The 61,169-nt window shown below is 38.6% G+C and overlaps 1 protein-coding gene across 1 annotated transcript; it reads left to right on the top strand.

The window, feature by feature from the left end:
• The first annotated feature begins 11,630 nt into the window (after positions 1 to 11,630).
• LOC114657208 (beta-1,3-galactosyltransferase 9) lies at positions 11,631 to 22,937 on the top strand. Its single transcript, XM_051931773.1, has 2 exons — positions 11,631 to 11,864; positions 20,775 to 22,937. Exons 1-2 carry the CDS (start codon positions 11,841 to 11,843, stop codon positions 21,864 to 21,866), a joined length of 1,116 nt encoding a protein of 371 aa, XP_051787733.1. The 5' UTR covers positions 11,631 to 11,840; the 3' UTR covers positions 21,867 to 22,937.
• Positions 22,938 to 61,169: the final 38,232 nt, after the last annotated feature.

The raw sequence follows: 61,169 nt of genomic DNA, 5'->3' as shown, positions 1-61,169 counted from the left end.
CCCTTGCAGACTCCAGTGCTAAACTGTAAAAGTGAAGGACTCTTTCAAGAACCTGCAAGGGCCTATTTTGCTCCACTGAGCTCACATACAGTGATGGGGGATCCTTTAACTTGACACAACTAGCTTGTATTGAGTGCAAAAGTAACACCACAATACTGAACAAGGAAAAACTAAACAGTGTACAGAAAAGCATGGATAAAAAAAGAGATGCTAAGGCCAGCTATGAAAGATGGCACACCAATATTTGGCTTTGTAATATGGGATCAGTAAGGCTGACAGTTTTCCTCATATTTGCAAGTTTTTTAGTAGCTAAAGTAATGTGTGAAAGTTTCCACAATGAACACATGTGCTCTGTAGGCAAGCAGGACAATGGCCATATTGATGTCACAACAGTTTGTCCATTTGGAAATGTCAGAAGACATGGAAAGGCAAAAAAGAAGATGTAGGTATATTGAGCATGAAAGCCCAACCTGAAGGTGATATGGAAAACAGACAAGGAAATGGAATGGAACTAAAGAAACAACCAAAAGAAAAAACAAACTAACAGTAGTAAGTTTAACCCTGAAGCTGTACAATTTAGTCATAAGGTAAAAAAAGTCAAGAGACAAAAGTCTTAGAAATGAAAGCACGGTAAGTGTTCTAGCTACCTAAGGAAGGTACTCTTAATTAGACTGCTAAAAAAAATGTCCATCCATCCATTTTCCAACCCGCTGAATCCGAACACAGGGTCACGGGGGTCTGCTGGAGCCAATCCCAGCCAACACAGGGCACAAGGCAGGAACCAATCCCGGGCAGGGTGCCAACCCACCGCAGGACACACACAAACACACCCACACACCAAGCACACACTAGGGCCAATTTAGAATCGCCAATCCACCTAACCTGCATGTCTTTGGACGGAAACCCACGCAGACACGGGGAGAACATGCAAACTCCACGCAAGGAGGACCTGGGAAGTGAACCCGGGTCCCCAGGTCTCCCAACTGCGAGGCAGCAGCGCTACCCACTGTGCCACCGTGCCACCCATAAAAAAAATGTTTACTTTGAAAATAACTTTTAAATTTGGACATGCACCTCCATCTTAAATACCGATCATATGGAACATAATGCTTTCTGTCATGCAGTAGCATTAGACGGCATTGCTATTCAAAAATTGCACAAATCCACCAAATCCCCAAGTTATTAGTCCTGAGCTGTAAAATACTATGAACACGCCATAAGTCTGTCTGTTAGCATATGGTTAAGTCATTTGGTAAAAGTCATATGTATGTTTATGGTAGATATTTAAAGCGATGGTATCTTCTACCGAGGAAGAAAAAGGCAAACTAAACCAATTGAAATCTGCAAATTTTATGACTGCAAACAATTTTGAACTTCTGCTTTATACTATTTAATGTGTTCTCTTGAAGCTCACTGTTTAACACATGTTTATACCTATTTATTACCTAATGCATTTATCTAGTGCCGCTTACAGCTCACGAGGGTATATTATAGCAGTTGCCATAATTCTATAACATGATCACTGGAAGGTTAAATGACTCCCTCAGGGTCAGACAGGGAATCGTTAGCCTTGTAATGTACAGTCCATTTTCTACCAAACTAGGCTACGCTTCAAGACCAGGCAACAATAAGCCATTTTAATAATAACATAATATTCACTTATTTCTCTGAGAAAAACCAAAGGCAGAAAGTACAAAATCCATCAAGACAGCGACAGGGCATAAGATCTAAACCAGAGTGCTGCAGCATTAACCGCTGTAACGTGATGAAGAAGCCTTTTTTAAATACAAAACTATAATAAAATTCTGTTCATGGGTCAGCTGATCTGCTCAAAGTAAGTAAGAGAAAGACAAGTAAGACAAGAGTAAGATGACCATATATATATATATATATATATATATATATATACTGTATATATACAGTATATATATATATATATATATATATATATATATGCAGTACTGTGCAAAAGTTTTAGGCAGGTGTGAAAAAATGCTGTAAACAAAGAATGCTTTCAGAAATATAAATAATGATTGTTTATTGTTATCAATTTACAAAATGCAGAGTGAGCGAACAAAAGAAAAATCTAAATCAAATCAATATTTGGTCAATATCAGATCCTTTGTAGAAGTAGGTGCCTTTGGCAGTAATTACATCTTCAACTTGGTTAGATTAGATAGATAGATAGATAGATAGATAGATAGATAGATAGATAGATAGATAGATAGATAGATAGATAGATAGATAGATAGATAGATAGATAGATAGATAGATAGAAAGCGTCTGTAAACTGTTATTTTTCAGGTTTCTCCACAGATGTTCTATTGGGTTTAAGTCTGAGCTTTGTCTTGGCCACTCACAGATAGTCAAGAGACTCATCTCAAAGCCTCTCCACTACTGTTTTGGCTGTATGCTTCGGGTCACTGTCATGCTGAAAGATGAACCGTCACCTCAGTCTGTGCACTCCGGAGTAGGTTTTCTTCAAAGAGCTCTCTTGGTGTGGTTTTATTCATTCTTCCAGTAGTCTGACCAGTCTTCCTCTCTCTGTACCCCCATTGCCTGATGCTGCCACCACCATTCTTCACCATACGGATGGTATTAGGCAAGAGATGAGCAGTGCCTGATCCAGAGATAGTGCTTGGAGTTCTGCCCAAAACGTTCAAATTTTGTCTCATCAGATTAGGGAAACTTTTTCCTTATGCTGTCAAAGTCTTTAAAATGCTCTCTGGCAAATTCCAAGTAGGTTGTAATACATAGTACCTTTAACTCCAACCACTGTATCATAAACTCCTGAATGATGAATTGGTGCTGAAATGGTCATCCTTCTGACAGTTTCTCCCATCTCAGAAGGGGACTTTTGAAGTTCTGTTATACTGACCTATGGGTTTTTGCCACCTCCCTGCCCAAGGTACTTCTTGCCTGATTACTCAGTTTGGCCAGATGGCCAACACTAGGAAGAGTTCTGGTGTTTCCAAACTTCTTCCATTTCACACTTATTAAGGCCAATGTGCCCCTGAAGACACTCAAAGCTGCTTACATACTCTTGCCCTGATCTATACACCACAACAATCTGAACACGGAGGTCTACAGAGAGCTCCTTGAACTTCATGGCTTGTTTTTTGTCTTGACATGCAGTGCAAATTGAGGGATCTTATAAACACAAGTGTGTGCCTTTCTAAATGATGTCAGATCAGTTCATTTTGCCACAGGTGGACTCCACTCACGTTCTGAAGACATCTCAAGAAGAATTAAAGCAAACAGGATGCACCTGAGTACCACAGCTAAGGATCTGAATACTTGTATGAATGAGAGATTTCACTATTTGAATTTTAACAGATTTGAAGGCCTGTGTTTTCACTTTGTCATTATGGGTTAATGAGTGTAGATTGTTGAACAAAAATGGCAAATGTAAAATTAAATCTACAACACAGTAAAGTGTGCAGAACATGATGGGGTATGAATACATTCTGATTATACTACATATACTGTATACATTATATCTACATATAGTCAAACACCCACCCAGGTTTAAGGGGCAGGTAAAAATCCAGGGATAATGAGGTGACACTATCTGTAACTACATTTCCTGTTTTGCCTTTAAAATAGACAACAAAACTGCTGTCACTTCTCCCCACAATGCCTAGATGTCCCATCCCTTCCGGTGAAGCCACTATTTAAGAAATCCAGTCACCAGAGCTTCCAAAAACGACAGACCTCCATGATTCTGAAGCCATTTCCAAGCTTAAAGTCCTTAGAACTTTCAATTGTATGTCTTGTGGAAGCTGACCCGGACACAGACAGGTAGACATGTTTAAAGCACCACCACACGTTTATTATACAACTAATATTTACAATAGTGCACACACAACCCCAAAACTCCCCCAAAGCCCAGGCCTTCTTTCCAATGCCTTCCTCTCAGGTCCACCTCCACTCCTCTCCTCCAAGACCTCGTCTTCTCCACTCCCGACTCCAGCCACTGAACGGAGGGAGGCGGCCCCTTTTATAATCATTCGGATGTGCTCCAGGTGCCTCCCGATAATCTTCCGCCGGCACTCCACAGTGTGGTGGAAGTACGGGCTGTGCACCCAGAAGCACTGCAGTTGTCCCTGGTTGTTTTCCCCCCAGCACTTCCGGGTGTTGCAGAAGTGCTCAGGACCAGGGCTTTCCAGGCATTGGGGCGTCCCCTGGCCGGTGATCACTGGCCCCTACAGGGTTGAGCTTCCAAGCTCAGTTCCTGTGGTCCCCAAAGCCACCAGGGCGGTCGCCCCCTTGTGGTCTGGAGGAGGCGTAATCCCTCCTCCGGTCCTTCATGGCAGCTTGCCACAGTTTGTACTTTTTTGTTTCAGACATCTTATATATAAACACCTAAGCGTGGAAGTGTGTGTGTGTGTCTGTCTATCTGGCCTGGAAGTGCGAGGGTACAGCATAAAGCTCAAAGAGCCGGCAAGGCGGCCCCAAGTTAACGAGTCAGAAGAAGAACGAAGTACGAGGGTACAGCATGGAGCTGAAAGAAAGTGACTCTGACGTCAAAGTGAAACTCGCTTAGCCACTGATAGACAAGGTGAGCACGTCGGCAAAACGAAACCGCCAACTCTGCATTTCAATTTTTTTTCTGATGATTTCAATAGTTTCTAGGAGCCCGGGCTTTTTACAGCACAGGCTTACACAGCTAGTTGTTTAATAATGTTTATTTGTCTTCTGCCAAACTGTAGGAATCTCATTGATGTCTAGTGATTCAGTCAAGTGGTCAAATGATGGGAAAGACAAGAGGGTGCAGGACTGTCTCTTCTCTATCAATCCCTGGTCATTCCTTTAAGGCTGGGATGATAATACAGAGCAAAGCTTCTTTGGACATAAATGTAGAAAATGTCCCTCATCTGTAAGAGATACGAGAATCGATTTTTATTAATACATATGATGGTCCCTATTTGATTATACGTTGACTGTATTGAAGGACTTCTGTCCTTGTTTACTGTTAGCTTTTGCCTTTAGAACTCTTAGAAAGCATTTTAATTAAAGCCTGTAGATCTGTGACCCAGTGCCTGCTGCTACTTTAGCACACATAATGATAACAGAACTCGTAAAATTAAGTGTAGCAGAATCCCAACTCCTAGTGTCCTGTTTATCAGTAACTAGTAAGGACATGAAAAATGAAAATAATATGGAATGCTGAACTGCAGCTATCTGACGTCAGTCTGTTTCTCTAAAACTATGTGGGTACTCATCCTGCAGTACACATTCTGCTGTTTATGTGCTAGCCCAAGGCTGCCTAAAGTATATTGGGAACTGCAATTTTTATTTATCTTCTCAGTGTACCAGGATCTAGTCACCACTAAAATCCTTATGGGCCAGATCATCTTGTGCCCCAGCTAAGAATTAGGGTTATGAACTCCTTACGAGAAACTGCACATCTGCTGTAGGACATTCCTCAGATCTCCACAGCCTTATGCCAGGATGCCTCTGACTGTCCAAAATGGCTCTGACTACAGTAATTCAATGTCTGACACAGCATGTAAATCCTGGGCGTCTAATACAGTTGTTAATTGTGTTGCTGTTTCTTGTTTGCCCTCACCTGAGATGCATCCCTTGTCTAAAATCCTCTTTGTGTCCAGCAACCATGTACTGTCTCACAGCCATTTAACCAACGTAAGTGCTGACCCTTTTAAATGGCTCATCAGCTGTGCTAGTTTCTCAGTCTTAGGCCAACTGCAGGCTGAAGTGCATTTCTGAAAACGGTCGAGAAATCGCGCCCACTCCATCTCTCCGGGAAAATAAAGAACCTGCAGGTAGAGAGGCATGTAATAACATTCCTGTCCAATCATCTGAAACAAGTTTTGTTTCTTATGACTTTCTAGTTGTCTCACACAAAAAAAAAAGCCATAGACTCACCCCGGGCTTCTTTGCCTTTTCGATTCCCTGCTGCATCCCAACATGCTGTTTACGACTTCCATTCAAGCCAAGAACAAACCTCAGACTCTTCGCAAGACTGCCTGACTCGTCCATTCACCTGAAGTTTCTCTCTTCCTTTTTATTTCTTGTAATCTCACTTCCTGATGCCACTGTAATGATGTTTGAAAGCAGACACAGTAGACTCTGCTTGGGATAACTAAAAAGCCTCTTTTTTGAGAAAGGCTTAAATGAGCCTATTAATGCCACATTTTTCAGACAATTTCTTAACATGGCAAAACAATCAGTCAGTAAGGTAGTGAAAAAAATATGCCTGTCCATAATACACTCCACCTTTTTATCAGCATTGTCCCCCAAAACGTATTGGAGTGATGGCACTATATAAATACAAAATGGTGTAACTTGTGATTACTAGGAGCTGCTCAGCACAGGAAACCATGATATGCTCTTTAATTTCAGTGTTGCTGCATGAATTCTATTACTATCATCTTGATTTTACTGAACAAAACAAAATATAAGATCTCAACTGGTTTTTTGTTAAAGGACCAGCTTCTCTTTGCCTGGTCACACCACTCCTGTCCCATGATAAAATGAGGTCCCCCCAAGAGTGCTCGTCTTTATATACATTTTGGCAGTGAAAGAACTAAAAGGGGTTGCTGCCCTTGGACTCTCTACTGCAGTTGTCCAGTGAAGCCTGGCCAACAGAAGAATTCAGGTGAGCTGTGTCACACTTAAAAGCTGAGCTTATACTTAGGAGCAGTAAAATGTAATTTTTATTCATAAAGCTAAGCAAACATTACAACTACACAGTGTGGCACAATTATTAGGCAAGTTGTATTTTTGAGGATGAATTTTAATATGGAACATATACAGTTTAGTCAGTCAATCCAAAATGTTAATAAACCTGAAACCTGAATGTTTTACAAAGGAAATGTGAGTGTGAACCTTCTCGGGGGAATACATACAGTATGTGTGCACAGTTATTTGGCAACTATTAGTGTGCAGAATTACTACGTAACTAAAGAAAGGAAAAAATGAAAATGTTCCCATCTCACTTGTTTATTTTCATCTGTTAAAGTGAGAATAATAAACACATTTTCAAATAAACATTTCTGACATTTGAAAAGAAAAATCAGTGACCAATATAGGCGGCCTTCTTTTTAATAACAGTCATAAGCCTTCCATTCATGGAATCTGTCAGTTTCTTGATCTGTTGATGACCAACTTTTTTTGCAGCAGTAACCATAGCCTCCCAGACACTGTTCAGAGAGGTGTACTGTTTTCCTTCCCTGTAAATCTCCCATTTCCCATAGGGTTTAGGTCAGGTGAGGAAGGGGGGCCATGTCATTATTCTTTCATCTTTAAGGCCTTCACTGGCAAGCCACGCAGTGGAGTACTTCGATGCATGCGATGGAGCAGTGTCCTACATAAAAATCATGGTCTTCTTGAAAGATGCAGACTTTTTCTCCTACCACTGCTTGAAAAAAGTGTCTTCTAAAAACTGGCAGTAGGTTTTTGAATTGATTTTGAGTCCATCATCAACCCGAAAAGGTCCAACTAGCTTATCCTTAATAATACCAGCCCATACTAGTACCCCACCTCCACTTTGCTAGTGTCTGAGTCGAAGTGGAGCTATGTGCCTGTTACTGAACCGGCCACGGACCCATCCATACGTCAAGAGTCACTCTCATCTCATCAGTCCCTAAAACCTTTGTAAAATCTGTCTTCAGATAGTTCTTGGCCCAGTCTTGACGTTTCAACTTATGTGTCTTGTTCAGTGGTGGTCGGGTTTCAGCCTTCCTTACCTTGGCCATGTCTCTGAGCACTGAACACCTTATACTTCTGGGCAATCCAGGTAGGTTGCAATTCTGGAATATGACAGCACTAGAGGATAACGGGTTCCTGGTCGCTTCATGTTTGATTCTTCTTTTTTTCTCAACATGTTTCCTGTGACCCTGTTGACTATTTGCTTTGATATTTCTGTGATCACGCTCCAGTATCTCAGCAATTTCAAGAGTGCTGCATCCCTTTTCAGAGCCAATTAAATCTCTTTTGTGTGCCATTTTGCCTGAGGAAAACAAGCTGCCTAATAATTCTGCACACCTTGAAATAGGGTGTTGATCTCCTTAGGCCACATCCTCCCTCATTACACAAATACACATCACTTGGTGTGCTTAAATCCAATAAGCATTCAAGTTTATACTGTACAGCTTAGAGTTTATGCATAAAAATGATGATGTGGTTAAAATACACACTTGCCTAATAACTGTGCACACAGTGTATTTGCAAAGTAAAAAACAGCAATTAGTAAAAGGATAGGGCATTAAGAAACAACTTTCTCCACAAAACAGACAAAAAGAAGAACAGAAAAAATGTTTAAGAACAAAAATGGCTATTCTGGTGAATTTCGCATAAAGACTGATTAAGAGCTTCTAGATGAGAATCCTCTAACTTGTATGTCACTCAGTCATTGTCCAACCCGATATATCCTAATACAGGGTCACGGGGGTCTGCTGGTGCCAATCCCAGCCAACACAGGGCGCAAGGCAGGAACAAACCCAGGGCAGGGTGCCAGCCCACCGCAGGGCATACACACACCAAACACACACTAGGGTCAATTTAGGATCGGCAATGCACCTAACCTGCATGTCTTTGGACTGTGGGAGGAAACCCACGCAGACATGGGGAGAACATGCAAACTCCACGCAGGGAGGACCCGGGAAGTGAACCCAGGTCTCCTAACTGTGAGGCAGCAGCGCTACTACTGTGCCACCGTGCTGCCCCTAACTTGTATGTCACATGACCAATAGATGAAATACTTAAAAATGAAGATTTGTTTTGAATGTTAATTTATTTTTTGCTTTTTTTTAACTGTTTTTTAAAAGGCCCCCTGTGCCTCTTATCAGCTGTAACCAAATGTAACAAAGATGGCCCAGCTTAGCTGCTTGCATGTGCCACTGTATAGATGGTTTCAGGCACTATTAAACACTTTTTAATGTACTATAGAAGCTGGAGCAGCCCTGAAAAAGGAGCCAGTCCATCACAAGGCCTGCTCGGGACCAATTTAGAATCCCTATTAACCTAATACGTGCCTCGGAGAATGTGGGAGAATATACACGGACACCAGGAAACCATGCAGAATCCCCACAGACACCAACCATATATAAGATTTAATCCTGTACACTCGAACTATGAGTTAGAAGAGCCAACCACTGGGCCACTGCAGGACACAACAGCCAAGTTTTTATTTTGATTTTTAGATTTTACTTTATTTTTTTTATTTGAATGGTCAAGTTTCAACCCCTCAAATGGGATTTTCATGGGAGGATGTGCCCATGAGGCTGAGCACTCACTCATCTCATATTTCACACCATAATTTTCATTTAGAAATTGTAAATTACCCGACCATGCCAGAGAATGAGTGTTCACATGAATGTGCATTGTGGTGGACTGGCACTTCATGCAGACCCCTGTGACCCAGAGCTCGATTAAGGAGTTCTGTTTTAGTACAAAATGGCACTGATTTAAAATGACACATACAGTAAAAGCTGTGAAGTTTATTTATTTCCCTAATTGTACTATTTAAGGCCTAACAGTTCAGCACCTTAATTAGGCACAGCTAGCAGTCCAGTGGTGGGACTGAATTATCAACTTGATGCTACACTGTATAAAGATAACAAATATAAATGTTATAAATACAGTAGAGTATTATGGTAGAGTGGCTAGGCAGAGGCCACTTTTGGGTAAAAATGCACTTAAAGGACTCTGAGAACATTAAGAAAATAATTCTCTGGTCAAATAAGACAAAAATTGACCTCTTTGGGTAGAACTACAAGCACTATGTCTGGTGACATAATATCATCCCAGCATGGCAGCAGTATGTACTGGCGGTACTTCTCACTGGCAGGGACAAGGAGACTGGTCAGAACTGGGGGAAGCATGAAAAGGGTCATTGAAGAAAACCTAATCCAGACTGCATGCAACCTCAGGCTGCGGTGGCGGCTCACCTTTCAGCATGACAATGGCTCAAAGCACACAGCCAAGACAATGCTGGAGTGTCCTCAAGTGGGCCAACCAAAGCCCAGACCTAAACCTCACAAAACATCAGTGGAAAGATCTGAAGATTGCAGTTTACAGACAATTCACATCCAGTTTAAGAAAAATGAAAAGGATCTGCCAAGAAGACAGGGGTAAACTTGGTAAATCCAAGGGTGCAAAGCTTGTACAGAGTTATTCAAGAAGATTCAAAACTGTAATTGCTGGCAAAGGGGTACTGAATTAAGGGTCTGAAAACTTACATGAGTGAGAGATTTCAGTTTTTGATTTTTAAAAAATCTGTAAACCTTTCTGCAAACATCTTTTCCCTTTGTTATTATGTGCTATTGAGTTTAGAATCCATCCATCCATCCATTATCTAACCCGCTATATTCTAATTACAGGGTCACGGGGGTCTGCTGGAGCCAATCCCAGGCAATACAGGGTGCAAGGCAGGAACAAACCCCAGGCAGGGCACACACACACACCAAGCACACACCAAGCACACACTAGGGATAATTTAGAATCGCCAATGCACCTAACCTTTATGTCTTTGGACTGTGGGAGGAAACCCACACCGACACGGGGAGAACATGCAAACTCCATGCAGGGAGAACCCGGGAAGCGAACGCAGGTCTCCTAACTACGAGGCAACAACACTACCGCTGTGCCACCGTGCTGCCCTTGAGTTTAGAATGATAGGAAAAAATACATTTAAAATTAAATCTACAACACAATACATTTTTGTACGATGGAAGAAAAGCCATCTATTCACATCTTGTTTAACATTATCTATCATATTGTCATAATTATGTTTAAAGTGATCTTTTTATTTTCTTGCAGTAATGACAATAAAGTAAAGTAAACCTGCCAGACCTGTGCTAATTGTTATATTATTTGCTGTTTTATTCTGCTTGAAGAAACACTTCACAATGTGGCTTTCTTGCCATATAATTCTCTAAATTAAGTGGCGTTTGAGTGTTCTGTTTGATGGATTGTTTTCAGAATATAAAAAATGTACTTCCTTTTTTTAATGGATTGTGTTGTTATTGCATTTGGTTTTTAAATAAAAAATAAACACATTAATAAGTAAATATTAATAATTTAACAATTATTTCATGTATTGATTGATTTCTGGATAGTAGGAGGGCAGTGGAGAAGATCTAAGAGATGGCAGAGGACTAAGACATGTACATTTTTTGACCAGGCATATCCTTCTTCTGAAATGTGTAACTTTGCAGCTCCTCTGAAACGTAACTCTGTAGGATCTTCCGCCAAATGGTTAAATGGGGCAATGCAAGAGGGAACCTTCCCTTTTATTTATTTATTTTTTTAAGCTACTGAGCTCTAGTGCTGGTTCTCAGCAGCACAATGTCTCTCTGTATTTTAAGAGTGCCCTTTGGACATTTTGAGTTCAAGTTTTTTGAAAGTGCACTTTAAGAAAAATACATCAAAAAGGAAACGGGCAAAATAAAAGATTTTTATCTCAAAGCAGAAGGAAAGCAATTTGAAGGCAGCCAAAAAGATCCTTTTAGCTTAATAGATGCTGCCCGGTGAACAGGAGGTCACCGTTATCGAGGGACCTCGTTACCTTCTCAGGTACGTCTAACCTTTTATGTTTTATTTGAAAGAGAACAGTAATTTTGTTTTTTAGATTTCTTAATCAGTAGAATGAAACCAAATTTAACCCTTTGTGCCTTCTGCCATGGCAGAAAGTGAAGCTGAGCTGTCTACCTGTTTTATGAAAGTCATCTGAGCAGGTGGCAAGGTATCTGTTTACAGCAGCCGCATCAGGTGAACAGGAAATTAAAGGCAGCCACACAGGAAACCCGATCCAGGGACTACGCTTGGCTTTTGGGGAGAATTGTATCTGTCACTCGGCTGCAGAAAGGCTTCAGATGTGGGCTCATTTTACCATGCAAGTAAGTATAATGTCCTTAAAATTGAATGAAAATATGTTATTTAGTGGGTGTGAACTTGTGACATCTCAAGAAACGGCACGTCTTACAATCATAATGTCGCTAAAAGTCGTGTAAAAGATTTCAGGTTTAGTATTATTGACAGGGATGCTTCCTTACCTCTTATCTCCTTCAGGAATCATGGTTTGGTGCCTTAATTGAATACTTACTATTAATTGACTACTTCCTTATTTAATTTTCTTCACATTATATTCACATTATATTCAAATGAATTATAGCCCTCATTAATTTGTAATTGATTTCCTTCTTAAGGACAAATGTAAAACATACAAAATATGGCAAAAAGGTACATCACAGCATCAAGACAGCCAATAGATCAAAAATGCCTTGGGAGACTGTGGGATGCCTAATTGCAAGCGACAATTTCATTTACTGTATAGGATACCAGCAGAGACAAATAAAATTGTTGTTTGGTCTGGAAAATTAAATTATTCATACTGCAAGCATTAAAATCACATGCATTTTAAATGCAGAATGCATTTGGCTGTCAAAACAAAATTATTAAGTCAAATTGAACACTTAAACAAAAGAACACTGAATCAAATCGCTTTTAAAACAAATTAATTTTTGACATAATCGGTACAAATGTAATATTATGCTACACATTTGTATAGGGCTTGTGTTTGATAACAAGATATACAAGTCCTATTTACTAGGACAGAAAAGTAACTGAGACGTCTCTCACATCGGTCAGCAAGCTTCACACGGATCACAGGTGGATTAATGGATGGAAAGGCAAGAACAGGCATATTAGTGAGCAGTCACCATGGGTTTACGTGGGAGAGATTGTGTTTCACTAGTATGCTGGAATTCGATGAGAACACATTTGATCAGAGGTGCATACAATATTGTTTATCTGGATTTATAAAATGCTTTTCTTATATCTTACATGAAAGACCAGGGATCAAAATAAAAGAGTAATTAAAAGCCCATTGTTGGTGCGCAGGGTTGATTTCCGAGTGCTGTGTTTTCATATTTCAGACCAGACTGTGTCCTTTTAATTTCAGATCAAGTGTTTTTTAAAAGTTTAAATAAAACACATTTCCTTAGCGTAACTTACACTACTGGGAAGTAGTCACACATTTTAGTTGTTTACTGAAACGGCAACTTCTCTCAGGAGAGAAGTGAAGAAGTCTGTTTTTCATACAATGATTTCTAAATTAAAAAAAATTTATATAATGATTTCCTCAAGACTCTTCTAGGATGATACTGTATGTTAAAATTAAGTAAAGGAATTTTCAAACAGGTACCCAGTAAATTATTTGCTTGTTTTGGAGATTTTAAAGAAATAAAATGAAAACAAAGATCTACATACAGTATTTTGGTCCAGTGTACTACTGTGTCTTTTTTGAATGTTAAAAGATAATTAGGGTGACTACTAAGAAACATTATTCATACACAAGACAGAGTTACAGTTCGCTCCTACAAGTACTAACTAACGGAAGTTACGTTCATATACTGTGCAAAAGGTGGAGTGGTGGCTCTGAGGCTAGAGATCTGCACTGGCAATCGGAAGGCTGCCGGTTCAAATCCCGTAAATGCCAATTGGGACTCTGCTCTGTTGGGCCCTTGAGCAAGGCCCTTAACCTGAAATTGCTGAGCACTTTGAGTAGTGAGAAAAGCGCTATATAAATGCAAAGAATTATTTTTATACAGTAATCCCTCCTCTATCGCGGGGGTTGCGTTCCAGAACCCCCTGCGAAAGGTGAAAATCCGCGAAGTAGAAACCATATGTTTATATGGTTATTTTTATATTGTCATGCTTGGGTCACAGATTTGCACAGAAACACAGGAGGTTGTAGAGAGACAGGAACGTTATTCAAACACTGCAAACAAACATTTGTCTCTTTTTCAAAAGTTTAAACTGTGCTCCATGACAAGACAGAGATGACAGTTCCATTTCACAATTAAAAGAATGCAAACATATCTTCCTCTTCAAAGGAGTGCGCGTCAGGAGCAGAGAATGTCCGAGAGAGAGAGAAAAGCAAACAATCAAAAATCAATAGGGTTGTTTGGCTTTTAAGTATGCGAAGCACCGCCAGACAAAGCAGCTGCAAGGATGTACAATGTAAAGGTAGTCTTTCAGCATTTTTTAGACGAGCGTCCGTATCGTCTAGATGTGCGAATAGCCCCTCTGCTCACACTCCCTCTGTCAGGAGCAGAGAATGTCAGAGAGAGAGAGAGAGAAAAACAAACAATCAAAAATCAAAACGTGCTGTTTGATCTTTTAAGTATGTGAAGCACAGTGCGGGAAGCATATCACTTGACAAAGCAGCCATATGTAAGCCCAGCAAGGAAGAGAGCAATGTAAAGGTAATCTTTCAGCGTTTTTTGAGGAGCGTCCGTATCCTCTAGGGGTGCGAACAGCCCCCGCGCTCACAATATATTTGAGGAGTTTTGTTTAATACGTAATACGCGCTCTGGTTGGGTAGCTTCTCAGCCATCTGCCAATAGCGTCCCTTGTATGAAATCAACTGGGCAAACCAACTGAGGAAGCATGTACCAGAAATTAAAAGACCCATTGTCCGCAGAAATCCACGAACCAGCAAAAAATCCACGATATATATTTAAATATGCTTACATATAAAATCTGCGATAGAGTGAAGCCACGAAAGTTGAAGCGCGATATAGCGAGGGATTACTGTAATCATAAATTGTCCCTCCCATGGTGTGTGTATGTGTGTGTGGGTCTGTGACTGGACCCTGCAATCAGCTGGCACCCTTTCTGGGGTTGTTTCTTGCCTTATGCCTATTGTTGCCAGGACAGAGGACCACTTGTGATAGGTTTGAGACTGTTGTTATGCTCTGCTGTTTCTATACAACAGAGTATTCAATAATCTACACTTTTTTTTGTTCTTTATTTCGCCTTATATAATTTCTTGTATTAGGAATTTGTTAGTTTTTGCATACCCCTTGGGGTCAGAGCGCAGGGTCAGCCATTGTACAGAGCCCCTGGAGCAATTACAGGTTAAGGGCCTTGCTCAGTTTGTCAATTGGCAGTGACGGGGATTCAAACCGGCAAAATTCAGGATACCAGCGCAGATCCTTAGCCTCAGAGCCACCACTCCACACTTTGACATTTTGAAAAAAATGTAACTATTTAAAAAGTGTTAATTTTATACTTTCCAGTGTGGAGTTATATGTTCACTTGACAAGTACGAGATTTTACACGTACCGTGGTAATTGAACGCTAATCAGTGTTTACTGTGAAGGAGCAGTGTTTAGATGGATTCAGACTGGCTTAGGTACAGGAAGTAATGGATTAGTGTGAGTGAACTTTCTCAGAATTACAGTTGCTTTGAAAAGTTTTCAGACTCCTTCACTTTTTACACATTTTGGTGTGTTACAGCATTCATTTTTTCCCCCCATCAAACACCACTCATTACGCTAGGATGACAAGGTGAAAACAGGATTTTAGGAATTTTTACTAATTTATTAAAAATAAAAACCTGAAATATCCCACTGACAAAAGTATTTAGACCTTTTGCTCTATACATATTCATTGAAGCACTTTTGCTAGTGATTACAGCCCAGAGTTTTCTTGGGTTTGATGCAACAAGCTTTGCACACCTTGATTGGGGGATTCTCTGCCATTCATCTGTGCTCTCAGCTTCAGTCAGGCTGGAGAGATGCCATCAGTAGACAGCTATTTTTAGGTCACTCCAGAGATGTTTTGACTGGGTTCAACTTTGGACTTGGGCTGGGTCATTTTGGAATATTCACAGAGTTTTCCCTAAGCCACTCCTGTATTGTCTTTGCTTTGTGCTTGGCTTGGGGGTCATTGTCCTGCTCAAAAGTGAACCTTCACTCCAGACTGAGGTTCAGAGAGCTCAGAAGTACGCATTCATTAAGGACATCTCTGTAATTTGCTCTTTTCAACTTTCCCTCGACCCTGACTAGTTTCCCAGTCCCCAACACCACAGCATAATGCGGCCACCATCATGCTTTACTGTTGGAATGGTATTGCATGGACGATGAGGTTTACCTGATTTCCTCCAGCTGTGATGCTTAGAATTGAAGCCAAACAGTTCAATCTTGGTTTCATCAAACCAGAAAATCTTGTTTTTTATAGTTTGAGTGTCCTTTCGTTATCATTTTGAAAACTCCAAGAAGACATCTAGCCATTCATCATAAAGCCCAGATCAGCGTAGTGATACAGTGGTAGTTGTCCTTCTGGAAATTTCTTTCATCTCCACACATGTTCTCTGGAGCTCAACTAGAGTGACCGTTGGGTTCTTCAACTCCTCTTTTACCATTGCCATTCTTCCATGAGTCAAGGTGGTTTGAAACTTCTTCATTTTAAGAATTATAAAGGCCAATTTGGTCTTGGGAGCCTTCAATAATGCAGAAATGGTTTTGCAGCTTTGCCCAGATCTGTGCTTCCACACAATCCTATCTCTAAGCCCTGAAGGCAATTCCTTCTACCTCATGGCTTGATTTTTGCTTTGATACACATTGTCCGAGGTGGGAGCTTCTATAGACAGCTATGTGCCCTTACTAGCCATGTCTAGTCAAGTGAACTGATCACCAGAGGACTCCTGATAAGGTGTAGAAACATCTCAATGATGAACAATAGAATGGAATGAACCCAAGTCATAGCATAGGATCTGAAAACTTGTGTCAATGTGATATTTCCTGCTTTTGTTTTAATAAATATGTACAAATTCCTAAAATCCTTTTTTCAATGTACTGAGTTTTGCTGGATGAGTGTGATAATGAATGTTAAGAGATTTTAGCACAAGACTGCAATAAAAAAAATGTGAAAAAGTGAAGGTATCTGAATACCTCTGAAGGCACTGTGAGTGACGCTAACAGAGGGATCATTGCTGAGGCTGCTGCCCTTTTTAATATACATAAACAATCTGAACAAGAATATAATCAATAAGCTGGTTAAGTTTGCAAATAATATCAAACTAGCTGAAACAGCAGATATTCTAGAATCAGCCAAATCACTACAGGTGGACCTGGACAGAATTCAGACTTGGATAGATTTTTGACAAAAGAAATTTGATGTAAATAAATATAACGTATTACACAAATGAAGTATATTGTTAGATTTGAATACCCACTGGGAGGTTTGAAATTTTAAAGTGCTTCTCATGTGAAGGACACAGGGTCATGGTGGACTCACAGCTTTCACATTTAGAGAGTGTACAAAACTGATTATGTGGACTAAAAGGTGTGAAAGATGCCCGGACACATATAGACACTGAGACAGCCAGAATTCCAAGAACATACACATTTAATTTCTGCTCCTGCACACAGCACCAAACATTGCACAGATCACCAGTAAAGCTCACAGTTCTTTCTCATCTTCTCTCTCTATTGCCGTCTCTACTCCACTCCTCGCAAGCTTCATCCTCTTCCACCCGACTCTGGCTCCTCGAATGGCGTGAGACGGCCCCTTTTATGTTGCACCCGGATGTGCTCCAGGTGCACTTGGTTCCTCTTCTGGCTGCACTTCCTGGTGTGGCAGAAGTTCTGCCATCCAGGGCTCTGGGATTGTCCAGGTGCCCCCTGGCGGTGGCCATGGACCCAAGAGGGTTGAGCTTCCAAGCTCTCCATCCGTGACCCTGATGTAATCCAGGGGGACTGCCCTCTTGTGCCTAGGGAAAGATATTGCCCCTCTCCCAGGTCTTCCCTTCTCCAGGCATCCCAGTGGGGCAAAATCCCTGGTCGTCTGCCACAAAGGATATTACTTTAGGTAGCACATTCTGTGAGATTGTCATGCTTAAGTTATTGTGGGAAGTACTGTGGCCACCTCTGGTCAACATATTACAAAAAAGATAAGAAAAGCTCAAGAGAATGACCAGAAAGGATGCGACTAGGCTAATTCCAGGACTGCGATGCATGACCTATGAGGAGAGACTGACTGAGCGGAACCTTTTCAGTTTAAGCAAATGGAGATGAAAAGGAGACATGACTGAAGCGTTTAAAATTTTGAAGAGAATTTAACACAGTGGATCCTGGTTTCTATTTTAAAATGAGTTGAAATACTAGAACATAGGAAAGCTATTTAAGGGTAAATTTCACACTACTGCTGCAATGTTTTCTTCACACACAGAACCATATAGGGTATATATATATGTGGTTTATATATAATAAACAACAGAATAGACTGGTAGATAAAAGAACTGTCAGGAGGTTAACAAAATAAACTTAATGATTTTTTGCAAACATTAAGTAAGCTTTCTCAAGCTGAATGATTTGTTTGCCTTGAAAACTCTCCTGATGTTCTCATGTTCTTATAAAAGACTCCAGGGCTCCTCGCTGATCCTTCTTAATCAGCAAGTAGAAATGCTACATCACACATCTCATATGGTGTACTGGATTCTTGCCATATTTCCTCAATGCAAGAAATTTGTGACAGAAAACAAATGAACAAATTAATGAGACGGTGGTTTTATATTAATTTGTGCTCCATCCATTTAAGCTGCATATTCATTTCAGGGTCACACAACTGAGGCCTACCCAACAGGACTGGGCACATGGTAAGAATTAACCCAGGATGGGCAACCAGTCCATCAGAAGATATATTTATGCACACACCAGTACCCATTCATTTTGGAATCAGCCTGACCACCATGTCTTTAGGATGTGGGAGGAAAAATGGAAAAAAATACAGAGTGAACATGAAATCTCCACAAAGACAGTGACCAGCCTGAGATGTGTGAGTTACCATTGGGAACCACTGTGTCACCATGTTGCTTTCAGCTATGCCAGCCCAATGTAACAACAACAACAACAACATTTATTTATATAGCACATTTTCATACAAAAAGTAGCTCAAAGTGCTTTACATAATGAAGAAAAGAAGAATAAAAGACAAATAAGAAATTAAAATAAGACAACATTTGTTAACATAGAAAGGAGTGAGGTCCGATGGCCAGGGTGGACAGAAAAAACAAAAAAAAACTCCAGAAGGCTGGAGAAAAAAATAAAATCTGTAGGGGTTCCAGGCCACGAGACCGCCCAGTCCCCTCTGGGCATTCTACCTAACATAAATGAAATAGTCCTCTTTGTAGTTAGGGTTCTCACGGAGTCACTTGATGCTGATGGTTATACAGACTTCTGGCTTTTAATCCATCCATCATTGTTGGAACATCATGGTGCTTTGGGTAGATGGTGGTGGCACAAGCCACCACCAATAGGACACCGGAAAAGAAAACAGAAGAGAGAGTAGGGGTTAGTACAAATTTTGAATGAATAGTTATTATAATGAATTGGATATACAGAGTGTCAGGATTAAATTACAGTGAAGTTATGAGAAGGCCATGTTAAAGTAATGTGTTTTCAGTAGTTTTTTAAAGTGCTCCACTGTATTAGCCTGGCGAATTCCTACTGGCAGGCTATTCCAGATTTTAGGTGCATAACAGCAGAAGGCCGCCTCACCACTTCTTTTAAGTTTTGCTCTTGGAATTCTAAGGAGACACTCAGTTGAGGATCTGAGGTTGCGATTTGGAATATAAGGTGTCAGACATTCCGATATATAAGACGGGGCGAGATTATTTAAAGCTTTATAAACCATAAGCAGAATTTTAAAGTCAATTCTGAATGACACAGGTAACCAGTGTAGTGACATCAAAACTGGAGAAATGTGTTCGGATTTTCTTTTCCTGGTAAGGATTCTAGCAGCTGCATTCTGCACTAACTGCAAACGATTGATGTCTTTTTTGGGTAGTCCTGAGAGGAGTGCATTACAGTAATCTAGCCGACTGAAAACAAACGCATGAACTAATTTCTCTGCATCTTTCGATGATATAAGAGGTCTAACTTTTGCTATGTTCCTTAGGTGAAAAAATGCTGTCCTAGTGATTTTATTAATATGCGATTTAAAATTCAGATTACAATCAACGGTTACCCCTAAGCTTTTTACCTCCGATTTGACTTTTAATCCTAATGCATCCAGTTTATTTCTAATAGCCTCATTGTATCCATTATTGCCAATCACTAAGATTTCGGTTTTTTCTTTATTTAATTTGAGAAAGTTACTATTCATCCATTCTGAGATACAGGTTAGACATTGTGTTAGCAAATCAAGAGATTTGGGGTCATCAGGTGCTATTGATAAATACAGCTGTGTGTCATCAGCATAGCTGTGGTAGCTCACGTTATGTCCCGAGATAATCTGACCTAATGGAAGCATGTAGATTGAGAAGAGCAGCGGACCCAGGATAGAGCCTTGTGGAACACCATATAGAATATCATGTGTCTTTGAGTTATAATTACCACAACTAACAAAGAATTTTCTCCCTGCCAGGTAGGATTCAAACCAGTTTAAGACACTGCCAGAGAGGCCCACCCATTGACTAAGGCGATTCTTAAGAATATTATGATCAAATGTAAGGTCATAAGATAACACAGAACACATTTGTTTAAGACATATAAGGAAAACGTAGAGACCTAGAGAGAAAATTCCACAGACAATGTGTAGACTCCATACAGGTAATGTCTGTTTAAGGCCAGTTTCCTATAAATCTAACCACTAGAACTGTGATGCCTCAGACTGAAATCATAAATAAACCAAATGGATGATTGTACTTCAGCACTGCTAGCTCACACCTTCACTGTCCTGGGTTTGGATTGGCTCTATTCTCCCACAACCCTAAAATAATTAAGGGGGTTTGATAATGGGTGACAGCTTTTAGGTTACACTGTCTTTGTTCTACATTAGAGACAAAAATGCTCCTTATTTAACTCCAGTGTCATTTCTCTTTCCATTTACAGTGCCAGCCTATACTATGAAACGCTAATGTTGGCAAACTGAAATGCTTTATCAGAAAGAAACTCTGCTTGTCAGTCGCCTAACTTAGCAATATCTTTTCTAACATTTGTTCAAATTTTTGTTCTTAGGTTTCATTTTGCCGACTCCGTACACACCAGTGGTGTTTCCTGCTTTTCAATGCAATACTCTTCCATGCTTTACTTTTCGGGGCAGACTTTGTAGAGGAATACCTTCTGCAGTCCTCACCAGCAACGTACACGGATGCCAAGGTTCTGGAGCTTAGGGAGCGTGCCAGGAAGTTAGACATGGAAACCATGAAAGAGAACATATCAATGCACTATGCCATCAAGTGTCCGGATATATGTGTCACCAGTGATGTATTTCTGCTCTCAATGGTCTTCAGTAATCCAGCCAATGGCACCAGAAGGGCCCAGATTAGACAAACATGGGCCAATCTGACTGATGTCAAGGGACTGTTAGTGCTCACCTTATTTGTTCTTGGAACTAGTGATTCAAATGACATCCAAGCCAACGTGATTGTGGAATCACACCAACATAAGGACATCATTCAAGGCAAATTTAATGACTCTGATGGAAATCTTATTTTAAAGATGAAGCTGATGCTGGAATGGGTAGTCACATTTTGCCCTTTTGCACGTTTTATCATCAAAAGTGATGAGGATATGTTTGTCAACTACAAAAGTTTGGTCGAATATCTGTTGGGTTTGAAGCGGCACCCAGATGACCTCTATATTGGCCGAGTCATCCATCAGGAGATGCCAGACAGGAATGCTCAAAGCAAAGACTTCATACCTCTCAGTCAGTACTCAGAGAAATATTACCCTGACTACTGCTCCGGGGCTGCTTTTGTTATTTCCCAAGATGTTGCTCGAAAAATATTTGTGGCTTTCACTGAGACAAATCTGGCTGTACCATATGCTATGTTTATTGGCATCTGTGCCAAGAAAGCAGGTGTGGTTCCGACTCACAGCTCCAGATTTTCTGGAGAGAAGCACATCCGATATAATAGATGCTGCTACAGCTTCATGTTCACCTCTGCTCAAATGCAGCTTGAGGAACTGCCCACAATCTGGAATGAAGCCAGGGAGGGCAAAGCATGCAGCTTATTGGAAACATACTCTGGGCTGGTGTCCTGCAAGGCCTTGACCTACTTAGACCGCTTTTCCTTCTTCAGCACAGGGAAAATAAATGAGAAATAGACATGAAGCGAAGATAACGAGCCATTAGAGAAATATATTTTTGAGTCGTTGAATCCTTGAATTAGCACAGCAGAAAGGCTAAATACATTAAGTAATGAAGCACATGAACTGAGCCTGATAACTGTGGAGAAGGAGGAAGAGGGTGAAGGAATGAATGAATGAATGAATGAATGAAGCTTGCTATATTGCCGATTTCATTTGTATCTATAATTATATGACTAGTTTGTTGGTGTGTTAGCCCAACATGGTAGAAATTAAACAAATAGCTTTCTATGGAACATTTTAAAAATAGGTAAAACAGTCTTGCTACTTTTGGAAATAATTGGTTTTCTGTTGAAATGAATACAAGAAGCACAAGATGTTCTCCCTATGTGTCTTCCTCTGCTATTCAGGTGTGCTTCTCTTTACATTTTGCATTTCATTCCTCTATGATGAACTGGCATGCCACCCAGTACTGAGACCTGCTTTGTGTCCAATAGGCTTTTAAAATGAACAGATAAATGGATTTTATTCCTCCCCCCGAGTTAAGATAATAAGTCAAGTTGCCCAACTCTGGAGAAATCCTATATTCACTTTACCCATCAGAGTTTTAAGGAGTTAAAGGGAGCTGTCATTGATAGAAATATAAGTGTAAACTGCAACAACATACACTGTCCACTTGTAGATGACTCTATACATTTTTTTTCTTCATATTCTGGGGTTTTGAAATGTAAGGAATCAATTTCTGCCATTTTTTCACATTACTTTGAAATGTAAAAGTTGATTTTCATTGATGTTTTAGTTACTCATGCAATGCTGTTTTGAAGGTTGACATAAAGAACGGTACTGTATAAATTTGATGGCAATCTCATTACACACTATGTATAAAACAATGTCAAGAAATCTTTAGTGTTAGTTTATTTTTCAACTAGGTCCTTGTGGTAGGACTTTCTTTTTGGTTTTCAACTTCATTTTTGCATTTGACCATCATCAACTGTCCTCTTGTTCTATGTAGCCCCAGTTTCTTTTAATCTCACAGTTCTGACCCTTGCTTTGCCTGACCATAAATAGACTAACTTACTTTTTGACTTCTTTATACAGTGGTACCTCTGGTCACAACCGTAATTCGTTCCAAAACTCTGGACGCGACCCGTTTTGGTTGCGACCTGAACGTAATTTCCCCATAAGATTGTATGTAAATACAATTAATCCGTTCCAGACTGTACGAACTGTATGTAAATGTATTTTTTAAGCACAAAAATATAGTTAATTATACCATAGAATGCACAGTGTAATAGTAAACTAAATGTAAAAACATTGAATAAAACTGAGAAAACCTGGAACAACAGAGAAAACTAACATTGTAAGAGTTTGTGTTAAACCCTTATGAGCTGCTCGCTGTAAACAATTTTTTTGAATTTTAAGCACAGGGAAAAAAATAAATGCCACTTCTCTTGCAAAACTTTTCACACCATCCTCTACTAGCTTTAAATTCCTCACCTTCGCCACTCGAAGAAGGATTTTTTTTTTCAGCAAATCGCCATGAATCTTCCTGGCTTTCTCACATATGATCGGCTCGCTTACGCTATCCCCTGCAAGTTGCTTCTCGTTCAACCACACTAGCAACAGTTTTTCCACCTCTTCCAGCACTTGAGGCCTCTGCTTGGTTAACATTATAACTCCTTTTGCAACATCATCTACTTTGTTAGGCTCTGTATACGCAAACAAAAGAAAATGGGAAATCATTGGCACATATGAACCCGCGTAGGGAAACTGGCCGCCAGTGTTTTTGTTCACCACCAGAGTGTGTGGTCGTGAACAGATGGAAAATTTTGGCAAACTATTTGATCATAACCTGATTTGTACATGTTCGGAAACATTGGTGACCAGAGGTTCTACTGTATATATATATATATATATATATATATATATATATATATATATATATTATTAATGATTAATCAATCTAATGGTCCCGTGGCCCATTACAACCTAGTGGTTGTATTACTGTGGAAACAAAATCATCTTTTAATTTTTATCAAAAATAATTTCCACATGCTGCCTCCCTGAAAACGTCTCAGTCCACTTACTTGAGATGATACCTTTCATGTGTGGCTTTCACAACAGTCAAAGCTCTCAGACTACTTGGACATAATTACTCTACATTTTTTCTGTATGTGCACTTTGTGTACTTACTTTTTATACGCTCACTTTTTAAATATAATTATCACAATGTCCAGAATGGAGCAATGACCGACAAAAGCCCTTAAATCATTTCTCTTGACTATACTCTTATTAAATGTCTGCAGTTAAATAATACATTCATCTTGCAAAATGTAATAAAGCCTTAACTTTCATAATAATAAACCATTAAATAATCATGGATACTTTCAACAGGGTACACAAGTAGCTAAGGGAGATTTGGGCAACCAAGAAAGTTAGAAGAAATAGCCTTTTTCACCTCCTCTGCTTCGGATCTTGGCTCGTGGCTTTCTTAAGCTTCTGGAGCCTGTAAGCTGTTATCTTCTCTTTCTCTCTTATTAAACCTAAGTCTCCACCATTGGGCTCCCCAATCAGCCCTTTAAATATCATTGGCTTTGCCATAATTTGTCTTGTTTACATCTATTTTAATAGGTCACAGTTCATCAGTCAATAGTCTAATTAATTAGTCCATGTTTTGATCTGAATATTCTTCCTTATGTTAGTCTTTCATCTGGTCTTTATGCTAACCAATAGTGATAAAGGGTTAAAGTACATTGGGTAAATAAATTGTGCTTTCTTATTACTGTGTTGTGTTTCTACTTGTTTTTACTTTTTTTTATCAGTTATTTATGAACATAACAAAGCTAACAGATGAAAGGAGACCATTCAGTCCAGTCTTATTTAGATAAAGCTAAACTGTCCAAATATCTCATCCAGGTATTTCTTAAAGTGTCTCAGGTTTCTGCTTCAGCTACATAACTCTATAGTTTATTTATGACTCCCACACCTTCTTGCGTAAAGAAGCATCACCTTGGATTTTCACAGTGGATTTTTCTGCCTTTTCTACAATGGTCTATGCTGGTTGAGGGATAGTGGCATGTCTGATTGCAAGTCAGCAGCATAGACATCTGAAATGTCCCCTGTATCATTTTTATTGTGATCTTATTTTTGTTTTGCATTTAAAAATATATACAGAAAAATTATCAACACTATGTAAGGGATATCAAAACTCAAGCATAGTTTGTTAGTATAAAATGATCTCTTATCCAAGAAAAATATCACCTTACATTGTTCTAAAAAAATGTCTGCATATTCACAACATTCTGTCTTTATTTTTCTCCACTATTTAGGTGTGTTCACATATAATGCATATAATGTGCAAAGTAACAATTGTGATCTGTCTGTTTGCCTGTCTGTCTGTCAGTCAACTTGGCCCCCTGTGGACCAATTTTGTTGACTTGCTTAATTTTTCAAAGAAATTTTGTCAGAAAGTTTAAGATATTAGATTAGATTAGGTAAACTTTATTAACCCCATGGGGAAACATAACAAGCAATAGGACAGATAAGTTTATTTTTATTTATTTATTAATGTATTAACAGGTACATCGGGTGGAAGCACTAAATTGCATGACAGCACTAGGCAGAAAAAACCCCAGAGGTGCTTCTTAGCAGACCGTGCTGTAATGAGCCTGTGACTAAAAATGCTCCAAGACAGCGCTACCTAGAGGAGATGGAGGGGATTTTTCATGATGGCATTCAATTTTGTCAGCATCCTCTTTTCCACAACAGTTTCCAGTGTGTCTAGGGTTTGCCCTGTGATAGAGCAGGTTTTCTTGATATGGTTGTTCAGACATTGTGCTTCTTTTCTGCTCACGTTCCCCAGGAAACTGCAGCATTGAGTACCCCATTGGCTACTATTGGCTGATAAAACATATCCAGCAGGTTGCTGCACACATCAGTAGACCTGAGTCTTCTTAATAAGTCCAGTCTGCTCTGGCCCTTCTTGTACATCACCACTGTGTTGTCAGACCAGTCCAGTTTGTTGTTTATGTGAATCCCCAGGTACTTGTAGCTCTGCACCACTTCCACATGCTCCCCCTGAATGGTGACTGGTCTCAGAGGCTTCTTGGCACATCAGAAGTCCACCACCAGTTCTTTTGTCTTGCTGATATTGAGTTGCAGGTTGTTGCCCCTGCAGGACAAGACAAAGTCCTCCACAACTTTCCTATACTCTACCTCATCTCCATTATTAATGCAGCCTATGATGAAAGAGTCATCTGAAAATTTCCATAGATGGCAAGGACTGGCATTGTGCTGGAAGTCTGTTGTGTAGAAGTAAACAGGAAGGGAAACAGGACAGTTCCCCGAGGTGTTACACACCACCATTTCGGACACATAGTACCAAACTGCTGTCTGTTGGTCAGGTAGTCCATGATCCGTCAGACCATTAAGATTCAAAGTCTTGAACTTTTTCCTTAGTCAATAAAGCAGAATGGTGTTAAAAGCACTGGAAAAACCAAACAACGTGTTCCTGACTGTGGTACCGGCTTTGTCCAAGTGGCAACAGGCAGCTTTGTAGAAATTTTTAAAATTTCTAAATTTCCTATTGAAAAGCATGGCTGAATTTGCAAACTCATCTATCTTAAAAGGAAGAAACATTCTATGCAACTTCAGCTATGAATTAGCTTACTACATCAATTTTATCTTGATAGAAGTTACACCAGTTTGTATATTTTGCTGTTTTTCACCTGTGATAACTGCTACTGACTGCAAACAGACCACCAGTATAAGTTAATGCAACACCAGCAGACTGCGTGTGTGGGTAGAAAGTCGCTGTCACTGGATAATGAAGCACTCGTGGCTTGAGCACAAACAGAAGAGAACAAGTGCATTAGCACCTCCGTCCTCCCGATACTTTAACTCGTAAAGGTAAGGTAGATGATCTTCCTAACCATAAAAATATAAAATGCAAAAAAGGAAAACAAAATGTTATCTATATATAAATGAATAAAAGACCCTGATAAATAACAGAAAAATATCAAAAAAGGCCACCCATTTAATAACGTTTTTTAATGCTACAAATGTCATCACGATGCATTTACAACAGCGTGTATAAAACTACAAGGGAGAACTCCGCTTGATTAGGAACTTGTGGTGATGCATACAAAAAAACAGTATATGACTATTTTTTATACTTTAAGCACTGTGTTCAGTCATATGTGATTACTGTACTTGTGAAAGTGTTTTGTTTTTCTCCCATGCCCTGAATGCTCTCTAATGATGATGAGAAGCATTAAATAAATTAGGTTTTATGTGTGGGCATGCATGCTGCATAAGTGTCAAGTTTGGTCACCCTATAATATAACATCAGAATGCAACATTCACCTGGTATCCATAACGGTCTCTAATTTTCTGAAAATCCTTCACCAAACTAGAATTAAACTATCCTTGTTCAAAAATGAATTGCAGATTAATTCTGAGATGTGTTTTTATTTGTTCCAAACCTTTTTTAAATCCATCCATCTAACTAACTAAGATAATGTAAACTGGGTGATGACATCTTAAATAGTCTCATCAATACTGATGTCACACATAGTGTGACACAAATCACACAGAGGCAACTGGGATGGCTATAAACACCATGGCTACATCTGTAAAAAAAAAAAATCATATTATAGAAGATGTGAAAATAAATGAAAATACATAAAATACATTGTAAATCCAAAAAACACAATGAAATGTACCACAACGTTATGGCACTTGGAATGCTCTCTTTGTTCGTTATTCCTCGTTTTCGTTCTATCTTACGAAAGGCAGACGGGTATTTAATGAGATAGAACCCAGAGAATAAGATGTGCATAGCCAGCAAGACAAAATTATTTGTTGTTCAGCATCGCATAAAGAGATCATTTTCCTGCAGATCATCTAATGTGGTCTACCTAATTCTGTGTATGAAATGTCCCAACACTGCACTCTGTGTGGGACAAACTGGACAAACACTCCGCCAAAGAATAAATTTACACAGATTCCACATTAAACATGGGAATAGGGATGTTCCTATAGGAGATCTCTTCAGCAACAATGGACACTGTGAGGAGGACTTTAAAGTCACAGTGCTTATGGGCAACTTCTAGACACAGAAAGAGAGAAAGGAATAGGAAGTTAAGCTGATGCTACAATTTAACACGTTACAACATGGTTTAAATAGAGACCAAGAGTTTTATGACCAGATATAAGAATTATTTACATCTCTCCAACTGACCCAGACAATCTGACTACAGATCCACATTGTATGGAAAACTCATCAAAAACTTCAAAAGACTGTTGACAGTTATTTTATCAAAAGATCTTGACTATACATTGTTCTCCACTACTGCTAAATGAATCTTAGCTTGGATTGATCTGTTAATGTTTTACATTGAAGATGACCCATGTAACGGTTTTCCAATGCTGTCTCCAGTTTCTGTATTACAACCTGCCTGAAGAAAGGAACTGAGGTGCCCCAAAGCTTGAATATTGCAATCTATTCAGTTAGCCAATAAAAGGTGTCATTTTGCCTGACATCTCATTGCATCCATTATGCCTAACACGGTACAATATTCTACTACTACTTGTACAACCAGAAAACAACATACAAAGTTAATAGTTTTGTAAAGCTATTTGAATCTATATCTTAGATGATTCAAGATCACATGTGACAACCTAAATACCATCACTTTGATGATGTCAGGGTTGCACACTTCCAGTGAATCATGGGACATATCACCATAGTTCTAACATGGTAGTACCCTAGACCAAATAAAATGGCATTACAAAACAATGGGATACCATTTCATACTTTTAAAAGAAGACTTTTAGAAATAAAAGCACATCAGAAATGTATTTACAGAGGTTAAAAAGAAAAAAAGGATACAAACGTTGTCTTACAAGATACATACTAAATCTAATAAAACTGAAAAGAAATTTCTCACCACAACAGTAAACCAAAAAATCTGAAAATGTTCAAATCTTTTAGGGAATTTGCATTCTAGTTAACAGTCCCAACGTTTTGCTCCCGTTAATTTGACATTGCTCTCATTTAGTCCTTTTGGTCTTGTAGTCTCACCAGGTGCTAATTAAATCCTTTGGACATGCCAGGTTTTTTTTTTATACTGTCTTATGGTGTCTTTTAGTCCAGGCCATCCAGTGAAGTAATAACACATGATGTTTTCTTTATTTTGATGAATTTTCTAGATAAGTCAAATATATTTCATAACAATGTTTTATATACATAAATGATGATTGTGTTCGCAAACCACAGCAAAATATCGAAACAGCAAATCCTCCAACATAATCAAAGTTACTTTTTTGCCATCTATTTTTTATTATTGAAATTGTTCATTATCTACACATACTATGATATTATAAAAGCATGAAGTATTAAAAACAATAAAAGGAATGGAAAATCAATACATTTTTGATATACACAGGAAAAAGGAAAACACTTCAATTCCCACCCCATGATTAAGAAAACAGATCAATTAAAGAAAGCTTAGAAATGGAGAGTTTCTGCTGAGTCAATGAAAGAATCAACATTACTTTTATTACAGCAACTGCCATAAACTGTTGAAATTGTTGAAACTCTGATAACAGAAACCAAATAATGCACAGACCTCCCCAAAAACTTCTCTCTAGATTTGTCTGTATTTGTAGACCATAAAAACGCTTTAAACATTTGTTTTTGTCATAGGGGTTGGGGGACAGCATCAGACACAAGGTATGAACCAAACCTATTCAGGGCGACGATGTATTATATGGCACATTTATTTAAACTGGGTTAATTCAGAACCATTATTTAGCCTAACCAGTGTGTCTTTTAGAATGTGGGAAGAAACTGGGAAGGTGGATGTTTGGAGTCAACTACTACACCACTGTACCACCCATGTACAAAATACCCAACTTTTATCCCCCTTCTATCTATTTTATTATTTTTTTCAACCAGCATATTCCAGCTCAGGGTCATAAACAAATAAAATCTATGTCATTTACAACTGGGAATCTATGAAACAAATCTGCAGTTTCAACATCTGACTCTAGACTTCACCACCTTGAATGCTAGTTCAGGCGTGTCGCTCTTCTCCCTTATGATGTCCTTCAGCACTCCAGATTGCACAATTCCCCCATTAGCTTTAAGTTATTCAGGTTGGAACAGGTTTTAAAGCTTCACTGTACAGCTATCATTTTTTTTTTACTTTAAATAGCTTCTTTCTTCCAAATCAAACACATTTTTGTGGACTTATGGTTGCCTTCAACATGACCACTCATCTAATACACTGGGGTCATATCTGACCTAATGCAGCATGAAGAAAGGGCAATAGCTGGAAATTAACCTGAAATTAACTGATACCATATGTTGGAATCAGACCACAAATGAACACTAACAAAACCTGTGAAGATGATGTTGTTTCATACCCTTTAAAATTAGAATTTGTTTAAGTTTGGAGACATTTGTTCTCATCTTTTACTTGGGGATCCTTAACAGCTCAGTGGGAATGTGAGAGAGTGAGTCCTACAATGCACTGCCATCCATCCAGCTGTGCTTTGCTGCCGGGTGCCTGATGCTACCAGAATAGACTGTGATCAGCATTCAATGAGCTCAAGGGATGAAGGATAGATGTGAAAATGGATAGTTGCATAAATGGTTGCTTATGATCAAATTTCACTTCTTGTTTTTGTCTCAACCCCAATGGTCATGCAAAAAGACAATTTCCCCTTGGAAATTAACAAAGTATATCAAAAAATATCCCTGACTTGAACCCATTGTGCGACCCCAGGCAAGTTCCTTTGTACAACAGTGTACTTGTAAAGCATATGACACTATGTAAAATAAAGTGGGTTTGTTTGTTCGTTATGTTGTGACATATTCATACTAAAATATTTTACTAATGTGTAATTAATATATATTCTTAAATAACATAACACTTTTAACTGTAATCCAATTCAGAGTACCAAGGGCCAACACTTGGAAGAAGGCCCACAAGGACAAGGGATGAATGTGCAGAGACCACACTGGCTGTACCATGAGAGGAGAGCTAACATCCTAATGTGATAAATCAATATAAATAAGAACTTTAAAAAATATTTTTGAATGGAGTATTTCTTTATACATTACAGTGATCCCTCGCTATATCACGCTTCGACTTTCGCGGCTTCACTCTATCGCGATTTTTCCTCATACACACTTACGTCACTACGCATGCGCTTTCTGAGAACTTTTATCTAAGCCCCATGATGGCTCCTAAATGTGCTGCTTTTTCTAAGCCTTCTGACAATGAAACTAAGCACCGGAGGAAGATGCTTACCATCCAGGAGAAGGTGAAACTCTTGGATATGATCAAAGATGGCAATACCCTACAAAAGCCTCCTCACGCATATGAAAAGACAGCGCCAGCAACTGCCTATCAAGATGTTCTTCAGCCGCGTACCCAGACACCCACTGCCTACTCCTAGTACTCCTTCAGCAGAAGAAGACAACGACGCACCTGCTGAAGATACTGCACAAACCTGAAGACTCTCCTACTGAGGTCGTGCCTTCATAGGTTAGTGGTTGTGTGTAAGAACTGTGTGTGTGTGTGTAATTAAATGCACAGTACAATAATCTACTATATAAAAGCGGTCGGGATTGTCCTTCCGTCCCGTGAGTGCAAAGCGTAGCGGTATTCCGCTTATCACAGACTTACTACTTGCGGCTTGCGGTATGAAGTGACGTGATGTGAGCAGAGTTCTGGTGCTCCCATCGTTCCCTTGCTTTTGTGTGCGATGCGCTGGAAAAATAGACAAAATTATGTCTCTGGAAATAATTAATGTTGATGGAGTACAAATGCCTCACTGCGTAGTAAATATCAGGGGAGATGGTGCTTACTTATTCTCATCTATAGCTTATTTAGTGCATGAAACTCCGTTTTTAGCGGTACAGATTCGGGCTGACATTGTACGACTTTGGACAGGCACTCGAGAGGTTAAAAAAAATTAGGTTTTCGGGAGATGTTATGAATGGGCACTTTGATGTTCTCATTCCTTACACTTACATGCCTGATGTACACATGGAGCGCACACAAATTGAGGATAAAAGGCGGGTGAACCTAGTAATAATATGATATTTGTAATGTCTAATATGTCTTATTTTCTCTTATTTTGTCTAATATATTGGGTAATACGAGTGTAATGGTGACTAAAGGGTGTTATTTCATGTCTAGAGGGCTCTAATAATGTTAAAAAACGTACTTAGAAGGTCGTAAACAGGTTTTCTATACTCTAACTGCGAAAATATTTTCGATTTATAAATAAAGAATCCTACTTCGGGAAAATTAATTTATCACGGTAGAGTCTGAAATGGATTAACTGTGATAACCGAGGGTTCACTGTACTTACCCCAAATAGTTTGTAGTGATTGTGGAGAAGAAGTTTTAATCTCATGTTTTCATGCAGAACAGAGATGATGAAGTTTCTAAAATAATAAACTTCTATAACGAGTCATTCCAGACCACAGCAAACAATATCAAAAATGTCCAAGAAAAAATCTCAGGTTATTCACACCCCATAATCCACGTCAAGTAATCCAATTATATTAACAATATCTAAAACACACATATTTTTACTAAAATAATCTTCTATATATATAAAAGCCAAATACCACTGACTCACTCATTATGAAATCTCCTGAACCATGAGGACTTGGGACTTGAAATTTGGAACGTAGGTTACCCTTGGCCCATAGGTGCTCGCTAAGAAACAGTTTTAAAAATTTTGTTGTCCAAGCGTGAAATTTCTTATAGTTTTTTAGAGCTGTTTGTATGTCTGTCCGCTTTTCACGAGAGAACTACTTAACAGATTTAGACTGGGTTTTTTTCCAAAATTTACTTGAACATTCCGTTGAGTTTGCGACTTTCTCATCGCGCTAAGTATCATAGTTCGCTTACGGTACCAATTTATTAGCGCGAATCCGAGAGACTCATCAGGTGGGGGGTGGGGCCTTCCTCACTCATGCATCTGCCCTGGAGCATAACCTTAACCCCGCTTAGTTAGCGAACGAGAGAACTACTTAATGGATTTAGATCTTTTTTTTTTCTATAATTTGCTTGAAGATTCCGGTTGATTTTGTGACTTCTCTCACTGCACTAAGAATCACAGTTCGCTTGCAGGAGCAATATATTCACGCTAATCCGAGACAGAGGCTGCGTGTCGAGGGGAGGGGCAAGAGTGATGTCAGGAGTACAGAGCTGGGCGGGGCCCTCCACAATGTCCTGTTTCACTAATATGTGGGCGAAGCCACGGGGGGATGGCTAGTGTTAAATAAACCACCTCTAGAAACACTCTTTTGACTGAAAATGGAATGCAAATGAGTATTTGAACTGTACACCCATCTGAGGTCACACTTTAAGATTGACACACACATGCATAAATATACGTATACACAGAGAACCTAACCACAAAAGTACCGTATGAAAGACACATACACATGCATGTTTTGTACTAGCACTTTAACTTACACAAGTGTTAAAGATAGAGCTGCCAGGCAAGAGGAAAAGAGGAAGGCCTAAGAGAAGGTTTATGGATGTGGTGAGAGAGGCCATGCAGGTGATGGGTGTAACACAGCAAGATGCAGAGGACGGGAAGATATGGAAAAAAATGATCCAATGATCAACCCCTAACAGGAGCAGCTGACAGAAGAAGAAGAAGACTTTAAACCACACAAGTACCGTATGAAGAGCACATACACAGTCTAATTTCCCAGTACTCCAAGACACTTACTTATCATAGGCTCTAACAACGTACAATGTCTTAAGATATATCTCAGACCTAAATATTACTATTGGTCTCCAAGAATATATTCAAACATACAATGGCTCAACATCTTTGGCAATAGGCAAATTATAAATCAAGGAACGTCTTACTTAAAACACTGTTCATTATTGGATAGAGCTCTTCATCCTCAGCTTGGATCATATGGAACTTCCTTACTGCTTCAGGTGCTCAAAAAAACAACAATAATATCAGTAGAGAAAAGTATATAAAAATAGCAAACTGTGGATAGTAAAGTCTGGATATATATAGTCTTTAGAAAAAGCGTACCAAAGCTTACCAAAAGTTTAAGATGTCAAAGGTGAATGTCCCATGGTGGCATTGATTTAGCAATCAATATTCATGGAATGCTTCAGATGAAAACGGTCACACGTCACTCTGTCTTCAACTCTTTACGTCACTCTCCCTCTTCTGGCATTGCTATGTCCTCTTCTGAAGTGACTCTCTTCTCTTCTGATGTCGTTCTCTTCTTGCTATTTAGTCCGTCATATTTATATTAAAATTCCATGGGAGTTTCACAGCATGTGATTGTTCCATAAACCTGATTGGCTGGCTGTCAATATGACGCATGAATTTGCTCCAATTCTTTAAACTGTTAGAGTAGGTCTGTTTCCCAAACAATAAGGTTTTTGATATTTTAAAAGTCTTCTTGTCCAAAGCTATAAAACTGGTTTGGCAATTTCTGGTTCATCATCTCCTTCTGTTTGCAGGTTGTAAAGTAATTGAATACAGCTTGAAGCATCGGCATGTCTTCCTTTCCCAGGCTATAAACCAATTTTAGTCCATCTCTTCACAGGTGATGAAATAATCAATACAGCTTGAAGAATCTCCTGAACTCTCTGCTCCATTTAAACAGACACTACTGTGATTGACACTGGCACAATTCAGGAAAACAGGATGCTTCGATGTCCTGCCTTCTTAAGTGTTAAAATTATCCTGTCCATATGAGCAAAATATTTGTTTTGAAGTGATACCTGACTTTCTGTCCTTGTAAGATTAAGGTCATTTGTGTTTGTGTGAGGAAAAAATAAAATAAAATATACAATCCACGACACTGCACCAGGTCATAAGAAGTCTCGTCAACAAAATCCATGATGTCACTTCTGCTTCAGTCTGATCCTGCACCTTTTGCCCCATTCAAGATAAACGAGGACAAAAGCAGAAAGTCAATGTCATTCGGCCAGTCATAGATCTCATAACCTAGATGAGAAAGTCTACTTGTAGATGACATCTTTACCCTCAGGGATTTCCATTTAGACTTTTTTTGTTATTTACTTCCATGTTAAATGGTGTTTTAAATGGTGGATGATATTCCCAATCTTTATATGCCTCACCGTCCTTTACTTTGCAGTGTGTTAAGTTTAATTATTGTGGACTTAAGGTGGAGTGAGGAAATCCCACATCAGGCCATAACAAAAAAATGCTTTTTATTACAAAATAGCAATAAGGAAGGCTTTTTCTTTCCAAACCAAACAATTGTAGTCTGTGTATGACATGCAGACATTCTTGCACCGTAGAGCAGACATCACTTACAGTATCTATATACTCCATATTACCTTAGCATCTATGCAAATTCCTAAGTACTTGTATGAATTTATGTGCTTTCCTATAATCATAAAAACACCAGAAAGCATCACCAATAGACTTGGGTTCCAACACAATTTCCTCGGTTTTTCTAATACTGAGTGTGAGGAAATGACCATCATGCCACTGAAAAGACTCTCAACTCTTTCCTATGAGTAACCTCTTTTAAGTCTGTATTGAACAATCGAGGACTGTTGTATCAGAGAGCTTCACAATGTAAATGTTTGGAGTACTACTTGTGTATTAATTTATATGCAATGTAAATAGAACTGGTGGGCTTATATATCCCAAAGAACACCGCAATTAAAAGCCAGAGACGCGGACAAAGACCCATTTACTCTAATCTGTTGGATATCATTTAATAATAAAAGCACTGGCATGAAGCTGCTGTAGTGCACTAAGAAGAACATATGGCTGCAAAGCATTAAAAGCTGAACTGAAATCAACAAAGAGTAGACTAGCATATGCTTTGGGGACTCTCAAGATGTTTTACAATAAGATAAACAACACTGAGAAAAGATGAGATAGGGTCCATGGCAGCATGCTTGTTTTCAACAACAAACTGTGTGCTCAGGCTGAGGGTGGGCATAACTGACAAGCAGAAATCAGCAGACCAGACTATGTTTTTCCAGTCTTCAACTGTCCAATTTTGGTAAGCCTCTGACAACTGCAGCCTCAGCTGTCTGTTTTTAGCTAACAGGAGTGAAACTCAGTGTGGTTTTCTGCTGTTGTCCATCTGTCTCAAGGTTTGATGTATTGTGCATTACCATATGCTTTTCTCTCATCACAATTGTACAGAGTGGCTATCTGAGTTACTGCAATGTTAGCTTGAACCAGTGTGGCTATTCTCCTCTGAGCTCTCTCATGAACAAGGCAATTCCATCCAGAGAAAGGCTGCTAGCTGGATGTTTTTTTGTGTCATTCTGAATAAACTTTAGAGATCGTTGTACATGAAAAATCCCAGGAGATAAGCAGTTATAGAAAAACTCAAACCAGCCCAACAATAATGCCACAGTCAAAATCACTGAGATCACATTTTTCCCCATTCTGGTGTGAACATTAACTGAAGTTCCTGACTTGTATCTGTATGATTTTATGCATTGTGCTGCTGCCACATGATTGGGTGATTAGCTAATTGCAAGGTTATGCAGGTGTACAGGTGGTCCTAATCATTTGAATAGTGAGTGGAAGCATACGAGGGGGTACCCAAAAATAACGAATTGAAAAAGAAAAAAAAAACGTTTTAATGATTTTTACTTACTGAAACTTTACTCTCCTTCAAAGTACTCTCCATGTGAATGAAAGCACTTCTCCCAACGGTTTTCACACTGGTGGAAACATTTTTGGAATTGCTGAAGAGGAATGTTGTCCAATGCCTGTAGCGATTTTTCTTTGACTTCCTCCATGGTACAAAAACGCTTTCCTTCGATTTCTTTTTTCATATGCGGGAACAAGAAAAAAATTGAGTGACATTTCCCCTCGCTTGAAATGCGAAAACCACTCGTAGACCTGTGTTTTAGCTTCCTCTTTAAAAGCAGTTTCAAGCATCACTGCAATTTCAGCAGCTGTTTTCACTAAGAAAAAACAAAATTTAACACATACTCACTGTGCTTTATGATCACCCATCACAAAAATCGCAAAACACGTTTAACAACCACCAAGAAAAACCGACACGGAATGCCGTAAAAACAATATAGAGCAACGCCACTTGGCAGACTGCCACAGGATACTGTAAGTATGCTACACCTAGCAGTGAAATTCACATCTAAGTATAGATTGTGTGCCAGGTACAGATTCCGATTATTTTTGGGTACCCCTTCATACAACTTACATCAGGAAAGTATACTCTTTGGATATTGATGACTGTAGAATAAGCACTCTGTGAGTAAGCGTGTGTGTGTGAGTGGCCTCTGCAGTGGACTGGCATCTGGATAGGTCATCTGGATCAAGGCTGGTTCTGGCCTTGCACCCAATGGCACCAGAAAAGGCCATATGCCACTGTATCCCTGGAATTGACTTGATGTCATTGGATAGGATAATGTTCTGAAAATATTCTAAATCATTAAAGTACAGTTTCTTTTAAAGGTGGTTATTTGCCCACAGCCTGGTGCACCAAAATCTTCAGAATGGATTCTCGGCCTTTTCTTGGGTTTGCGTCTTATGTATTAAGTGCCTTGTGGAGCCTTCAGTATGCTTTAAAGTTCCAAGTTTCAAAGACCGCTTGCATCATTTCACCTTTCATTTGCATGTCTATCACACAGTTGACAAACAATGAATGATGTTACATAAGGAATCTGTTGACCATAGGAGCTCACAGTTGGATTGAGGCTCACAATGTACGATCATTGCCATCATACTTGAGGCCCAGATTTTGCCAGTCAATACACTATGGTAAATGTTAACCCAAAAACCCAGGGCATATACTTTATCTACTATGGGAATGCAAATTATAGAAATGGACAGAAAGTGCTCTGCTTGTTTTATGTGCAGATAGTTCATAAAAAGAAATAATAATGTTCTCACAATGGTTGGTGTTTTGCTTTCAGTACCCCAGTTTTCCCCAACATTTTAAACATATGCCAGCTAGGTTGACTGGCAATTCCAGAACTTGCCCTGTATTTTTGAATGTGTGTGTTCATGTTTGGGTCCTGAGATGGACTAAATACCCAGTCCAGGGTTGGTTACTATCTTATGTTCAGCAGTGTCAGGATAGTCTCACTGAATCCCAATTAAATGGATTTGAAAATGTTATGCCATGTAGGTTTGCAGCAAAAGATTTGTCCAACTCGAATATCCTGCAGTGTTGTGTGACTGCCCTGGTCTGCAGCAACATACCAAGGACAGTAAAACAACATAAAAACAAAATGGAAAGCAGATATTAGCTTTCCAAATGCACAGAAAATGCCTGACTACTCTTTATATGTTTGAATTTACCCATAATGTACAACAAAAAAACTGGTATTACTATCAAATTGATGTTCTCACTAAATAATTCAAACTCCCTGACAGAAATGTACAGAAACCATCAGCGGGAACTTCACTTTAGTCTCTTGGAATGATGTAACACCACAGCTGGCAATTCCCAGATGCTCAGACAACTGTTGATACTACTGCCAAACCTTCCAAGTTTAAACGTGCAACTTCAGCCAGATGTGATTAAGCACAAGAAAATACACATACATAGTGGGCCAAGGCCTCACCTTCAAAAAGGTATGTCAGAGAAACCAGTGAAATTCAGGAGTCTGAACTAGTACATGGTACACATGCAGCTGATACTGAATGAAAGGATCGTAGGCAGGGGTATCAAAGAAAAAGGTATATCTTGCTTTGCACGAAAACTGAAGCAAACTGTGACTGCAATGAGTAAACTGAAATGAAGGAATTGCACAAGACCACCAGGGGCCACTAGAGGGAGCTGTGTCACTGTTGTAGTTTTCAAGCCACTCAGGCTTCAAAAATCATTTCAGAGCATGGCTGGAAGTGACATCGGACACGGGTTAGAAGCAAGTAGAGCATGTGGTCAGTGGTGAGGAAGAATAGCAGTTCACCTGGCATGATGAAGGGGAACAAGAGGATTAGACAAGGATTTCTTGGGACAGTTTTAAGACGGGAAAGTGGACAGCCAAATCATCGACAGAACAAAGGACAAAGAGCTGTAAGAGATGCCCAGACAGGTTACAAATGTATTATTTTTCTCGTGTTTGAGTTCACTCTTCTGTGTTTATAACTCCGTTATTTTAAGTTGTTTAATAAACACCTACTACCTAAGTGTATATGGCTTTCTTGTTGATGCCTCAAGAACAATCCCTGGTGATCAAAAATAACGACTTGGAAGCCTGCTGAATCCAAAAAAACGTGCACTTCAGAAATACATTTTTAGTATTTCAGGTTGAGCACTCCAATTTAAGTTATTCTGTAGACCAGGAATCTGCAAACCAGGCCTGTTGGGTTAAAGCAGCTTCAGTTTTTGTTCTGACCCAATTTCTTAATGGGAAATCAATTATTACTGTTAAAGCACTAATTGCTTAAACAACATTTTTACACATCTTTTTTCTAGTCACACTGGTTAAATTTGTCACCCTTAATTGCTTATTTTATCTTAAACAGCTACTTTTTAAGATGCAAATGATGAAACTTGTTCGCATTTACATGTGTGCATTCGTCTTAAACTTAAATATTTGGAAGGAAACTGAAGAGAAAAGAGAGAAGGATTGGGAATTACTAATCAGCTTCAGGCTACAAATCATTTGAATGATAATATTGGAAAGGAAAGTTTCCGATATAGGAATTACCTGATGTGGCAAAATAAAACCACTAACAATCGATAATATTAAATAAGATCCATCATTGGCAAGAACTGCTGTCTAATTAAGCAATTGGGTTGGAACAAAAAACTGCAGCCACTGATGCAATGGGCAAAAAGTGACCAAGTCAGATGGACATGTAAGGTCATACCAAGTCAAAGCAAAGCAAAAAAAAAAAAAAAGAGAACATGAAGATTGCATTCAACAATTGAGGGAAAATTCTGGAAGCAGAAAAAATAACTTGCATGTCAAACATCATGGAAATCCAGTATCGTCTTGAGAGGATGTGCCTCTTATGTCTTTGGGGATATCCCCCTAGAATGGTGTACTCCTCCATCTAAACAGCCTGAGAACATCAACAGCTGCATTTTTCAATTCTTAAATGATGAGGCATGGAGACAAATGCCACAATGAGACAACAGTCCCCGAGTTTATGGTGTACATTAAGACAAAATTTATTAGTGAAACAAATTAAATAAAAGCATAATCTGTTAAAAGGCTGGGAGTTAAGCCACTATTAATGAGACCCACATGAAAATAATTTGGAGTGGCGAGCAGCACACTTGTGATTTAATCATTATGTGAAATTTTACTACATTGGATGTCAGTCTATCAAATAGTTGGAACTTTTTTCCTCCTTCATCTGTGAGTCAGGAAATATGTGCCATGAATAAAACTGGAAGACTACCATGTCTTTAAATCAGCAAGGGTAGGTTTTAATGCCATGGGACCTGCAGTTCAAGTTCAAGTTCATATTTAATTTATCGGCATGTGTACCCGTTCAATAAAGTTCTGCCTTCTCTACTGTATCTCCCTCAGCACAGTACAATACCAACAATAAACAATGAATATAAATGGAGCATCAGACAACAGAAAGATCTCAGAAGTACTGATCAGGTCCACTCATACAGTGGTCAGTATGAGTAGCTTTATGACTTGAGAATGGAAATTGTGCCTAATTCATTGGGCAAGTGCTACTGATCTCTACAAAGGAGAAATACAAGGCACTATGGCAGATGCACTTAAATTAGGCTGTGAGCCTTTTTTTACTGCCCTGTGTATTATATTCATCCCAGCTCATGCTTCCAACCAGGAGAGAAGGCAGTCATGTTCCAGTAATATTCTGAGTTGTCCTCTTGTACTGCTCTGATATTGGTAAGCTTATATGTCCAGAGTATTATTCTAGTGAACGAGCAAGGAAGGTTTTTTTTAAGGAGATCGTGAGGAAAGAACAAAAACAAAGCAAAAATCAAAAATACCAGCCATAAATTCAGGTATAAGGCGAGTCCAAAAAGAAGTTCAGAAATTGGGTTGCTTTTGAACAAAAGATTGAATGTCAAAAAGGCTTTTGGAATCCGCAAACCAGGATGAGGCAGTTCTTGAAACAGTGACATTTTAACTTCTTGTGTCATTACAAGAGGCTCACAACCTCTGAGCACAATATCAAAATCCCAGCAGCACTGTGTAGAAGTCAGGACCAAACCTTGGACACAACACCAGTCCATCATGCAGTCAAGCAAATTTAAAAGACACAAAGGAACATTAAAAGTATATCTTTAAGATGAGGTAGGAAACAAAAGTGTCCAAAGACTGGTAGAATGTTCTCACTCTATATACAGAGTAAGTTGGCTAGGGTTTTAAAACCAGAAGCTGTGAGGTAGCAGCACTGCTTTACACTTTTCTCTTTTAGTAATGTTGCAGTGCCACTGCACAGAATTATTTATGGTTACATTTTGCCATTTATCTTTCTTGCCAGCGTATGCTGGACAGGAAAAAAAAAAGGTAACCTGTACATATCCTTTAATCGTGAAAGAGGCTGGTGACATCTGGTTTATACACTTGGCTGTCACAGATTTGCATAAAGTGCACCATTTTCAGTACACCAAAGGACAACAGCAATAAGAAGAAGAAAGAAGAAACTCACAATATCTAAACACATCAGCAACTATGTTGGCCATAAAATAAGATGGAGCTGCTTATGGACCAACTATTAAGGTAAAGGACAGCAATTGTCATCGGGGCGATGTTCACTATCTTCATTTCTGTACTAGGTTGGTTTCATTTAATGGATCCTGGGTGAGCTTGTTGAGGTTTTAATAGACTGCTGAGACATTTTACAGTCAAATATCTGATTCATTCACTGGCCAGCTAATACAAACCTTCCACCCTGCAAAACAAGACAATTAAAATCTGGACTACTGTATGTACTTCGGGAGGGCCGGGGTTTGTTTTCACTGTACATATGTTTACTTGCACTGTGGCATTTTTTTGTGCCTAATCGCATAAGGAAAAAAGTCTTTGATTTGTTTGTTTTTAAGTCATTCACATTTGTTTATGGAAGTTGCCTTGAATCATTGTTGGCTTTTAATTAATGTAAGAATCTGTTTAAAATGAGAACAGACAGTGGGGTGCTTTGTGTGGTGATAGTGGCCTTTCCTTAACTTAGTTGCCTTACCTGTTAGGAAGGTGAGAGATCGTGATCGACCCAATTTTATCACTCAGTGTTCGGTTTGTTTCGATGTGAGAAATATGCTTAAATAGAAACATTAATAGTTTACCTTTTTTTGAGGCTATTTTTGAGGCTCTTCTATGTATGGCTCTGTTATAATGGTAATAATATTAGTCATTTTGGGTGCCGACATTGCAGTATAGTTGTTGTATGTGGAATCAGATTAAAAAGTTTAAGAAACTCTGTACTAATATACCTGCTCTTGACATGGGATGCTTGATATTTCCCTTAATAATTTCTTGAATTCATTTACCTGTGATGAATGTAAATCTTATTGGCCTATACTTGGATTAGCCCACATTTTCCATGCAATTGGAGAGCATTTGCAAGCTTGTAATCTGTAGGAATGTCCCCAGTGTTCAGTGATTTTAGAAAAATATACCTCAAGAGTTTATATGTTTTCAATAACATCCTTAAGCACTCAAAGATAAATGTCATCTGCCCAGAAGTTTGTTTGATTTCAACCTATTTCATTTTAGCAGCACTTCCCCCTCTATATTTTCCAATTGCCCAGACATTTGTTAGTGTTATGATTGAATCATTTATTATCATCTCAATGCAGTACATATAATTACCTATCAATCTATCTTTAATTGCATTCGTTACATGGTTTATAGGATTTGATTAGATTTAATTTAGTTTGAATGTGTGAATAGCTGGTGCAAGTGGCTGCTCTCAGTCTTCTCTCTGCCTTACAAAGCCTGCCTCTGTACAATTTAGGTTGGATATGTGAGTTTTCTGAAATTTCTACCCATCCATGTGTCCATTCTAAAGTATTCATCATCCACTTTGCTGGGCAGTCAGATATCCCTGTCAATTTAGTTAAGGCTCAAAGCCTCTCCTTCACTCTGCTGCCCTCGACTGGCTTGACATTTTTTAAGTCAGCTGTTTGGCTGATGGATGGCTGATGAAATTTCTTGCCACTCTTCTGTCGTTTTTCTGTAAGGCTTGAACACTGCTGTAATGCTGCTCAAATTAGATGAAGCGTGTAAGAGAAGGCACTTTCTGGCAATTGCACACTTGCTATAAATCTGATCCTCCTATGAATGTCTTGAGCTATTAATACTAAATAAAATGTGCGGCTAACAAGCTGACACTTTTACTATTTGGATTTTTCTGTTCGGGTTTCTTTTCTCTCCAAGGATCTTGTAATCATGTGCCTCAGTTCACATGAGACAGATAAAATATTATAAAGTACTAGGAAATGGAAATTAACAGCATCTATCTACTTGCTGTACTTTACCCAGCTGCCCTTCTTAAGATGCTAGTCTAATATATAGGTGCAATAATAATAGATAAAACATAAAAAATGTTTAATTCTGGGTATCACACACTATATCTCCAGAAGTTTAAAGCACAGGCTTGTCACGGCCTGTAAGGTGTTTACACATTACCCCTGTGTGGTGTTTCTCAGAGTCCACCAGTTTACTTACCACATCTGAAAAACATACAGGCGATGTTAAATGGTGACTCCCAAATGGCCTGATGTGAGTGAGTATGTGTGTGTGTGCGTGTGCACATGAGTGTATTATAGTGGAGTGAGTGTAACTCACCCAGCTCGTTTTTTGGATTAGGCTACGCTTGCACTGCAAGTTTAACACCCACACCCAGACCCTATCCACATATGCACTAATTATGAGTGATGCCTTCAATACCTGTCACTCCTCAGTACTCCACATGGACTCACTAGCTTCGGTGCAAACAATATACAGGTGACCCCGAATATAACCTAGACCTAAAAGATGTTATAACTTGGTCCCCAAGAATAACCTAGACTCTTGGGCAATGCTCCCTACCAACCAATGATGGTTTACTTACCACTAGTGCTGGGCGGTATACCGGTTCATACCGAAAACCGTTTTTTATTTTTTTTATGATATGGATTTTTCTTATACCGCAACACCGGTTTAAATTGCCTAAACGACGTTCGGAACATGGCGCAGCGGGAAACTGTTCAAGTGGGGACCTTTTTCACTGCTACACCGCTAAACACAGATTTGTTGCACTAGGGCTCTTTTTTACTGCTACACCACCAAATAGTGGGCGGTAGCATAGGTATGCCGCGCAGTGAAAATGGACAGAGAGCCGAAAAAAGCAGTCACGTCTGTCGCCTGGAGATGCTTTAGTTTTAAAAGGTCAGATGTGTAAATACTGTTTCTATACTACTGGATAATACAGCAAGCCAAGTTGTACTTGTTTTATTTGTTTTCAATACAGTGTAATGTACCTGGGTACTGTGTAATAGTGTGACGACATTTTGACTTTATTCTCGACATTTCCACTTTAATCTTGACGCTTATGACGAGAATATATTCTTTTGACTTTATTCTCGTAATTTGTCATTAAAGTAGAACGTCGTAAACTAAACTTCATCATAAAATGAATATTTAATTTACTAGATTTCCTCAAACCCCGTCATAAGTTATATAGCACATTAAATGCTTTGTGTTAAGTGATTCGTTCAGAGATGGGCGCAACTCTGAATGGATGGCATAATTAAACATGTATAACGAAGATATTTTTAAAGTTATGAACACTCCGTGGGCTAAGTTTATAACTAGTTTTAATTTCACAAAGACATTTATCATGTAGCGATTGGTTATGTGGTTATGTGGTGAAAGAAAAAGAAAGGATAGGAACTGGGGTTTTGGTAGCTTACGTCAGATAGAGACAGCATGCATGCAATAAAGATAGCCCGCTCAGAAGAACATGCATTGAATTCTGTGTTCGTGTCTCCGACCAGCAGAACACAAACCCAATATTTACACAATATTTAAGTTAAACCTGTGCGATAGCTATTCATACATCCAGTTTTTTGGAGCCTCGTCACACCTGCCATAAAGTTCTCTACACTGAACATACACCTGGGGACCCCTTACTGCGAGGGAGTAGCACTACCGCCTCACTACCGTGCATGTGTAATACCTGCTTTAATGCATTTCATCATGAAAATGATATCAAGTATTTATCTTAGCATTCTAAATTTTCAGAAAGCAGGAATATCATGAAGTGAATGGATTCTGTATGGTGATCGCTGTCTTCTCTTAGTGCGGAGGAAGTCAGTTTAAGAAGCGTAGTGATTAACCACTGGGTCGGGGAACGTAACACAAAGCATTTAATGTGCTGCATTAATTTATGACGGGGTAAATTAAGTAATTGATTAAACATTGATTTTAGGAAGAAGTTTAGTTTACGACATTCTACTTTAATTATGAAGTAAACTATGAGAATAAAGTGGAAATGTCAACTTTAATCTCAACATAAACGGCGAGAATAAAGTGGAAATATCGACTTTAATCTCGACATAAACGGCGAGAATAAAGTGGAAATGTTGACTTTGTTCTCGACATATAGTTTGTTTTTTTCTTCCCAGTATAGTTTAGCTTGAAGCAAGGTCCATATTAATGCAGTTTGCCTAAATGATGGTTCAGCTGGTAAAGGTGTCATCACCAAGTTGCACTTGTTGTATTTTACTTTAATTTGGTGAATACTGTGTAATGCACCTGGGCTTGAAGTCTTGAAGTAATAGTGCAACTATCAGTAATAATACTATTATTTATTTTATTATTATTTATTAGTTTAAATATTATGCAGTTTAATGATGATAAAGTTGTTTAAAAAGTCACTTTAACGTGTCAGTGGACAGAGATTGTTAACATTAACAGAAAGTGTAGTGGGTTTACAAAAAATATTTACTATTTATTCCTTTTCTAAGACATATTCGGTGCAATACAATTTTTGACAAGCACTTCTGGATATTTTACTAAGTCTAAATGCCTCTTTGTATGGTTGAAAATATGTTGTCAAAATTATAGTTTGTTTTTGCAAAATTTGTTCAATAAAAAGGTTCTATATTTTGACTGCATCTGTCATGCAATGTGATACCTTCTCCATTAGTGCCACCCCCTTGAAAACTATCACTTTATGGGGCAATGCAAAACTGTATTAATACTTGTGTGCACATTAAAATGTTTTTTTTTGTACAATGTACAATAATCTTGACAGTGGAATAGGTTATTCTTAGCCAGTAATTGCAGTGGAAAATGTGGTTAACATCCACTCATGCATGGGGAAAAAAATACCGTCGAATACCGTGAAACCGGGATAATTTAGAAAAATACCGTGATATAGAATTTTGGTCATACCGCCCACCCCTACTTACCACCATGCTGATCTCTGTTGGGAGTATTTCTGTCAGTTTGCTAACCCTGTTAGAAAAAAAAGGGGCAAATTTCCCCACACCAGATACCCTGTATCTACTTTATTATTTCAATCGGCGAGGATATACAAGAATTTTAATGGCAAAGTAATATCTATTAAGAAAAGAGAAACAGCAGTAGAAAACATAACACAAAAAAAAATAATTGATAATAAAGTATGGATGTATAGTTCTAAATAAAAATGCACCCTTGCATTAAAGTCAGAAAGCTTACTGAAGAAAGTTTACATGTCATTGTGTACAGAGGGTATTGTCCCAGGCAGCTTGCTTTTAATATAGTGCTTGGAGTTCCAAAATGGTGATTTTCTCCCTCCAGGACAGTGAGCAGCGTGCCCTATGCTGGACTGTCATCAGCCCAGGTTTGAGTCTTACCTTGTGCCCAATGTAACTAATGTTCCAGCTTCCACAATTTTGTATTGGAAAAGAAGGGTTTGGAAAAATGAATGGATAGATGTAGATGTAGGTTCAAAAATAAGATGGATTTTAGAAAATTAGAATAATCTAGATGAGAACAGGCCATTCAGCCCAACAAAGCCCACCTGTCTTATCCACTTAATTCTTCCAAAATAGCATCAAGTCGAGTTTTGAAAGTCTTTACAGTCCCACTGTCAACCACACTAACTTAGTAGCATGTTCCATGTGTCTATGGTTCTCTGTGTAAAGAAAATCTACCTAATGTTTGTGTAAAACGTACCCTTAACAATTTTTCAACTGTGGTAGCCATGATTTTGATTAACTCATTTTAAAGTAACAATCTCAGGCCACTGTACTAATTTTCTTCATAATTTTAAACACTTCAATCAACTTCTCATGCTTAAATTGCAAAGGCTCAGCTCTTTTAATCTTTCCTCATAATTCATCCCCTTTAGCCCTGGCATCAGCCTAGTTGTTCTTCTCTGGACTTTTTCCAGCGCTGCTATGTCCTTTTTGTAGCCTGGAGACCAAAACTACACATAGTACTCCATCTGAGGTCTAACCAGTGAATTATAAAGACCGAGGACCTCCTTGGACTTGTACTCCACACATCAAGGTGCTATATAACCTCAAATTCTGTTAGCCTTCATAATGGCTTCTGAACTCTGTCTGGAAGTTGATAGTGTCAAGTTTACTACAACTCCAAAATCCTTCTCATAAGGTGTACAGTATTTTGTATTTTCATGCCTCCCATTGTGTATTCAAAGCTAACATTTTTATTTCCTACATGTAATACTTTACATGTACTTACATTAAATTTCATCTGACACAAATCTGTCCAAGCCCCTCTGTAAGGATTCAATGGACTCTAGATTATCTGCCAATCCTCCTAGCTTGGTATCATCTGCAAACTTAACCAGCTTGTTACTTATATTCCTATTCAAATCACTTATATATATTAAAAATAGTAATGGCCCCATTATTGACCCCTGTAGGACACCATTCCTAACATCAGCCAATTCTGATAAGGTTCCTTGCACCATCACCCCTCTGCTTTCTGCACCTATCTACAAACAGCACTCTGAACTCTCACTTCTTTTGGTTTGATTCTCAATCTCTCATGTGGCACTATATTAAATGCTTTCTGAAAGTTAAGATAAATAATCATTTGCACCACTCTGGTTGTATCCTTTTGTTGCTTCCACATAGAATTCCAAAATGTTAGTAAAACACAACCTCCCTCTTCTGAGCTCATGCTGACTGTCCAGTAAAACTCCTGTTATTGCCATGTGTTGCTCAGTCTTTCCCTTAATAATTTCTTACAATAATTTACTTGCTTTGCACGTAAAGTACTGGCCTATAGTTGCCTGGATCTGGATGACCACCTTTTTATATAATAGGATATTTGTCATTTTCTAGTCCTTCAGAATTTCCCCAGTGAGCAGCGACTTCCAGTGGATGTAGCATTTCCTCATCTCAAAAAGTCACACAAAGATTACTCTTAAGAAATTACTTTTATTCTTAGGCTGCAACCTCTTTCAAAGAAACCGGTCACCTGCCCAACCTCCTCAGCTCATTTCATAACCATCATAAAAGTGCCATCTACTGGCCATCAAAAATAATAACACAGAACTTTCAAACTTTTTATTAACTTTTGAGGCTGCAGAAAGTCATGGTCTGTCTGGAACCCCTGGGCACAAAGCAGGAATCATAGGATGCCAGTCACTTGCAGGGTACACTGCAGGACCAATTCAGTGTCAACCCAATGCACGTGTTTTTGACCTACGGTACTGTTTTCCTAGGTTTGCCCTTTTCTGCTTTATACACTTTATTATATAGACCAAGAGTTCCCAAAGTGGTCGATATTGACCCCCTGGGGTCGATTTGAACTTTCTAGGGGTCGATAGTTTCAATGAAAAGATTTGGGGGTCAACGACAGCAAAAATAGACCCCCTTACTACTGCTATTTGTTTGTTACTTCAAAATATCTATGATTCCAATAGGTACCTAATTAAGAAGTAAAATCATTTAAAAAAAACACATTACATACCAAATTTGCGAACGAAAAGGTAAAATGTGTCATTAAAAGAGTCACACATAAGAATGCATGAAAATACATGTAGCACAAACATGTCTGTTCATTGTCTTATCGAACATATCAAAGCAAGTGCGGATATGAAAAACCATTTCATGTAATTAGGGGGTCGACGGTTTTAAAAGTTTTTGGTAAAGGGGTCTGCGGCTGAAAAAAGTTTGGGAACTCTTGATATAGACCTTAAAAGAATTTGCCCAAAATCCATACTCTTAGCACATTGTCAGGATTGCAGCCCTAGATAAATAGAAATAGTATCAGAACCGTCAGGAGAAAAGTTAAAACATTTATTTATGTGTTATAAATAATATGCCCAAACTAATAAACAAAGAAAACTACATATGGCAAAAATACCATTACAACCTAAGTAGCAATTCACCTTGCACCCATATGCTTACTACCAGATGGCTCTGTCTCTGGTCCGGCTTGGTCTTTGCTATTGCATGACCTTTGAAGAGAGTGAGCAATGGCTTGCTCCTCCACGGATGAGAAATGGCACAGGGACAAATCAGCTGACGTCACTGGGAAGTGCTCCACCCACAGTATTCAGAAGCATTCCCTGCATGGTTGACTAATAGAGTTCTCTTATTAGCTTACACTAAAAGGAGAGCCTGCTTCTTAGCCAAATGTTGCTGGTTTGTGATTGACCATCCACAGTTCAAAAAAGTACAAGTCTTGGAATTGAGATGCTTTGTGGTGCGAGTCCATGGCAATTAAATTGGCGACAAGGGTGTGGTTTGAACTGTGGACTGTTGAAGTTTAGTGGTGATGCTACGCAGAAAAGGTGTTGGCTGACAGAAAGAGAGATCAGATGACATCTCCAGAAAGAGCTCTGCTCACAGTGTTCACAAGCACACAAGTGTCACAGGTGTCTCTGCATGGCTAACTAATGGAGGTCTTCTGTTAGCTCACGTTGCAAGGAGACTCCTTCTGGGCCAGATGTTGTGGGTTCAGGACTGACCAACAGCAATTCACCACAGTGCAAAATTTCGAAAAACAGAGATGCTTTGTGGTGTGAATTCTGGTACAAAGGCACAACATTTCACAAAGATAGTGAGAAGGGGTCTCTGAAGAATCAGGAATCTTTATCTACAAGTAGGTGTTCTATGTTTCCCTTATGTAATTTATCAACTTACCACTTTGTCCGGCGCAGAAGTGGAAGTCAGAAGAGTCATATTCTGCTTGGTAGACATCTTTCGCTAATGGAGCATCCCAAACTTCAAACCTTCCAGAGCCATATATGTCCTTGATTCAAAAATGAGAAGAGGATTCTGTAAGAAAGCAATTTGGACCATTTTAGTAGGTGTCCTTTTAAATCACACAACGGACTGCTTGTCATAATTAGCCAAACAAGTCTCCTCAATGTCTCTTTCTTGCAAATATGTAGTTTAAATGAATTGAGGGCTATTACCAAGCATCAAGCATTGTAGGTTGCCATGACAACTGAAGACAGTTGTCAGAAAAGCAATAACAGCTGATTCAGTAACCAATGAAGTGGCCTCTGGCCATTTAGACTAATAATTTGTGAGCGCTGTGTCTTAGATTATTGCACTCGTGGGTTTTTCAATTTGGCATTGTATTATAGTTGTACAGTATTTGTATGCTGTCAATGATGTTATATAAAATAAATAAATATTGATATATCTGTATATGAAATTGCCCTACTGCATTAATGACCATATTGTGCCAATTTTAAAATTAAACTGGCAGGATTTAACTGTTGCTATGATAAGAACCGAATGTGAAGTCACAGATTAATATCTGTTTTTATTAGTATGTTTTTGTGTCACTTTTGCACTCATCAGATACAGAATTGCAAAATGCAATTAATGCATTGCAGTCACAGGACTTGAAGCAATTTTGCAGCATTCAAGTGCTACTGAATATAAGGTAAATATAAGTTTCTGAATCATTAATTCCAAGTGAACGATCTATGAACTCGGAGCTAACAATCGGAAACTTCGAAGAAAATAAAACTGCCCTGATTTTTGGACTTGCGATGTTAACGCTGACATTTCACTTTGGTCAATTTGTTCAAAAATATAACCTAGTTTGCCAGAAATAAAAATGTTTTAACTGAATTACATTTGGAGTGAAATTATACACATTTAATATGTTTAGTTTACTCTTTATTTCCATGAAGAACTACAGTTTATATTTAATGACTTTTATTTGAGGATTAAGTAGTGGCAGGAGGCTAGCACATGCATATTCTGACAGCACATGAACTTAGTACTGTATTTGAGGTCATCCATAACCAGGACAAATAAGGCACTAATTCTGTATCTGTTGGCATCAGTAAACACAGCTCACCAAGCTGGAATAATGGTGCAGATTCCAACAGGGCAGTAGGATTTGTGATTCTGAGGGTGTCTCAGAAATGCTACAGGTAGGTACATTTTCATAGCAGTAAAAGTCCTCGTTGGAAACAAGTCACTAGAGGGCAGTCATTGCAACCTTGGACAATGACATTTGACTCTCCATCAGAAAGTGGCTTTGGCTCTTTAAGGAATTCTGACAGCTTAGAGGAGAAATGACACAAAGGGTTTGAGAGACAGCTACAGCCAGATGTCCCTGGAGCAACTGAAGAGCCGCCACAGAATCGCAGAGTGATTCTGAGGTTGGACCTCAAGCAGTCTCAGAAAGACATTTAAAGACACCTCCATGTGAGATGTCAGATAAGTATGCAGTCTTGGGAAGAGCCAGAATTTCATTGACAGGACATGAAGAGTCCAAAGTGAAAGAAGGAAGGTAAAAGGGAATACTCTGGTACTTGGGCAGAGCATGAAGGTATGAATAAAAAAAGTACCACTTCCGGTTAGCGGAAATAGCTCAAAAGTTGATAGAAATTTACATTTTGTTTTACTTGTATGCAAAATTTGGTTGACCTAACTGAAAGCGTACTCAAATTATCGTGTTTATATACACACACACACATACACACACGCACACATGCACACACACAGACAGACATAATTCCAAAAATGGAATTTCCAGACTCAGGGAGGTCTAAAACATCAAGAGTGAGGTCGGGTTTTTGGACGATTACAATACTTTCCCTATACTGTACTTCACATATGAGAAAGTAAAAATCTGTAATGTTCAAAATGCTAATTTCATTACAGCAGGACTATCCTGGATTACATATTTGACCTGCAAGAACCTCAGTACTGTGGTTTTTCAAGCAAGCATTATTTTCACCTCCCTGTGATGCAGTATAAAAATAAAATGTACTCTTAAATACAAAACTGAAGAATCAGCCCAAGAGGTGCATTTATAAAATTTAAGTATGCTTGTATAATGCCTTCTGCAGAAGTTCTCTGCACAAGACAAAAAGGAGGTCTAATTTTTCCTTGTATAAATTTTTCCTTGTATAAATAGAGGCCAGAATTTTCCAGGTGATTAATAATAACAGTGAAGTAGCAGTCATGTTTCTTAACTCTAAGCTGAAAAACAACAATCCCTCCAAACACTCATTCATCAATTCATTAGCAAAATTCCTAAACAATAAAGCCATTTGATGCTCTGCACATTAGTAAGGTTTGGAGAATTAATGAGTTGTATTTTTTAAAAACAGCAGGAGCTGTTTCCAGTCCAAATGGCATATGGTGGAAGTATAACAAACCTTCACAAGTGTTAGAAGTAGTAGATATCTGCTATGATAATTGAACTGTTTTAGGGTTTGCAGTGATAAAGAAAATCACTCTGTAGTTTAAGGAAGCAACTTATCAATTTGTGATGATAAAAATAAATGAACAAAGATTGCCTTATTCAGCTTTTTAAAAGCCTGTTATTAACACTAATATTCACTGATTGTAACTTGCTGCATGTTCAGCAACAAACTACTAGAATTGCTCAATAAAGAACGTAAACGGTACTGTAAGAGCAAAAATGTGAGACGCTGGCCTAAAGACAAACTAAGACAGTCAGTCTATTTGAAAATGACATGGCCACTGGATGGAAAGGATAAAAAAGCAAAGTCACTGAAATACTTCTCAAGTGTAATGGATATGGAAGAAAAGAGACACTAGATAGGCCATTGGTTAGCAACAATATATTACAATTTTTCAATATATTGAGAATTGAGAATTTTCAATATATTGAGAATTACCTTATATATGTAAAACTATTGTTGGTGGAATCAACTCCTTGAACTGAAAAGTGAGGGGTGGCAAATATTAGAGGTGTCTTTACCACTGTCAAGAGGGTAACCACCAAAGTGATCACACACGGAACAAATAAAAAGGGGCATGGGAGTCACCTTGACAGGATCATGCTGGGGCTTTGTCCCTGTATTTGGTTTTGTTTTATTTGCAGTAATAATTTCCTGTGTTAAATTTTTTAGCCAGTTAATGTTAACCACTTTCTCTTAGAAAGTAAGTATTTTGGATTAATATTTTTTATATTTTGTTGAATGTGTTGCAATAGATTGTATTTTAATTGTTATCTATCTTCACCCTTAGATGTCAAGTTCAAGAGGACAAAAACACCCAGAAGGAAAATTGTAAAACACAACCAAACCTCTCCCACAGTTCCACCAACTATGGATTCCAAGACCAGTATAGCCATATATAGCAGCATATGACCACAGGGAGCACCTGGGATAGGAACAGTGTCTGCTACCAGTTTGCTTAAGCACACATATGTGATTAAAACTCATTAATGAATGAGGTCCTTGCTGGTACCACTAACCTTTCTTTCTGCTTTATTTTTGTTCATTTTGTACACAGTTTTGATGTATGCAGTACAGGCACATTCACAAATGAGCAGTGGACGCATCAGAAGACAAAATTCATTGAGATGCCAGCATTTTCAGAGCCTGGTGGTGTTCATGGCACTTTGGGAGACATTGGAGCCATCTTGATTACCCCCAACTGGAGTACAAGCAGCATAAACAATAGTCAGTTGATTTAAAATTGTCTTACTCCATGCAGCAAGCCTGACAACCTTTAGAAGTCAAGGAGTCACTCAAACAACAACTTTTCATGTGAAGCAGGGAAGCAGTTCTTTATATTAACTGGTCTTTGTTCAATTTTATGTGTGAGGTCATGGATAGCAATGGTGACGGTGACAAGCTAACGGGCCACTGATTAATCTTATCACTAAATCCTTGAACTTGCACCTGGAAATAATACACAATGATCTCTATAATACAACATATCAAACAGTTTTTACATCTCAATGAATGAAGTATCGAAATTTGTTTATGTGGTTCTTAATTATTTTTCAATCACACACTATGTTAAGCATTAATCATTCATAGGAGCATTTAGAAATTAACTTTATTAAAATGGAAAATTGTCCTAAATTATGCACAAATTTACAAATGGCTTCTGACATAGTGAATTCAGTATATGCAAAATTAAAATGGGATGTGAAAAGCTGCTCTCAAGCCAGGTTTTACCTAATTGAAACAAACTAATTTGTAATTAAGTCAAATTCATATGCTTCATTAATTAGTGGTAGTCTTGATAAATAATAATATAGTATAATAGAAAAACTGTGATGAGAAAAGGCCATTCAGCCCAACAAGCTTGTCCATATGATTCACCCAGACCGTCCAAAATAACATCAAGTTGAGATTTGAAGGCCTGCTCACCACCCCACTAATTAGCGATTTATTCCATGTGTCTAAAAGTTCTTTGCCTGAAGAGAGACGTTCTAACATTTATACGTTTTCAACTGTGTACCTGTGCTCTTGAGACAGAGCATATTTTAAAGTAACAACTGGGATCCACTGTACTAATTCCTTTCATAACTTTAAACACTTGAACCGTGTCACCTCCTTATCTAGGCTTGTTTCAAATGAAGAGGATCCTTCAATCTTTCCTTATAGTTCATACCTCTCAGTTCTACAATCAGCCCAGTTGATCTCTCTGGACGTTTTCTAGCACTGCTTTGTATTTTTAGTAGCCTGGAGACCAAAACTGCACACAGTCCTCCAGATGAGGTCTCACCAGTGTGTTATACATATAACATACAGCAAGCATAACTGTTCTTGACTTGTAATCCACACATCATGCTATACATCCTAACCTCCCATTAGCTTTCTTGATCACTTCTGTGCACTGTCTAGATGTAGCTAGTAATGAGTCCACTATGATTCCTAAATTGTGTACTTTCAAGACTTTCCATTCTGTTACAATACCCGATGTACTCCTTACTCCTGTTCCTATGCCCCAGTTATATAAAACCAGTGTTACCTAATAAAATGGTTCTGCAATAAGACATAATGTGTTACAAAAAGAACACTGTATGGTGTTAACAGTATGTTTATGTTGTGGAAATGTGGTGTGTTTGAGGATTATTGTGAGCTCTGCCAAAACCAAGAAATGATTATGAATCAGGATACTGCTGGCAAAAGACATGCAAGGGCCAGAATACCAGAGGAGTAAAAGAACAAGTAAGCAGGATTCAAAAGACAAAACAAGAACAGAATTAAAGAAATTCAGTTTTTTAATTACAAGACGAAATAACACTAAAATGGATTCCTCATGTGTCCAAACCCTATAAGATTTTTTTTTTTTACATATAATAAGCATTAATACTATAGTTTATAATTTAAAAATTGGCTGTCTACAGTGACTGACAATGTCAGAAAAACATAATCACCAAAATAAACAAACAAATTTATGTTTTAATGCAAATCAGTAATGAGGAGCAGAGCCCAAAAATAATTGAAAGTAACGAATAAACAGGGAGATGAAGGCACAAGGGACAAATCAGGAAGCTAAGAGAACTGAGATGTCAGTAAATTCAAAGGGCAAAAGAAAAAATCTTGAGTAACGATGAGTGAAATCATTTGTGTAAGATTAAATTTACAGCAAAATCCATCCATCCATCCATTTTCCAACCCGCTGAATCCGAACACAGGGTCACGGGGGTCTGCTGGAGCCAATCCCAGCCAAAACAGGGCACAAGGCAGGAACCAATCCCGGGCAGGGTGCCAACCCACCGCAGGACACACACAAACACACCAAGCACACACTAGGGCCAATTTAGAATCACCAATCCACCTAACCTGCATGTCTTTGGACTGTGGGAGGAAACCGGAGTGCCCGGAGGAAACCCACGCAGACACGGGGAGAACATGCAAACTCCACGCAGGGAGGGCCCGGGAAGCGAACCCGGGTCTCCTAACTGCGAAGCAGCAGCGCTACCACTGCGCCACCGTGCCGCCCCAAACATAAACAAGATGTTAATAAATGAAGTTCCTGTTTCTGGTCATGAGTTTGCAATAGCTCTAAAAGTGTAAAGTCTCCTAGATAGTGTACAAAGGAATCTGTAAAATTAAAAAAAAAAAAACAACAACAGCTGTATTCATTTTTACGAATTACAGTTGAAATGTATCAGCAAAAATGTAATTCCAAATATGTAGGGTTATTTCAAGTCAAGAAAGTACATCAATTTCTGAACAATTTTCTTTGTTCTGAGGCACCAACCACTTTCTGTGAAAACATGCATCATTTGTTTTTTTTAATTTTCTCAGCTCTTTGAATATTCATCCCTACAGTGCCATCTACTGGTCATTTTTAATTAACATGCTTTGGCCAAGTAATAATTCATTCACCCACTTTTTAACATACCAATTTCAGGTTTGTTGTGATTATTATTGGAACCAAAACTGGACTAGGAGCCAGTTTGTCACAAGGCACACCAACACACACTCAGATCATTTTCCCTTTAACAAATGTTTATTGGATGTGGGAGGAAAAATGGAAAACCTTAAGAAAACCTCACACAGATACAGGAAGAATGTGTAGACATAACACTGGAAGTGTGTCAGCTGGCATTTGAACCCAGAAATCTGAAGCAGGATTAGACAAACAGCTGCCTGTAATGGCAGCATTCATTTGGTAAGCCTTATTAAATGTTGTACTCACCAAACAGAACATTATCAAACTAAGAAGCTGTACGAGTTTGATGAGAACTTGTTTAAAATACTGGACACACTTTATAGTCATCAAAATACAGAGTGGTTTAGAGAAGAACAAGATGGTTCCAGAAATATGCACACAGATTAGATGAGGTAAAGCTCCACTGAGGGATTGTTCAGCAGATGCTTGATGGGATAGGCTCCAGCATCCCTACAACCCTGCTCTGGATAAGTGGGTTTGGAAGATGTACAGGATCATCAGACCCAATATTAACGTATGTAGTTGCTGTATATGAATTCCCCAGAATTTGCTGTGTACTGCTACATCATCTAAAGAAGCAATAAAATATTGTTGATGTGGATTTAGCCCCACTAATACTGAAATGTTACAGAAGCTTTGTGAAGTCCTAATGGTAGCATTAGAGATGGTCCGATCGGCCGCCGATCTAAATCAGGCTATTTTCACTAAAAAAAGTAGTTGAGCTGGTGTGCATCTCTTTTTTTTTTTTTTTTTTTTTGCAGTGAACTTCCTGGAGTGTAAACAAAGAGCAGCGAATCAACACTTGTTTTACAATAAAGAGAGAGATGATTGGAGTATTAGACTTAACATTAAATAAGGTGGAGTGATAAACTGAGAAAAAGGAATAGGAGAAGTCATCCTGTGCAATTAGACAAGCATCAAGAATAGCTACTTTAATGAATTCAGACCTTCTTATTTTGTCCTTTAAATTAAAATGGATACCATTTGAGTTTGGATAGCGATCTTGTTTTAAGTGCAGTTGGGCCTCTAGCCAAAATATTTAAGCCTGCAGCCTATAGCAGAACACATCTTCTCTATATAATTTTAGTTTGGTGCCAGACTCAATTAAATTTGGACATTTTCATTTTGCATTATTGCATTCTTACATGGAGTTCTCCTTTAACACCTCCAATTTCTGGAAACTATGTAATTAGTGCCTATGCAGAAGTGGATCATTGAGAGTTGTTGGAGTGTTCTTGCCAATACTGTTTTGCCTCTGATTTTGTTTTTGATTTTTTTTTTTTTATTATTGCTTTTGTAATTAGATTTTGGTCTTTTATCACACATTGGGGCTTGTTCACTTTGAATGCCTTTTTAAACATATCCTTTATGCCTTTTTTACCTTTTCCTCATTTGTTTTTTTTTATTTTGTTAAATACAAAATAAATTATTCCTTTTCTGGCTGCCTGGGGTGAGGCCATATGTGGGTATACTAAAGAAAGTTCAGGCCTGCTTTTTTGGGAGTTTATAAAGCCTTTTTGTATGTGACTCCAGTACACAACACATACAACTACTAAATGTTAAGCTTAATTACTTCAGCCTTTCCAGTCATCAGTATGGGAAAAGCAAGGAGGAAAGCTGTCAACCTCCTATTTTTCTTCTTAACACCAATACTTCCGCTTACATTTTACAGGTTACAAGATGGATTCAGAGATACCACACCTGTCCTGTTCTCCACATGTAACCCCAAGTGACTACCGGTCTGTGTGGAAGATGCTTTGCCAATGACAAGAATATCAAACCAGCTACATGCAAGTTATTACACAAGAAAGAAAATGTGTTTTACCTGAGTGGCATAAAAAAAGCTTTGACGTCATTATAACAAATATTTTTATGTTCACAACAACCACCACCACATGGATTAAGGTTGGAAAATTATTTGTATACAGGTCAGGCTAAAAACATTTTCTCAGCCCTTGTATACTCAGAACGATCCAGCTGATCATCCCCACTAGTCAATGCATCAGAAAACAGCCATGAGGAGAAAGGGAGGGAGCAAGAAATGCATTGGTGGTGTACAAGCTAGCAGGACAGAAGACGAAACTTCCACCAGGTGGTTACAAGATGGCATCAGCACAGTAACTAAAGTGGCTATGCCAACAAAAACTGTTTTTCTTTTGTGTTAGGAATTTCTTTAATTCTACTAAACAGCAGAAAATTTTTCTTATCTGCCTAGTAAGTTTTCTTGTTAAGGGCTGAAAAAATGCTGTCGAGGCACTCACAGATGGTTTACATTTTGCTTAGTGGTTCAGACCCTTGACTGAGAGCTCAGTTTCACTTACATTGGCATTTTCTTCAAGTTCTCACCAGGTCTTCACTGCTGATTTTCTTTTTGTGTTTGATTTCTTTTTCATTTAGTTTCCATGTCTTCACATTTATGTAGCCTAGTCTCGTCAGTGCAATTTGTGCTCTGACATGCGTGTCGACTCCTGTCGGTTTGAAATGGATCTTGTGTTTGAACAGCTGTCTTCTGCCACAGATTTCTGTTGTTGATCCCATCATACATTTATATATTTTTTATCTAGACTGTTGCTTTTTGATAACATCAATTTAAAGTGGCTCAGGTTGATTGCCAACTTGCACCACATGCAGCTGGGACAGGCACTAGTTCTCCGGAACCCTGAGTAGATAAACAGGTTAGAAAATGGATAGACAGGAGAAAATAAAAAAATTTTATAGAAAAAATATATTTTATTTTTTGCAATAATTTTTATTTTAAAGCTCTCAGCCCCACACCCATTAATCCTACATATCTATTTGCTTGTCAAAACTCCCAGTATTGCCCAGGTATACTTGTATAATGGGTTAAACTACATAAATATTTACATTTTTTAAATGTTGACTCTTTTGTTGGATGACATGCAGGTGTCCCATCAGTCATCTTCACTACCTCTGTATCAGTTTCCCTTCTCTCATGACTTGAGAATTTGCTCTTTTTTGTGTATGATTGTATTCCATAATTGCTGTAACTGCTTGCTGGGTTTCAGGAATGAACACTACTTCTTTGAATCATGATTAGGATTCACAAACATAGTGAACAGAGGTTTCCAGCATCCAAAATAAGATACAAAAGCAGGCCAAGACATTTACTGGCCTGTCCAGAAGAGACTCGCCCTAAGGCAGCCATACCTCCCAAATGAAAAATGGGAAAACTGGCTTTTAAAATTCAAAATATACTTTAAAGTGCCAAAATATCTTTGTTTTTCTTCCTTGAGAGCAAACCTATGAAAACTGCAACTAGTAGAGAAACTCTGAAGTGAAGAATCTTTACAAATGAAAATATTTATTCAAAAAATTCACAAAAAGATCTAAAGAGCAAAAATGAGTTGACTAAAAGGCAATCCAAGGTAAACAAGATTTTATCCTGAAGGTATCCATGAAAGACACTTAAGACTTTAAATGTTTTTTTTTTTTTTTATTGGTGAACAAGATTAATCACATTACTGTCCCTAAGATTCCTTTACTTGTGCACCCCATCATACTTACCTGTGGAATTCTCAACAACAGCTCTGTCTACTCCTGAAACACTTGACCTCTAAATACCCTAACAAAGTCTGTTTATCACTGAAAGGGTTTAACACTATGCAATACTTACCTTTGGACAAGCACGCACACTGAGGAAGTGTGTTGGGAGCTCAGAGCAATTGACGTGGCAAGGACAGGGTGTGGGACAGCATATGTACTAACTGCTCTTCATCTTCCACCTCGATGTTGCCTTCGGATGTCCTACCTCTTTTGGCAACAGACTCCTATAAAGCAACAGGCAGCATTCAGTTTCACTCCCGTGACTGTTGGAGCCACACTAACCCACTGAAACGCTGAAATTTCGGACTAAAACTCAGCCACATTTTGCTATAATCATTCTTTTTTTTCTACTTTTCATTATTTTATTAGCCTTGCTGCTAATAAGCAGGGATCTCAGGGATACCCCAACACTTTATAGTGTGACAATCTAAATGTCTTTAACAAGAGATGTCTCGCCCTACAAGAGCTAAGCCTTACCAGGATGTCTCCCCATTAGATTACAGAATTTCGGATCTCTTATGACCTGAGTTAATATCTTACAGTACCAGCACAGGTATCTTAATCCACCATTCTATTGAACTGGGCACCCTGGTGACTGCTAGTGTGACAGTAAATTACTATGGAAGGATACTAGACTTTATTTCAATCTAAACTTATGTTTAAAACCTATATATTGGCTGAGATGCCAGATATATTATACACTAGAAGTTAAAATAGAAGAAAACACACAACCTAAATGATTCCAACCAAAGTCCATACAGCAAGCTTCACATCAGATATTTCATAGACATTTGCGCTATTGCAGTCTTTTACCTTAATTCAGCTAAGGTGTCCCTTTAAAGTTTAAAGTGCAAGACACTGCACTGACTGTTTCTTCTCAGTCCAGTCGAGGTGCTTGTGGACATTGGGATGCTATTGCAGGTGGCTAGCCTGATAATGATGTCCAAGATGTGTTTCCAAATCCCTTACTTTATAGCCTTGGTAGCTGATTATGCAAGATTTAGCAACAACTAAGGACAGCTGATAATTTCCAATGGCCTTGTTGCATTTCAGTGAAGCTATTTTTTTAATGAGATACAATGTTGACTAAAAAAGTCCCAAGCACTTATTTCATATGTTCTTACAAACACACACACGCACAACTTCATTTATTCAAGCTTAAGTATTATATAGTCTAA

Source organism: Erpetoichthys calabaricus, chromosome 9 (assembly GCF_900747795.2).
Source record: "Erpetoichthys calabaricus chromosome 9, fErpCal1.3, whole genome shotgun sequence".
Classification (NCBI taxonomy): Eukaryota; Metazoa; Chordata; class Cladistia; order Polypteriformes; family Polypteridae; genus Erpetoichthys; species Erpetoichthys calabaricus.
This window is presented reverse-complemented; position numbering and strand designations above follow the sequence as displayed.

What these genes read in the sequence shown, in the direction of transcription:
- LOC114657208 (XM_051931773.1), top strand. Translation starts at nt 11,841, where the DNA reads ATGTGGGCTCATTTTACCATGCAA. An exon ending in GGGCTCATTTTACCATGCAA is followed by an intron (nt 11,865 to 20,774) that starts GTAAGTATAATG and finishes TTTTGTTCTTAG; the next exon opens with GTTTCATTTTGCCGACTCCG.